This window comes from Mytilus edulis, chromosome 11 (assembly GCF_963676685.1).
Source record: "Mytilus edulis chromosome 11, xbMytEdul2.2, whole genome shotgun sequence".
Classification (NCBI taxonomy): domain Eukaryota; kingdom Metazoa; phylum Mollusca; class Bivalvia; order Mytilida; family Mytilidae; genus Mytilus; species Mytilus edulis.
The window spans coordinates 10,762,592-10,834,680 of record NC_092354.1 but is presented as its reverse complement, the minus strand read 5'-3'; the positions used below and the strand labels follow the sequence as shown (position 1 = coordinate 10,834,680).

At 32.5% G+C, this 72,089-nt stretch overlaps 4 protein-coding genes across 4 annotated transcripts; all 4 read right to left on the bottom strand.

The window, feature by feature from the left end:
• Window positions 1-1,221: 1,221 nt before the first annotated feature.
• Window positions 1,222-4,042, bottom strand: LOC139493974 (whey acidic protein-like). The gene is made up of 5 exons (XM_071282143.1): window positions 3,974-4,042; window positions 3,317-3,431; window positions 2,968-3,018; window positions 1,954-2,115; window positions 1,222-1,385 (listed from the first exon to the last, which is right to left on the bottom strand). Exons 1-5 carry the CDS (start codon window positions 4,040-4,042, stop codon window positions 1,351-1,353), a joined length of 432 nt encoding a protein of 143 aa, XP_071138244.1. The 3' UTR covers window positions 1,222-1,350.
• A 25,105-nt stretch (window positions 4,043-29,147) lies between these two features.
• LOC139493973 (26S proteasome non-ATPase regulatory subunit 10-like) lies at window positions 29,148-29,540 on the bottom strand. Its single transcript, XM_071282142.1, has one exon. The coding sequence runs from the start codon at window positions 29,538-29,540 to the stop codon at window positions 29,148-29,150; it is 393 nt and encodes a 130-aa protein (XP_071138243.1).
• A 144-nt stretch (window positions 29,541-29,684) lies between these two features.
• Window positions 29,685-43,708, bottom strand: LOC139493972 (serine/threonine-protein phosphatase 6 regulatory ankyrin repeat subunit B-like). Its single transcript, XM_071282141.1, has 6 exons — window positions 43,691-43,708; window positions 39,025-39,241; window positions 35,932-38,364; window positions 30,979-31,377; window positions 30,337-30,882; window positions 29,685-30,076 (listed from the first exon to the last, which is right to left on the bottom strand). The coding sequence occupies exons 1-6, from the start codon at window positions 43,706-43,708 to the stop codon at window positions 29,685-29,687; spliced, it is 4,005 nt and encodes a 1,334-aa protein (XP_071138242.1).
• LOC139495311 (serine/threonine-protein phosphatase 6 regulatory ankyrin repeat subunit B-like) lies at window positions 31,398-35,880 on the bottom strand. Its single transcript, XM_071283618.1, has 3 exons — window positions 35,871-35,880; window positions 31,442-35,826; window positions 31,398-31,406 (listed from the first exon to the last, which is right to left on the bottom strand). The coding sequence occupies exons 1-3, from the start codon at window positions 35,878-35,880 to the stop codon at window positions 31,398-31,400; spliced, it is 4,404 nt and encodes a 1,467-aa protein (XP_071139719.1).
• Window positions 43,709-72,089: the final 28,381 nt, after the last annotated feature.

Here is a 72,089-nt window from a genome sequence, read left to right as displayed (position 1 = left end):
TATATGAAATGAATTATAATAGCATAAAATTAAGTACTGGAATGAAAAATCAGAAATTATATCAGACCATTGCTGACAATGCTGACCAAAAATCCATATTGAATGCGAAAAGACAAGTCAGCTATGAATTCCTGTATCTTCTTCACGGTAAGAATCTTATTCTTTGTTAAATCTAAGAATAACAATCATTTAATACAAGTTTTTTGACCTGGCTTTTCCTGTATTGGTCCTGATGTAGACTCGTGGTTAGCTGTATTTGGATCCAGGACTCGACTATTGCATAGTTGGTTAATAAAAGTCTCATTATATGGACTTTTTCATATTGGCCCTGTAACAAGCTTGGGGTATTGATAATGGTCGCGGACAGTTGCATCGAGACCATTACAATCGCCCTTGGCCAATATGAAAAGTCCATACATTAATACTATGATATAGTTCAATCTTACATTAACACATGGTATGAATTTGAAAAAAACACAAGCGTATTCACATCTCTTATAATGCCTAGTATAAACGCGTTTTCTAGTTAAGAAATAGCAACAAAAAAGCCCGTGGACATTGTATATAATAAAATTAGAGTGGTACTTAACTGCTTTTACCAGGATTATTCCAATTCAGCAACATAATCCATTCAAACTTGTAAAAAATTGCTTAATAACACAGACTGTTTAAATTAGGAGGTACCTTTTTAAAACTTGTGTATGGTGAGTGCCATACTATCTGTACGTTACTGAACACATGTAGGTTGCATTTTGAGAATCAAAATTGTTCTAGTATCAGCATAATAACCTCATTCATAAGAGCCCATACCATATATTGTTTATGTTCATATTGCGCTAAATTTCAGCAAACGTTAATCAATTATTAAAGTGTATATTGCACATAGACATGGTCTTTACTTAAATATAATATATGCTTTTAACGCATACGTTTCGCTGCAGGACATATATGTAAAATTGAAAATGGAAATGGGGAATGTGTCAAAGAGACAACAACCCGACCATAGAAAAGACAACAGCTGAATTGCTGAGATGACCACGCATTATTTTCTAATATAAATATGTTGAAGATATCACTCTATTGTTGTATAATTTAAAAAAAATATCTGTAAAAAATATTCAACCTAGAGTATTTTTGTGATTACTGTTATGTGTATGTAAAAGTATTCTGAGATTTTATTGTGCAGCTTGAAAAAAGGAGAGAATAAACGAAACACGGCAACACATTGAATTGATACTTTATTATCAAAACATGTATATTGGAAACATAAAATACTGTTATCTCGTCTGCAGTATTTATCAATAAACAGGATGAACACGTCATCAAATGACAACATTTGTCTCTAGAGCATCAACCCAGTTTATGTTTATAATATCTGGAGTTTACTAAAATATAAAAATTGATTAATGTTAGTCATCATAAATGGTTTATTTTAAAATACTCATCTCAATAATCATTAAAATTAGAATGATGTATTTTTTACTTGAAAGGCTTGGTATTGTGCATCCTTTTCAATTATATCCCTTAACTTTGGCTGAAAAAAATTTTCCCTTCTCAAATTTAATCAGATATTTGATTTCTCTTTTGTTGCTGTTCATTTAAACCTTGATGCAATTATTTTATAACATATTGTAAAGTTTTAAATTATTTTACCCTATCTTCTGCCATACGCAATGAACCTTTAATGAAATGGCTATCAATGATAGTTGTCTGTCATGAACTTACAGTTTATTTTTTCCACTTTCGGTTCACCCAGTACATTTTATAATTAACCATATGGTATGCAGTTGTCTCATAGTTAAAGGTCGTATGATGATCTTCAGCTAGCGCTGATCACATTATTGTCCTTTAGGCTTTGTTTTAAACTTTGCTCAATGTTAATGATATCAGATATTTTCATTTTTATATAAATAGGATTTTCTCTCAAATAGAGACTTAGGTTATTAGCTTTACCTGGATCAACACAACTTAAGTAACATCCCTGTACACAACACTTTTGGTTACCAGGACAACGTCCATCGTGTACACAATTAAATGATCCTGGTCTAACAAATGCTGCACACATCTGGTCAGGTCTAGTGTTAATTGGACATACACCGGGTTTTATTATACGTTCTACAATAAAATAGATAACGAACGAAACAACGTGAAAACATATTTATCAAAAGGTACCAGACTTGTTTGAAATAACAAAAAAATACAATAGATTTATTTTCCTCACTTATGATTTTTTTTATATTGAATATATTATTATCGTGGACAATTTCCCTTGACAAACTTAATTACTACAATAGATGTATATTTATCATAAACTTACAAAACACTTAAATATATATATGGTTCTCAACAAAATATAAAATACTTTAATAAGTATATATGTTTATCATAAACCTATAAACAAACAATGGTATAAGTGTACCCTTGATCAAACTGCAATTTTATAAACTGAATTTGAATAATAGTTTTAGACGTGTGATATGCCTTCTGTTATCAACTGCGCTTAACTTACACCAACTGCTGCCGGTATTTATCACGTTCTTTTCTCTAACGTAATCGCATATCAATTTGACATAACTGTCTCGGCAAATCCCAGAAAAAATAATATTTAATGAACCAAGAATTCCTGTATATCTTCTGCTGAAGTATATGATAAAAAGAATATAACATGTCATGTTTCATACCAATTATCATCACCTAGTCAACATCATCATTCGGGCCTGTCGGCTCTCGATCTGATAAGGGATCCGATATTAAAAAAATACCATGTTATAATCTTAATATATTGGTGTATTCAAATTGTTTTCCTCATGAGGGAATTCTAGGTGGGTAGCAACAGACGGAAATAATCCCATAAAAGGGTGTTTTTTTGTATTTGAATGAAATGTTAAAATGAACAAGATAATAATTGTCTAGTGTTTCGATCGTTACATTCTGTTATTTAAAAAAATAAATAATGTAGTGACATACCTGGTTCTCGACATGATCTTCCACATTTTGGATTAAGACAACATATTTGACCTGTAAATATATAATAAATTAAGGTTGTTTTGACCTTCATATATGTAAGATTTCTTTTACAAAATTCGACATTGTACTTTAAGAATATTTTAAAGTCAGAAAAAAATAAAATTTGTTGATTTTTTAATGTGCGTTAAATTCAAACACAATCCAAACTAGCGCAGTTGTTTATATAATCTGATAACACCTAATCTGAATGACACTGGTTACTGTAATAAGCAAACCAGAACACTAACCTCGTTTGCACTCCTTATCTGAGTTATACTGGTTCCTGTATTAGGTAACCCAGTACACTAACCTCGTTTGCACTCCTTATCTGAGTTACACTGGTGCCTGTACATGACACACATGGGACAAGCTGGTGTAGCTTTGTGACTGGTACATTTTGGACATCCTGGACGATCAGGTGCACACTGTTTGGTAATCAAAAGAAAACCAAAACACCAATAAATGAAGTAAATGGATTTTTTTTAGAATTCAAAAGAGAAAACAAAAGAAACTGTCAACAAGCAACAATTTTTTCATGTTTTTGTTATTGAAATTATATTGCTTTTCTAAATATCAAAACACCTTTTGTGCCCAAATTGCACCACATGATCCACTAACACCACGATTATGAAAGTAAACCCATTAATAAATCTTTTGCGCAGTGCATAAATACCGAGTTACGTTGAACATCATGAGTATGGCGAAAATAACAGGGAATTTTATAATAGATAAAAAAAAATACACAGATTCTACACCTATAATCTATAAATCACGACCATTTTGTTATATTTGTGGTGAAGCAGAAAACCACTTTTTTCAATCTTGGTACTTTCCATTGATTTTTTAAAAGATGGACAAGACGTTATATTTTGTTTGATTGACACAACTTTGGCTTTTTATTGTTTTATTGTTTTCGAGACATAGGTTTTACAAAGTCTGAGTAGCAGCTGTAAGCTCTTTATTATACCTCAATTGTCCAATCGGATATAACTTCATGTTTTAATGAAACTAAGCTAAACGCTACAACAACGTTCATGTAGGGTAGAAGTTTAAAGAAAAACATATCAAATTTATTATAAATTCAAGGTAGATATTGTTTATTCAATACAATGTTATTTAAAAACGTGATGTGGTGGGATTTTAAAAACTTGTTGTTCATTTAATTTATAATTTTACTAAATGGAACATGTAGATCTTAATTTAAATCAAAATCATTGATTTAAAAATCAATCATTCTATTTGAATAACGCGGTAATCGATAAAACAAGGAAGACACTTTCTTATTATTATACTTTTGGAGGCCTCGGTGACTAAGAGGTCCATGTAGTCACTTCTGTAATAACTAGCCAGTCAATACTGAAGTTGCTAGTTCAAACTCCACTCGTGCGGTGCACTGAACTCCAATTGTAATTGACCAGGATTGTCAGTTTTCCTATCAAAGGTCGGTGGTACTCCGGCTTCCTTCACCAAATAAACTGACCGCCACGAAATAAAAGTGAATTTAAAACACAAAAATAATTAAAATCAAAATATTAATATACTTTTGTTAGCACTAAAACAACTTACATGTACAGAATGAATGATACAAAGTATTAAAATCCAAACTTGCCACATTCGTATTTAATAAGGTTAATGTAAATAAAACAAATCATGTACGTCGTAAGCGTACAAATAATAAAAATGGTCAAGTGTAACGCTATTTATAACAAATAAATCAACTTATGTAGGTGTACCATGCTGTGCACATTACACTCAAAGAAGGATATTTGTTTTTACGTATTTCATTAATTTTTGTGTAATTTGCCCTGCATGGTACATTTATGGTACATCATTAAAATTGAGAAAGGAAATGGGGAATGTGTCACGATTTTTTTTATATACATATGTTTCTGATAAATGATAGGCTTACAGGCAAATAACAAATTATTGAGGGGAACATTTTTCCAATTACAATTTACACCATTGAAAATTTCATTTTACAGAGAAAGAAAATCATAACATTTGTGACGAGTATGATCAGAAATTACTACAGGCAAAACACAAAAAAATGGTCCTTATATATTACAGTTGCAGCATTTGTTTTCTTCTGTATAGAGACCTAATTATAAAAAAGAAGCTGGGGTATGGTTGCCAATTAGACATATCTTCACAAGAGAAAAAGTGACAAGGAATAATTAACAACCATATTTCATCGTTCGGCCTTCAACAATTAGAAAAGCACATACTGCATAGTCAGCTATAAAAGACCCCAAAAATTATAAATGTAAAAAAATTCAAACGTGAAAACTAACGCCCTACTTCATGAACAAAACATGAACGAAACACATATATGTAAAACATCAACAAAAGACAACCACTGAATTACAGGCACCTGACTTGGGACAGAATGTGGAGGAGTTCAGTTTGTTAGCGGGATCCTAACCCTTCCCCTCGCTACACCAATTTCAAATAGTACTATTGTCACGAAAAGAAAGTTTTAATCAAGCCATCTAATGTTCTATTTTGATAAGTAACTTTTGACTAAATATAAACCGGTGTCAAAATAAAAAAACGTCTTATATCTCTCACAGAGCTAATTACTCTTTGAGTAGTAATAACTTTCATGGTAGACATATGTCTAATGTTTGGTATAGCACCTCACAAATGCTGATCTAATTAAATTTTATTGTATAAAAATAACAGGATCGTCATAGTTTTTTTTGATACACTCGCAGTAATCATTTGGTTTCAAATGAAATGATAACAATAAAATAAATCTTAACAAAAAGAATATTTCTGTCAAACATGTATACAGTTCGTTGTTCGTCGTGTGTATATTATATTCATTGGCGGATCCAGGAGGAGGGTTCCGAGAGTTGGAACCCCCCTCTTTTGGCCGATCAATGCATTTGAATGGGGACATATAGCTGGAACCCCCCCCCTTTATCCTGGGTTGGGAACCCCCCTTTTTAAAATGGCTGGATCCGCCCCTGATATTGCAACGTCTGAACATTATTGTTCTGACGTTTACCTCTTTTAACCACTGGGTGCTTTATGTGTCGGGATTAGAATCCACCAGAAAATCCATATATAGATTCTCACTTAACACACACAGGTGTTGAAAGAAAAGAAAAATTTCAACTGTAGAACGTATAACTACTTTTTGAATACATATACGTAAGAAAAGTATTGCATGTTCAATGTTTATCTTTGAAAACAATATTTTGAAATGTTGAAACGCATGTTCTGCTCTGCTTCTAAAACCTAACCTCCACATACCGTATTGTAAAAATGCACTGTAGTACGATTTTTTGTGATAAAGTATGCAAAAGGAAGCTTTCATACCGTTTGTTGCCATCATTAAGATCACATGAATCCAGAGCCAATTTTGCCTGTTATTTAATTGAAAGTGTACATGTGTGTATAAAAAGGAATGCAAATTAACTTATTTTCTCAGATGAAACATTGTAGATTCTTTAAACTGTCGTTGTGGTGTAATCGATTCTACAACTTACGTTCTAGTGCATTTTAAAATATATTATACGTTTCAGAAGGGATTTGAATTATAAGGTTGGAACAAACTTACTTCGAGGCTCAGTTGGATTTAAACTTTTGAATATGGAATATTGAGGTGATTCCAACAATATATAGTCCCTTTAATGATGTGCAATACAGTAGCAGGGGTAGATAAAAACAATACCCTGAAGACAAGCTTTTAATACAGATTTATGTAACTTCGTATACATATGAAATGTTGTATTACAACATCAATTATCAGCAATGCACCCTTATTATCAGCAATGCTCATCAAATTTTGATAATTTCGACTTAAGGTTAATTATAATTAAAGAGGGCGAAAGACACTCATACTACCTTAAAGGAGTAGGTCCGGTAAGGACCGATTTTGGCCTCAAATTTCAGTTTCATCTGACAAAAGATTTTGACCACTTTTCAAACACTTAAGTGTCTATTTCATTTGAATCAATTAGTTTATGTGAAATATTTGAACAGATTTATTCATTAAAAACGATCCTATTCAAGCTCAAATATGAAAAATCAACTAAATATGCCGGAAAATTTCACTTTTCGGATGGTTTTTGTCAAAAATGAAAGTGGCCGCATCCGTGTTCATCCTCAACCTTTATATATGTTATGCATTGCCATTAAATACAACTTCCACTTCAATTTTAAGGATGAACACGAATGCGGCCACTTTCGTTTTACACGAAAACCGTCTAAAATTTAACTAAAATGCTAGAATTATGAAGAATTCAGTAATTTAGCATGACTTTAAGGTGCCAGTACCCGATATTTGTTCATTGTATAGTCAAAAATAGCCCATATTGATGTAGCAGAAGCACTCTACTGTTCAATAAATAACTAAAAGTTTACATTTTATCACTTTTGTAAAACTGCTATATTTTGAGGCCAAAAAGGGCTCTTACTGGACCTACTCCTTTGACAAATGTTGAACTTCAATATAGTAATATTATATATGTTGATAATAGTTATACTTTATTCCAAAAGCAAGTACAGCTTATAGGATATACATTCATTTTTTGACAAATTAATTATACATGCACAAGACTATCACATAGGAAGCGAAATGACTAATAGAAATATGACAGGATTTTAAAATTTGAAAAGTAAAATTTACATTTCATATATATTTACACATTACTTTTTTCTTACAGATCGTCAAAATGATCTTGATATTCTTCAGTTTGATGAAAAAGGATTCGTCATCGAAGACATAGAAAAAGCTGACCAAAACCATTCTTCTTTGTTAATTGTTTTGGAATGCTTTACATCTCCCGGTTACCTTAAACTGCAGGTTGTTTATAGAGGAATTCCATTCACATATGCACACTGGACTTTAATAGACCACCCTTGGAAAACAGATATTTACACGCTTGAAAGATCAGGAAGAGTAGTTTTGTTTCATTTGCCGCAAAAATACAATGACATGTTTTTATTTTCTAGATATAGAAATAAACCTGCTTCAAAATGTATACAACGAGATTTTGATGTGGTTTTTTGTTACAGATGCAAAACATGGCCTTCAATGGCGGAGGAATGGCTTGACCGATGTAGACATTATTAATGGCCTACAGAAGATATGGTGATAAAGCTGAAATCATTAGGATTCTTTGTTATACAAAAGGGTCACCCTTTTTTCATCAGAAATAAATTTAGAATGGAGAATATCTTTCTTTCTTCAAGAACGAGAACTTATGTTCAGTCTTACAGATGTGCAACATAAATGTTACATGGTTCTTAAAATGTTAAATCGAGATATCATAAAATTAGACTGCATTGCGTCATACCATTGGAAGACGTGTTTATTTTATACTATAGAAGAGAATAACAAACATGTGTGGAAAAGGGAACGTCTGTTTTATTGTGTCAGACTGTGTATACACAAAATGCTTAAGTGGGTAAAATGTGGATTTTGCCCCAACTACTTTATTCCTGGAGACAATTTGTTTCATGGAAAGCTAGATAATGATGATAATTTGAGAACAGATTTGAGGGGATCTTTTGAATGTCGGATTTAATAGTTTAAGTAACATAAAATTAGACAATATATGTTACTATATGAAATTACGAAGATCTGCACAATGATTTCAATGGCTTCAGACACAAAGTAAGAAACTTTTCAAAGAAGCATTAATAGTGATACACGTAGGTAGTATCGGACAAGCATGTTTCGTTTGCAATCGCCACATACTCGAACTTTATTATTATCGCGCCAAACAAAACATTTTCAGTCTCATTAAGAATGTATGGCTTACCCTGACTTGTATCCAACACATTGATAACATTACTGAACACACAGTAGAAGAAACAAAAACGTCTCTATATTTACTGATACCCCATATATATACATGTTTAGCTAGTAATATAACGGCAATGGCGATCCAACATCCGAGTCTAAAAGTTAGAGGTTTCCTTTTATTCGGGGCTTATACATATTTCATGAAAGGTGGTTTGTCAGGATACCTGAAGTTCTTATCTGTATTATACGCTATTGGGATGTATAAAGAAAGTGAATGGTACTTAGACGAACTTAACGAAGAATATATAAAACGTAATCCAGCATGGTGTATTTGTAGATATATGAATAGTGATATTACGACGACAGTAAAACATATTTATAGTAATTCACAGTCAAATGTGTCTACATGTATTTGTTTTTTACCATCTGAAGTTTCAATTACCCCTGATGCCATGCAGTATGAAATGTTCCAAAATTTCGACATTTGTTTACATGAGAACGAAGATGAGAAAATGATTTGTCAAATGCATGCAAGGGCTGTTGTTGACAGTAGTATTTACTTGTTTTTGCTCAAATTTGTTATAAAAAAGAAGGTAAGGAAATTTAAAGAGTGTACGGATGCTTTTTCTAATATGGTAAGCTTGTACCGTGGGCAAAAATTCAGACATCTTGATGTAGCTTGCAACCTGTTGGCTTGGTGTATAAATTCTGAGGGGAGAACAGAAATGGCGCTGCATTGGTTGAAAATGTCATGGCAATTAATGAATTATCAGGATTTTTGTTTTGTTTTTTTAACAGACAAAATGAAGCACTTTCCATTCAATGCAGCAAAGATACACGCTTTGGTTAGTTTGTACAAGATGTGGTTTGCAAAGAAACCAACTTGCATCAAGTTCTGCGTTCAATGTTTAGCGCGTAGCAGAGATGTTAAAAAAAAATGTAGCCGATGCAACATATCTGCATACTGTTCAAAACAATGTCAAAGAAGGAACTGGAGAATTCATAAGCATGTATGAAAATTTGTCAGCAGGCATTCCGATTTCTAATGCACGCATTACAATTAGCAAGTTCTTTCGGGTGATGCCGATTATTCGTATCATTAAAAAGAAACCAAACATGAACATTTTGACGTGCAAGACATAAATGAAACGCAATCAAATTAATGATGTGTGATTCATGGAATACATGTTGTTTTTAACACATTTCATTAATTTTTGACAAATTATTCATCCAATGCGGATGCACAATGCAACGCACGTTACACAAAAAATAATAAAATGTGTAAACAAAAACATATTGATCTGATAAATGATTGACCTACAGGTACACACACAAAAATCAGATCTCTGAGGAGAATAGTTTTAAATTTACATCAATAAGAAGTCATTTTACAGTGAGAGAAAAATCAAAACACTTATGACAAAACCGATCAGAAAATAGCGTATCGAAAACACAAAAATTATTCCTGATATATTACACAGTATCCCTTAATGATGAATAACACCTGCCCCTAAAGTAACAAGGATTAGTAGTGTTTCCTCCAATATTGCTTAAAACCTTTAATCTCAAAAGTGAAAAAAATGCGTCAAAATTACTATTAAATGTGTCGTGCGAATGTTTTCAAAGTTATCTAAGGATTTTCAAACCTTTGATCTATGCGTATTTGTTCCTGATAAAATGCTAAAACTCGTCTCATCTTGTGCCTGTCACGAGCCAGGAGCCTTCGCATTTGTTAGTCTTGTATGTTTTTAATTTTTATTTATGTATCATTTAAATAATACGTCGGTCATATTGTTACAAGAAACTTATAACAAGACACACAAATCGAATTCCTGAAGTTAAATTGTACTTTCATTGAGTAAAACTGACTTGTATCTCAAATAATATACCATAACATTTTTATTATACATAAAAGGCATTATAACATCAAATAAAATATAGTTATTGGGTAGTATATAATGGTTTTCGGGTCAGCATTCAGTGTCAGTTCTAGAGAAATCGTTATACAGCAATAAAAAAACCGTCATGATCAATTTTATACAAAACACCAAGCTCGTCAGATAAAAGAAAACAGTAAAATGTAGATGGTGTCTAAGAAACATAACATTAGTTGCCTTCTACATTTTTGGGGGTTGTTTTGCATTTATAGGTCTGTATTATTGGTGTGAAGCCCTCACATCTTTTTATTCATTTTATAAAATCATCATCTATTTTGCGATAAAAAATAGGTTTTAAAGTCACACGTCAAGCTTGTGTTAACTATTTTGATACGTATTGGGAAACTCAGGGTCAATAACCTTTCTTTAGACAGGTAAAACTAGAGATAAACTTACACATGTTGTTCCTGAAGCAATTATCTGCAAAAGAGTGTCTCGGATTCTGGATAGAATGTACACCTAATTAAACATTATCTACTTTTATGTTGTAAGAATGTTTACACTAACTAAAGATTGATGAGAGAATGAAATATGATAGCGATAATTTGAGACACTCTTTTGGGGCTCCTGTTGTGTTGATTAAGATTTCGTTGACATTTCCTGTATAGTTATAGAGATGATATAGCTAAATACATTCAAGTGAACTGACTTTGGAAAGATTTTGCCATTCATTGCATAATAATTGATTACATAATGATTGCATAACAAAAATATTTCATTCATTTAAAAGATTATTTTTTTATCTGTTTATATATACCTCTCTTTTTAATCTATCTGCAGTCTTAAGAAAGTAACAGCATTTTAAAGATTGGCGATTGGAAGTTAAAACATTCTTTGTATTGTGCTACCTTAACTATCATGGTAAGCATCATTTGTTATGATCCATTTTTTTCATGTTCAATAACAGTTTTGTATGCGCAGTTCGATCAGTACTTTATTATCAGTAGTACTTGTAAAGAAAAACAGAAAGTCTAAAAATGTCCAATTTTATTAGCAAAACCTAAAAAAAAAATCCTAGATAAAGTATACCCAAGCCAAATAAACATTTATAAGTCTCAATATCAAATTTAAATCGAGCTAGCACAATACCACTGATAATCATTACATTTGGGACCATGTAGCTAAGAACCCGAACATTAGTCGTTGATTTGGCATACGTTTATTTTCTGCAATTCTATGGGCTGAATATTATTCTTTTTCATCATGACTTTGTTCAAAAGGTCGTCTATGAACAGTGCCGACCACATTCTTTCATTTTGATTTATTTTTTATTATTATTATTATTTTAGTCCTGAATATGCCTTAAATATTTACCACTAGACGACAATCATTGAATCGATCAACTAATAAATCAATTTGTTTATAAAACGTAGTAACTCATGTAACATGAAAGTAAGCTGTCTTTCATGTTTATACTTCATGTACAAAAAACAGTCTCACGTTACTACGCTTCCGTGTTTAACAAGCCGCGATTTAAATATTTCGTTTTGCATACATTTTATGGTATTGAGGAAGTTTGAAGTTTCTTTGATTAAATATAATTTACTAATAGCGTCCAGTTGCAAAATATTTCAGGGAAATTACAGACAATGGGAGTTGATTTACTAATGGTGACTCAACAGCAAATGGCAAATATCCATGCTTTTTCGAGACGTCGGGTGTTTTTTCCGAATCTACGTGTCCTCTTTTGTACCATTTGTTTTCTTCTTTATCTGAAAAAAAACCCTTTGTATTCCGGTCTACCTTTTATTTTCCAATTCTTATATATCCATTAGTCATGTCAGTAAGGGTCTCTATTTAAGACTGTTAAAAAGGGAACAAGGGGAGTGTTGGGATCCCATCAACATGTTTAACCGCGCCACATTCTGTATATATTTGCCTGTCCCAAATCGGAAGCCAGTTGTTGCCGTTTGCCGCTGTGCTACATATTTGGTTTTATAAATAAATAAGGTCGAAGGTTTTCTCTTTTGAACTGTTTTACATTTGTCATTTTGGGGGCCTTCTATGGCTGACTATGCGGTATGGACTTTGCTCATTGTTGAAGTCCGTCTCGAAACATGTTTGTACCAAGTCAGGAATATGAAAGCAGTTAGGATCAATTCCCGTCGATTTTCTCAGTTTTTATTGACCTATCCCTTTTATTATTTACCTTGGGATCGGATATCTAAGTTTAGTTCAACTGGCCCAAGAGCCAAAAGGAAAATCACAAAAAAACTTAATTCAGAAGAAAATCCAATCGGAAAGTCAATAATCACATGGCAAAATCAAATGACAAAACGCATAAAAAACGAATGGACAAGAACTGTCATATACCTGCCTTGGTACAGGTCTTGGTAAATGGTCCTTTCTCTTTACTTGGTGTCCGTTCTCCGTCGTCGTCGTCGTCTGTCGTCGTCCGTCGTCGTAAACGTTTACAAATATATCCTCCTCTGAAAATACAAATTTATTCAAACATTTCCATAAACATCATAGGTTATCTTTTAAGAATATGTGTCCAATGACCGCCGGCAGCCATGGCTCAAAAAACAACATATAAGGTTAAATGCAATTATTATGTATTATTTATTTTAAAAACTGCTATGGATATAGTTGGGAAATAGTGATGAAGCATCAAACATCAACGGTTTCTGTAATTTTTACAGAAATATAAATATAAAATGGCATATCACCACTATGGAGCACTTTGTAAGAATTATAAGGTGGCTTCATAAATGCTTCATGTCTGTAACACTCATACCAGCATTAACCATTCCAAGTCATTTTCGGGGAGACCTGGTTGACGCAACATACAACTATTTCTAAAGTTTATGTGCTTTTCCTAACAATGATGTGTCACTGATCGTTAGTGAAAAATAATTTTCAAATTTCGTTATTAAAGTACAGGTACAGAAGGTAATGATCACACTCCTATATATGAAAGTTAGATAGTGTTAAGATGCACGTGTATAAGATTTCAATTAAGATATGTGAACACCATACGACAGAGAGGAGGGCATGTCACTGCTGTAAAACGGAAAATTGATAGTTTGGGAAGTTGAAATATTCCTGTTTGTCACAGATTTTAGTATGAAATCTTCATTAGTTTCATTATTGAGGAAAATATCAAGGTATGAAGCAGAACTTCTAGTAAAATTCTCAATTTCAAGTTCACTGGGATATATGAGATGCAAGAGCTGACGGAGATATGGGATATTTAGTGATAGGACAACATCGATAAAACGGAAAACAAAAAAACAAAAATCGCAGGATGTTAATCTGAACGAATGCTATGATTATATTCTGCGTCATTTGACGGTCAATTTCGTTGTATTGACAACAATGTGTAAATGAACCAAATATACATAACAGGTTAAAACTAGATTTTGAAGACCCTGACAAGAAAAATTTATCGATCTGACAATTAAACAAACAATTTACGAAAACAAAACTAAAAGTCATTGACCAATGACAACCACATGCATCGAACTGCAGGCCTCGTACTAGCGACAGGCACATACATGTGTCGGGATTGAACAAGTTTGACGCCCCCCCCCCCCCCCCCCCCGGAACACAAATTTATAAACGATCAGTCGTGTACAAAGCACAAGATCAATTTGACCTATAAAAGCCAGGTGAAAATGGCTTAGCACATTAGAACAATACAATGCAGACAAACACCCAACAAAGAGAGGATTTGGAATGGAACTTATACATAAAAAAACACACAAAGTTTAGGTACTCGCATGCAGGTGCTGATATCTAGTCCTAGCCAATATTTACTTACACAATTTAACTGTACTAACACTTAATGCAGGCGTTGAACCTAAAAATCAGTAAAAGCAAATCATAAATGCGTAAGGCAAGACATATTTGTCCTGACTTATTATATATGCTAGGTTAAAAATATGTCAAAGAAAAATCATTAATTCAATAAACATCTTAATAACCTGCAAACATACCTTGATATTATCATAAAGTCAGTATAAATACTGAGCTAAAAAAGTTTATCAACAAAAATACAAATTTTATTTATAAAAAATCATAACAACATATAATTTTAAGAATAACATAATGGAATTATGACATGTCAGAAGCGACATTCATGTTTATCACTCATATTCACTAGGAATATCTTTGTATAGAACGCAGTAGGGTCAAAATTCGAAAATGCGTATAATGTTTATTCAAAATGACATTCTCGTCAATACTCCACGTGCATCAATGAGGATTGACAAACACTCCAGCAGCTGCCCTTTGTTTCTACACTACTCTTGCAGCCATAATAAATTTGTCACGTGGTGACGTTAAGCGGAGATGGCGTTCTTACCTTGACGTTAGTTTATGCGGGTCTACCATATCTCGACCTATCCTGTGCAGTTGCAATTTGTCGATATCTGTTTGTTAGTCTTTAAACTTTTGACGTATGCACATTTAATCGAGTCTTGATGTCTGCAACATTCATACCGGCATCAACCATTCCAAGATCTTTCTGACGGTCATTTTCGGGGAGACCTGGTTGACGCCCCACACCATTTTTTCTAAAGTTTATGTGTTTTTCTTAACAATGGTGTGTCACTGATCGTTAGTAAAAAATAATTTTAAAATTTCGATATTAAAGTACAGGTACAGAAGGAAAAACATCATTTACCAGTGCAACGCTGAAAGGTCGCGAAATCAATCACTCGGAAAAAAGTACGACTGTCTAAAATTACAGGTAGATCTTAGGATTATATCAATGATATTTGTTTTTGTTTTTGCAGAAACAAATGAAAAAAAAGTGTTGCTAAACTTGTTTGGCTCAGTATATTACCTTAAGTTTGTACAAAATTACTAGATAACACGTTTTGTTAAGAGTAAACGTGTATTAGAGATCAATAAAGTAATTTAAATGCTGAATAATATGAATACACTTAATCTTCTAAGGTGTAAACTTTATGTAATTTACCTGTAAAACCTATCAATGTTTAAAATTACAATATAACGGGAATTACGAAAAGATTTGTCAAAATGCGAAACATGTAGATATTGCTATATTTTAGATGTTTTGTAGTGTTACATACAATTGTGCGGATTTAGCTCCCACCAAGACACAAATCAACATGAATGAGTATGTCAACGGAAAACAGATATAGTCTGGAAGGTAAAGTTTTTTTTTGTTTTATTTTTCATTCAATCTTTTGAAATCAAAAATAAAAGATTGTTCATATTTTTTGGAAATAACTGTCGGTTATACCAGTATAAAAAAGTGTACAATAAGAAAGTTTGCTTATTAAACTACACGAATTGCTTCTGGTTGTAATTCGTACACTGTCTTCCTCAAACGTCTGTTCCCACACAAAGTACTGACTCATTTAAACGGTTCAGATTGGTAGGATGAATATAGCTATTACTCAGAAACTCTATGAAGATATGTGTAACCTTTTGGTAATTGAGTGAAATTTTGAAACACGTCATTGGTTAACTCATTCCGCTTAATCATTCCTGTTTTGATTGATTTTGTCTTTATTGATTTACCTTGAGGTTCGGTACTTTTGTCTTGTACTTAAAATTATAACATTTTTGTTTGACAATCAATTTTGTTTAGGTACTGTCGGTTTATATAATATTGTGAATACATTTCATTGGCAATCTTTATTTTGTAGCCAATATTATTTTGCTTTATAGATTATCCTAAACAATTTTCCAATTAGGATCGTGCCCAAAATGTATTATTCTCCTTAAAGATAGGAACTATTCTGTTCATAAAATTTACACCATTTTCTGCATGACGATATTAATGTGTAGACAAAACAGAACAAAGTAGAACATAACTTATACAAAGACATGTCGTACTCGCCTTCAGTGTTCATATTACCAGGACTTAGTATAGTTGCCAGTTGAATTAGACGTTCACTTTCATGTTGTAAGAGAAGTTTACTTTTTGTGTAGTTTTTTTAATGTTATTGTTGCTCTATATTTATTGTAGGTCGATACAATTTTTTTTTAAATGGAGAAAAATGTTATACAAGGATTATACAGCAAATAAAGAATAAGTTTGTAATTCTTGCAAGGCTAAATCATCTGTAGTTAATCAGATTTCTCAGCAACTTTGCTTTTTACAATTTCTCACTATCTGATGACTGTTTCTGTAAAAGAGGGACGGAATATACAATATACGAGAGTCAAACTCATAAATCGAAACAAAATTGACAACGACTGGCTATAAATGAAAGAAGACAATAGACAAACAATAGAACACATGACCCAACATGAATAAGCAACACATGGTAAAGAATCTTTTTATGACAATATCAATCCTTAGATAAATTGCGATTTTGAAATATTTGAGGATTTCACTGTATCGACTGTTTAATTTGTATATATTTTTTTTTATATGTTATTGTTTCTGTAAAATTTGTGTTATAGGCCAAAAACTCCATCAAGTTGTCTTTTTACAATTTTCTTAATAATTAATTTGTAGATTATTCTTCGAGGATATATTTTATCTTGATAGTTATTTTATGCAGTTTGTCGGTTATGCCATTTCACTATGAAATTGACTTTTCATTGAAATTTCAAAAGAATGATTTCATTGTTGTGAAACTTCCTCATATTTCGATCATTTTATTTTATGTTAGTAAACATATATAGACAGCTAATTGTCATTATTGAAATATTCTGCAATGCCTTCCTGTTTTCGCTACGATTTTACAAATTTCTAAAGTTGCTATAAACAAATATTCCCCCGCTCAATTATCTGTTATTTAATAGATTATGTATTATAACTAAGAACAAACAACCATCGAAAGAAAATAAATTTTGAAATAATATTTGAAAGTGTTCTGCACGATCGACAAGAATATATTTTCAATAAAGGAAGTACAACTGTGTTTTGTTGATCAATAAATCTATTTCAGTGCCTTTCAAAACCGTTTATAAACCTTGCAGAGCTGTCAAAACGGAAACAAGTTGTAAATTGTGCTTGCTTTAGATTTTACTTCTAACCTTTGGAACTATAAAATTATATGTAAAACCACATTCATACTTATCTATTGTAATTGTACATAACCTAAAGTACCTGAATATAGTAGTATGGAGGAAAACATAACATTAATACAACAGGATTTATCAATGAGCAGTCAACGCTAAACAACATGAACACAGAAAAGATTAGAAAACTACATTAAACTTTATAAATAAAAATATTGCGGGATTTATTTCTTGCCGGATTCATTGAAGTAAAGATAACAGTATCGCTGTTTAATAGTCATCATACTATTTTGCATTATAGTAAATCAATATGTTATTTCTGAATAAGTTCGATTTAGCAAAAAAAAATTTGTGTAACACACTTAAAGTATGACCAAATCATTGTAAAGGAATCTTGTTTTACAAATATTTCGTTTCTTTTTAATTATTCACTTTCCAAATATCGATCGAGTCGTCTATTTTCTACGTACAATTTGTTTTTGTTTGTATTCCAAAATATACAAAGCCAAACAAATAACCGTTATGTTCTCAACTTAAAATTTGCCAGATAAAATGGGAACATGTTTTCTCTCTTACTATTGCTGTATACATTACTAAACTGTTAAATTTCGTCCATTTAAAAGATTGGTGGTGTCCTTTCTGTATATCCAGGGTGGCATGAAACTAATTCAGATATTATAACTATATTTTAGAACCTATTTACTCTAAGGTGTTAAATTATTGATTAAAAAACAGTCCCATTTTAAAAAAAAACATCGGAAGGTCCCAATACGCTTTTCATATAAATATTCCGTATCAACTTCACAAATATTACTCGTTGGTCATGAAGTATACATTATTTGTACATACTCTGTTTATCATCTTAATAACGTGTTATAGAAAGTATGTGTTTCTTTTTCTATATGAATATTGCTTTTGACAAAAAGTACACAATAAACCATCAATTAACTTTTGCATATCTTTTAATCAATAATTGAAACTTGTATGGGTCCATATGTTAGTCAATCAATCACTGAATGTTGACTACCTTCATCACTAATTACACTTTTCTAATTTCCGTATTCATCCTACCGGTCGTATTAAAAGTATTTCAAATTTGCCTCAAGTTTTAATATTTTCACCTACCTATATTTATCAAATATGTACTCAAGGACATATTTATAAATACTTCCGCAAGTTGGGATATATTGATCAGGAAATAATCATAATGTTTAAACCAAATATAATTTGTTAAATTTAGCTTTCTATAGATATTTTTTTTCATTTTGATCAATAAGGTTTTTTATTTTTTCCATACGGAACATTACAGTTTAATGAATTTCGTCGTGGATCATTTTTAATTCAGTTTTTAATATACTTATCTTTTTAACACCTGAAACAGAACAAAATACAAAATAATTCAAAATCCCAACAGACATGACATATTTTTGAAAGAATCATGATTATGTACATATAAGACAAGTAAATTACACATTTCAATTATTGGTAGATCATTGGAAGTTACGTTTCGTTTTTATTAATTTCTAGTGATGTTACTAAGATGTTTTCATTTTTGTAATATCTTAAACTATAACTCTTGTCAATTTAATTTACTGACACTCCTAAATATACAATTAGTCTAGTTGCGTTCTTCAACATTCAGATAACATATACATTTGGGTTAAATTCGCTTTGTATTTATTATGATTTAAATCAGCATTTGAAAATAATTATGCTACACACATGTTTGCTACACATATCTGCACTGACATTGTAACTAATGACTGCAGTATGACATTGTAACTAATGACTGCAGTATGACATTGTAACTAATGACTGCAGTATGACAGGACTTAGCATGATAGTAAATTAATATGTACTTTCTGAAGGACAAACTAAATCGTATTTTATCCCTCATTATTTTTTTTTTGGGTTTATTATGATATGCCCCATTAGTGATTTTAAATTAATAAATGAAACAATCAACAGGTAAGTATATAAGAATACACTATACTTTATTCATGGTATACGTGAATTGAAACACAATACAATTATAAAGAATACAGTTGATTATAGATAGTTTAAAGGACAACATAACTTTATCGTGCTTTACACGAAATGTACAATTGTAAAGAATAAGGTTAATTATACATAGTAAGAAAGGCGTTCATCAGTCTTGCATTTAAAGATTTTGGAAGACTAATTAAAACATTGTTCAAGCTATGACACTAGCTTACATCTCATAAAAAGGGAACATACAGCTCATATCTGCTGACGAACAGAAAAACTACTAAGTTCATGTGTATGTGTTTCAATGTTCACTTTGGAAATAATGACTTAACGTGAGTACTAATGGGCTTTGTTAGTAGGGTCTAAAACTCATTCCACATTTTATAAATTGAGAACTGTGTATCTATAATTTGATTTTACGGTATGATAAGTGTTTTGAAAGGTATAACAAAAACAATTAGCTAAATCAACATGAAACAGTTTAAACGTAATATATTCTAGTATTGTTAATATGTATGTCTGTTATCCAAGGCTGTATTAGTTAAAGTTCATTTTATTGTTGCAGGCTAGATGATATAAGATATTTTGAAAAAATGACTGTTGGTGCAGTTAACGTATCTGTCTCTTTTTGAAGCTGTTCAATATGTGGTAGAAGTTAAAGAAGAAAGAAAAGAAGAAAAAATGGAAGAAGCAAATGGAAAAAGTACTACTGAAATCGGTACGTTTTCCATAGAAGCTGTTTGAAATGGTCAATATTTGTCTATTTGATATGAAGCAATACATAAGATGTCTTTTCAAAATGCCTTAATAACTGTATTTCGGTCAAAGATCATCTTTAAATTGTAGCCTACAAAAGACAAAAAGCAATGTCAAATAACAAGTAAGAAATATCTTACAAATAGTCATATAACCATAACTGATCACTATCTGAATTTATAATTCTATATGTTTTTGCTTTATCTAGGATTCATCAAAAGTGTCAATCCGACAACTAAACAGATCTTCTGAGAATACTTCTATATTTCTGAATAAGTCTCAGTTTGTTGTCTGTATATATAGTTACCACATACACCTTCAGAACGGTGAAGAAGGAAAAACATAAGGGAAACTGTAGAAGGAAAGCTTCTAAAACATTTAAGAAGTAAGCTTCTGTAGAAGTGTTAATTACTCACCATAAATCAAGATAATTTTTGAATTATAATCAAGTTAACTATAAAGTAAAATAAATCCATCAGTATCTACGATTGTTCCAGTAATTTCTTAAATACAGATGTTCAAAACAAGTATAAATAGGTCACATTCTTATTATATTGACATCTTACAAGTGCAAGTACTTTTTCTCGAGACTAAAAAAACCTGTTCCTTGTATATTCAGCATACAATATATTCCCTTAAGCTGAAATGTTTAAAAAAAAACATTCTAACTATACAACACGCTGTACATAATTATGTTTTCTTAAAATCTAGACGCAAAGTTCTGGCCAGTGGGTTCAGTAAGCCATATGTATTTAACAAATCCCAATGGTACCCTTACACTATGACAAAACATCAATTCAAAGGGTTTAAAACCACGGACTTCTTTACCAGCCGCTTTGACAGCAACAAGTAGAACATAAACACCATCATTCTAGTCCCTGTCAAATTGAAGACAAACTGGTCTAATCATGTTTTTCAATGTTTGATGAAAACGTTCTTAGGCACCTTGAGTTTCTGGATGATACACACTTTACCTATACTGAGTAATCAATAATTGGTAAACGACATGCTGGAATAGGAATCCTAGTCGGACTGTATAGACTTTGAAAAAAATTAATAACAACAACAACAAAATAACACGAACTAAAAAAAAAAATTCAATTGAAAATTCTCTTATAAAACTTGCAAAATCAAAATCGCAAACATATCATATGAATGGAAAACAACTGTCATATTCCTGACTCAGTAGAGAGCTTAATATTCCTTCACAGAGAATAGCCTCTGGAAAGTTGATGTTCACATACTCGTCAATAAATACGCATTTCCAGTGTAGGTCTTTGGTAAAGATCTAACGCAATCTATCATTACTAGACTAAAAGGTTCTTCAAGGGCTGGAATTAGCAGAATTGGTGCAGGTGGTATTTTCTGACTCGGCTTCACAACAGCATAGCATTATCATTACGTCTTTGCGAGTAGAAATGTTGCAAGATATTACGTCAAGTCTTTATATCCAGCCTAGGGTGTCATTGGCAAGACCATTAATGTCTTATTTATAGAGTTTAAGCGTCCTTAATTTGTATACCAATCTCAATTCATCCTTTGCGAGACACCAACAGAAGTTTCCTCGGACAAAGCCAGCACAGCTTCTGTTATGTGAAAGGGTACTATTATTGGGGGAACAAACAGATACATCCATACATAGATCCCATCCTAACTATGTAAACAAAACAAAGAAGGCACGGATAGATAATCATACTAATTACAATTGCAAATGATGGTACATGTTTACATTTAATAAAATCTAAAGATTTAGGAAAATGACTGTTTATATAGTTTTTAAAAAGGGTTTGTATTTATTCTGTTTCTATGCATATGTGTACGAACACATTGCAAAGGCTGCCACATTAGTGCAAATTAGAAAAAAAGAACCGTATCATTGAAATGTGTCAATCCATATATTGTTCGTCAAAACTCGAGTGCATGTATATTGATGACAAAAAAAAAACAGTATATTGATGACATTGTGTTAGGTATAATAATATTTCTTGTTGGAAGAAGCTCCAAAAAGACTTTACAAAGTCTATTTGTTTTACTTGAAAAAACACAACAGTGAACACATTCCAGTCTTTATATGTAATATGAGCTGTTTTATCCTTCAAAGACACGAGTAGGGGATTTTCAAGGTACGCCCTACAAAAAAGTAAAATCACAAACATACTCAACTCAGAGGAAATCCAATCGGAAAGACCATAATCATATGGCAAAATTAAATGACAAAACACATAAAAAACGACATGTATACAATATCAATGACCGCCGTGTATTGATTAGGTAACTGATAATTTATAGTAAAAAGCAAACACACTTTATTTATAGTAATGTATGTTCATAACAGACTAAACGTATGCTCATATTGCAATAAATAGAAGAAAAAAAAATGACTTTTTGAGAAATATAAGACTGGCCTTTATAGGCCTGTTTTGAAATTAAACATAATTTGCATAAGTACTTGCAATTTATACTATAGATAAATTGTATTTGCTATGTATAGATTATTACATGGCATTTTTCATATCAAACCCTTTATCGGCCCAAGGTTGTGATATCAGCCCAAGAGCCACAGGCTCGAGGGCTGATATCATGAACGAGGGCCGATAAAGGGTCTGATATGAAAAATAACATGTAATAATCATTTTATCATATACTTCAGCAGAAGATATACAGACAAGAACTATTAAAATTTAATTTTGTTTGTCTTTGCACTTTCAGAAAATATTTACAGACAACCAAAACAAATTCTTTACTTTAATTGTTTTATTGATAAACAAGCATTTTATGTGTTTTGTCATGTTCTTCAATAATATTGTCACCTCATTTATGTCTTTCAAAACAAGTTTAACTTAATTCATTTTTGCTCCTCAACTATTTTGGGAAAAGTCTTATCACTTGCCGTTTCCCGCGTTGTGTTGTCGATTTCAATCTAATTTCCGGAAATGCACGAAGTTGCATGTAATAAACGTCACGGAAATTAACGGAAAGGCATGTGATAACATTCCGGAAGCAGTCAATAAAGGTACTTTTATCAGCCCGCTTTGGAAATTCTAAAGAATCTGGTCAATAAACCTAGTAATCCTTTCATAGCCTTTTGATATTTTCAAATGTTATTGAACTGTAAAATTTTAGTAATATTGTATACAAATATATGATAATAATATATATTATCATTTCCAATAGTTTTCTATCCACAGCGGTCACTGAAATATTTCTGTACACTACATTGTACATACATATATGACATATATACTATGTATAAATTGCATAAATTTGCTATAATTAACGGCCTCATTAACTATAAATTCCAATAGTTTACTGGGGTGACTTTTAATATATCAGTGACCGTTTTATATAGTAATTATAGTATATATATATGTATGTTCATTGTATACAGAAAAACTGAAAGAATATTTGGATAAAAGGGGGAGGGCAAAACAAATGTGCCAAGTACCTTTGACTTTTGATACCTCTCCTTGAATTCTGCAGTTAAAATCAATGTTACAGTTTACATACGCTCTATTTCCCGCGATTTCGCGGGTGTGTTCTAGTATGATTTATTATCCCAGATAAATGCAAATATACTATTTGTTAAATTACTAGTCAGACATTTTCCTATCCAGACTAGGGATAGCTCAAAACAGATGATTGGTTTCAGTTTATGATGAACGTTTCAAAATGGTCATTTTTCCAAAAAGAGTGAGATGCTGCTTGGACAATTTTGTCAATGTGTTGTGTATTTTGTTTAATACTGGGCTATACCTTAATACATGATTTCATTTAAATCTATTAAAAAAATAATGTACAGTCCCGAAATTTCAGCATTAAATCACAGAACACAAAGACATACATCGAGTGGTTTTAGCAAGCCATCTAATATCAATGGTACTGCATCGTCTGCCTGCATATAGAGAAATTACTAAGTCATTCCAGACCAATAGTTTAAAACTTGATAGATAACGGGACCAATAGATCGTCCTCAATCAACAGGAGACAGGAAACAGTGTCTTCAGGTGGCTTCAGCTCATAAAAGAGTCTCTTTCATCTTAGTGTATAAACTGATGTTCATCTCATGAAGAACATCTCATAAAAAATATTTTGATTCTTATTTAGATCAATATACGAGTTCAGTAGTTTTGTATTTCTTCTTTGTATAAACTTCTTTTATATTTGAAAACCACATTTTGATGTTTTTTCTTTTTATCTCGATTGAGAACCAACCAAACTTTAAGTACTCGCAAAATGGTTTATGTTTGAACCAGCCGACAAACCATTGTGGTGTTGGTGAGATGTAGCTACTACATGGAAGTTCTTTCGAATAAAATTTTAAATTCTGTTACATTCAGGTCTGTCCACTCTTTAGACAGTCACATAGTAAACAATCATATCGTAACCACATTCAAGTTTATGGCCTATTCTGAACATTTGAAGGAACCTACTATGTATTGGTTTCCTAAACGTATAATATAATGTCATCACGGCTTCTAGCAAGTGTTCTACAACTAATATTGAATTGCGTTTAGCTTTAAGTCTTGTGATAAAACATATGAAAACAGTGGAATATACTATTCATGGAGTGTACACAAAACTTACATACGTTACAAAACTTACGCACAGTCTGAGCAAACACAAAATTTCTTATTTAACGTTCTGAATCACAGTTTATGGTAAAATCAGTAGAGAGCCGTTTCAATTGCATTTGATTTATAAATTCATCAACACTTTACACGTTAAACATGTTAAATAAATTACACAATTCGACAATATATTAGATAAAATACTTTCCATTTTGAATTTTCTTTGCAATTATTATTTTTGCTATTTTACTCTTTTGAGGAAAGTACGACTCCATATGGTTTCTCTGACACAATTGATTATAAAGGTATTCTATCTAGTTCTTCTTGTAGCTCGACGAACGTAATGAACATTTTCCACTCTACTCCTTCGCAGTCATGGTAATCGGCAATACACATAATGTGTCTATAACTACACTGCTGCCATTTATACAAGAGCCGTAAGATGTTCACCATATTTGAACCAAGCGTTATTCATTACCTATGTCAAAAATTCATTTTCTGTACACTTCATGTTTGGAAACCACTGTTACAAACCACTATTCAAACAATACAAATTGGAATTATTATGCAATACGTTTGTAACGATAATTTTCATTGGACGTTAAAAATATTTTGAAGGGGTGAATTCCACGTTCTACCAGTCCGTAAGAAAGAAAGCCACCCTTTTAAATTCCGATTTTTTTTGTATGTAAATTCTCACAAAATAAACATGAAAGTCACATTTTGAACCTCAAGATGTTCTTTTTATCAACGTTGAAGCAATTCTGAGGCGTACAAAAGGCATAAATACGTCTAGAGTTTTATGTTCAACATCGGGAGTATATATATCATGTATATGATGTCAGATTGTTTAGTTGCTAAAGACAATGCAACAGTTTCAAGGACTTTATCATTTATGGTTTTTTTTCGCCAAAATATTTGTTAAAAGGTATTTATGTTAATATGCTGCATTTAAACGTAGCTAGGTTAACTCAATTTGCGACAGTAAAATATACGTTTTACGAAGGTCAAGCTTAACATACATTACAGTTATCTTCTAATTTCAACAATGAATGAAGAACTAGATCTTCCTTCGCAGTATTAAATGCCTAAAATACATAATCGTTACAAACAACCTTAAATCGCTGGGTCTTTAAAATACTTCACGAAACCTCTTTCTAACTTATTAACATCAAATTTATCAGCAATCAAAGCCGGCCTTCACAGTTATTGTGAAACTTCATATTCTAGTGGTGGCGTGAACAAGACGTTGATAATATAGTGTTACTAACTTGTTGTTAATGTATTGGCCCTATTGTAGATACGAGATTAGCTGTATTGGACCCAAAACAGGGCCAATACAGAAACAGCAAGTTCATAACACTTTCATTAAATGATTCATATTCTTTTAATAAGAATAAATGAAGAAACTTACCGTGAAGAAGATACAGAAATAATTTCACCGCTTTTGGCTTTTTCGTTCATGAATTTCTTGTAAACATTGTCAATTGAAATTTCTGATTTCTCGTCCAAGTACTTAATAAAATGCTATTACAATTCATTTTATGTAGCACATTTAAAGTAACTGGGAAGAATAAATCAGACAGTTTACCTATTCTTACTCTTGTCTTGGATCGTCTGCGTCTGATGATTGATTAACGGAAATGCAACAGTGGCATTAATCGAAAGTCGTACTCGAAAATGCTGTGAATTATTTTCGTTTCAAGACTTCCAGACTTTACAAAACATTGCACATCATTTTACCTTTTTATTTTATGATTATTCAAATGTTGAGATGTATAACATTACCGCCAAAGTTAAGTAATGGCGTTAGAAAATTGAAACCGGAAGTAAACATCCCGTATTAGCACATGGGCCAATACAGCTTTTATCCGTATCGGCCCTGTTTTTACCGTATTGGCCCTATTCGAAAAGTTTTATGAACTCTTGATTTATATCGACAGTGGAACGTTATCAGTATTGCACAGGACAAAACTGTGCTTCTCTTCTTGTCAACTGGTTCCTTAAATTTATTGAGGCTGAGTGCATGTAAGAACTTCTTAGGATGAGATAGAAAAAGTAATTAGTATTATTTAACTTCACCTTCTGCTATATGATCGTAATCATCATACTAATAAAATTACAGATAAAGAGTAGAAATACTTTATTACAAATTATTATATCAAGACGTGCCTACAACGTTTCATGCACCAGCACAAGGAAAATCAAGAGCAATTAAAGTGGGAAATAAATAAAACCAATTCATAAAGCATATACACAAAGTAACTATACTATATATTAATGTCGCAATTCGTCGTTTCAGAATATAAAAGATCATGGGTAAATTCATGGTTCGTGACACATCAGGAGAATGACGTCGCATCAGTAGTTATATATCTACTGTATTGATATACACTTGTTAAAATACCCATAGTTCATTAGTTTCTGAAACTACGAATTGTTGTAGTTTCAAATCTTGAAAAAATATGTTATTATAACATGAACAATAATAACCAAACATATTCAGTTTACCTACGCAAACATGTCAAGCACTAAGTTTGTTGTTATTAATTGTGTGATAATCTTAGGTATTTCACAAGCATTTTGTTATAATTATGTCTCTGTAAACATAATAAAAAAACGATCATGAAGACAAATACTTCTTTTTGTCGCAATGCAATAGTCAAATTTAAAAGCAAAGTCCCAAAAAAATTATTTAAGCAAAGAGTATGAAAACAAAAATATATGATTGATTGATTATTTGATTGATTGAGATATCACCTACATATGCAATTATTGCAATTGATCAAATATTTGATTTTTCCTTTTACTTGCATTTTTGCTATTTTACTTGTTATTCTTCTTGTGTAAGCCTGAAGCTATAATTAAATGACTTTGCAGTTTGTTTACTGTTCCTTGATAAAAAAAAAACAACCACATGTACCTATTCTTAGTAAGCTTACTTTTTAGTACAGTTTTAAATATAAAATATACAGATCAGTGTTTTAATATTTGTTAATCATGACAAATGTCTATCTCAGTTGAATTACATAATGCTCTTAATTCATATTAAGAATAAAAAACTAAATAATAAACAAGCAAGTAGACAAAAGGAATGACATACACCCTTGATAAGACTGCTAAAGAAATATAATTAATTAGTTTGCATGTTATTGGCACATCAATTAACAGACGTCGGAAACAATCGGAACTTTATTGCTACAGCTCGTGTTTTTGCCCTATATATCTCGTAGTATCAGTGTTTACTCACGAAATATTTAACTGACAAAAAAACTAAAAAATCACTAACACATTACAAATAAACTCATCATAGGATAGGAATTCTAAATTTACGACAGCGCGCATTTTGGCTACAAAAGAATCATTATTAACGCTGGAAAGAAGATTAAAGGCCATATAAACTTCGAAATACTTTCGACCATAATAACAAAGGATGATTACGAGGTATCATGATTTGTAGTGATATGCACTGTTAACCTAAATAACTGTTCTGGTAAATATGTTTACATCATTTTTCCTCATTTACATTTTTCTTGCTATCACAGAAAATATGTTATATTGAATTTCTTCTCATATGTTTCTTGAGGAACTGCATACTTTTCTTTGGATTATTTTACAACATTAAAATTTCCATTTCTGACGCTTGATATATATTAGAGAATCGTTATATTTACTACACTTGTTAACCGCGGCTCCATTTTGTAACAACAATTCAAAAACTTCGATATGTCCACGGTAAGATGCCCAATATAGTGGCGATTTGCTACTTTCACTACATTGGTTAACGTTGGCACCTTTATTTAAAAGATATTGTACAACTTTCAATGGTGATATAAATGATTGTACAGCTGAACATAAGGGAGACTCTGTATTTTTATTACACTGGTTAACATCGGATCCGTTCTGTAGCAAAAACTTTAGCATATCCTTTTTTGACGCTATAGTTAATGGAGTCTCTTCATCTGCATTTTGCTGATTAACATTTGCACCATGCTGAACCAGATATTCTACAACGTTAAAATATCCTTCTTTTGATGCTTAACATAATGATGACTCATCATTTGTATAACATTGGTTAACAACTGCTTTGTTCTGTACCAGCATTGCAACAACATCAAAATATCCGCAAGTAGACGCCTTAGACAATGGGGATTCGTTACATTTACTACACTGGTTAACATTGGCTCATTTCTCTAACAAATATTCTGCAATTGCTGTATGTCCTCCTTCAAACTCTTTATATAATGGTGACTTGTTGTCTGTATTACATTGGTTAACATCTGCTTCTTTCTCTACCAGAAATTTTATAATGGCTGTTTGTCCTCCTTCATACGCTTTATATAATGGGGACTTGTCATTTGTGTCACTCTGGTTAATATCTGCTCCATTATCTACCAGAAATTCTACGATGGCTGTATGTCCTCCTTCACACGCTTTATATAATGGATACTTGTTATCTGTACTACATTGGTTAACATCTGCTCCTTTCTCTAGCAGAAATTCTGCAATGGCTTTGACTCCTCCTGCACACGCTTTATATAATGGAGACCTTTCATATGTATCACACTGGTTAACCATGGCTCCTTTCTCTACCAGCAATTTTTCAATGGCTTTGTGTCCTCCTTCACACGTGTTATATAATGGAGACTTGTCATCTGTACTACATTGGTTAACATCTGCTCCTTTCTCTACCAGAAATTCTACAATGGCTTTGTCTCCTCTTTAACATGACTTATATAATGGGAACTTGTCATGTGCATTACACTGGTTAACATCTGCTCCTCTCTCTACCAGAAATTCTACACATGCTGTAAGTCCTCCTTCACACGCTTTACATAATGGAGACTTTTCATATGTATCACACTGGTTAACCCTGGCCCCTTCATCTACCAGAAATTCTACAATGGCTGTATGTTCTTCTTCACACGCTTTATATAATGGAGACTTGTCATCTCTATCACAATGGTTAACATCTGCTCCTATCTCTACCAGAAATTCTACAATCGCTGTATGTCCTCCTTCACACGCTTTATATAATGGGGACTTGTCATCTCTATCACAATGGTTAACATCTGCTCCGTTCTCTAACAAACATTTTGCAGCATCATTATGTCCTATTTTACATGATTTATATTATGGAGAAATGTTATCTGTATCACACTGGTTAGCATCAGCTCCTTTTTCTACCAGAAATTCTACAATGGCTGTATGTCCTCTTTCAGATGTTTTATACAATGGTGACTTGACATCTGTGTCACACTGGTTAATATCTGCTCATTTCTCTACCAGAAATGCTAAAATGGCTTTGTGTCACCTTTATAAGCTTTATACAATGGTAACTTGTCCTCTGTGTCACACTAGTAAACCTCTGCACCTTTCTCTACAAGAAATTTTACAATAGCTTTGTGTCCTCCTTCAAACGCTTTATGCAATGGAGTCTTTTTATCTGTACTACATTGGTTAACATCTGCTCCTTTATCTACCAGAAATTCTACAATCGTTTTGTATCCTACGGTACACGCTTTATATAATGGGGACTTGTCATCTGTATCACAATGGTTAACATCTGCTCCTTTCTTCACCAGAAATTCTACAATGACTGTATGCCCTCCTTTACACGCTTCATATAAAGGAGAAATGTTTCTTGTATCACACTGGTTAACATCTGCTCCTTTCTCTACCAGAACTTCTACAATGGCTGTATGTCCTCCTTCACACGCTTTAAATAATGGTGACTTTTCATCTGTACTACATTGGTTGTTAACATCTGCTCCTTTCTCTACCAGGAATTCTACAATGGCTTTGTCTCCTCCTTCACACGCTTTATATAATGGTGACTTGTCATTTGTATCACACTGGTTAACATCGGCTCCCTTCTCTAACAGAAATTCGACGATGGCTGTATGTCTTCCTTCACACGCTTTATATAATGGATACTTGTTATATGTAATACATTGGTTAACATCTGCTCCTGTCTCTTTAAGAAATTCTTCAATGGGTTTGTCTCCTCCTGCACACGCCTTATATAATGGAGACTTTTCATATGTATCACACTGGTTAACCTTGGCTCCATTCTCTACCAGAAATTCTACAATGGCTTTGTGTCCTTCTTCAGATGCTTTATATAATGGTGACTTGTCATATGTATCACACTGGTTAACATCTGCTCCTTTCTTAACAAGACATACTACAATGGTTTTATGTCCTTCTTCACACGCTTTATATAATGGTGACTTGTCATCTGTATCACACTGGTTAACATCTGCTCCTTTCTTTACCAGAAATTCTACAATGACTGTATGCCCTCCTTTACACGCTTCATATAAAGGAGAAATGTTTCTTGTATCACACTGGTTAACATCTGCTCCTTTCTCTACCAGAACTTCTACAATGGCTGTATGTCCTCCTTCACACGCTTTAAATAATGGTGACTTGTCATCTGTACTACATCGGTTGTTGACATCTGCTCCTTTCTCTACCAGGAATTCTACAATGGCTTTGTCTCCTCCTTCACACGCTTTATATAATGGTGACTTGTCATTTGTATCAGACTGGTTAACATCGGCACCCTTCTCTACCAGAAATTTAACGATGGCTGTATGTCCTCCTTCACACGCTTTATATAATTGATACTTCTTATATGTTATACATTGGTTGACATCTGCTCCTGTCTCTTCAAGAAATTCGTCAATGGCTTTGTCTCCTCCTGCACACGCTTTATATAATGGAGACTTTTCATATGTATCACACTGGTTAATCTTGGCTCCATTCTCTACCAGAAATTCTACAATGGCTTTGTGTCCTTCTTCAGATGCTTTATATAATGGTGACTTGTCATATGTATCACACTGGTTAACATCTGCTCCTTTCTTTACCAGAAATACTACAATGGTTTTATGTCCTTCTTCACACGCTTTATATAATGGTGACTTGTTATCTGTATCACACTGGTTAACATCTGCTCCTTTCTTTACCAGAATTTCTACAATGGTGTTGTGTCCTGCTTCACACGCTTTATATAATGGTGACTTGTCATCTGTATCACAATGGTAAACATCTGCTCCTTTCTTTACCAGAAATTCTGCAATGGTGTTGTCTCTTCCTTCACATGCTTTATATAATGGTGACTTGTTATCTGTATCACACTGGTTAATATCTGCTCCTTTCTTTACCAGAAATTCTACAATGGATTTGTATCCTTTTTCACACGCTTTATATAATGGTGACTTGAAATCTATATTACATTGGTTAACATCTGCTCCTTTCTCTACCAGAAATTTTACAATGGTTTTGTCTCCTACGGTACACGCTTTATATAATGGTGACTTGTGATCTGTATCACACTGGTTAACATCTGCTGATTTATCTACCAGAAATTCTACAATGGTTTTGTATCCTACGGTACACGCTTTATATAATGGGGACTTGCCATCTGTATCACAATGGTTAACATCTGCTCCATTCTCTAACAAATATTTTGCAACATCGTTATGTCCATTTTTACAAGCTTTATATAATGGTGACTTGTCATTTGTTTCACACTGGTTAACATCGGCTCCCTTCTCTACCAGAAATTCTACAATGGCTATGTTTCCTGCTGCACACATGTTATATAATAGTGACATGTTATCTGTATCACACTGGTTAACATCTGCTCCTTTCTCTACCAAAAATTCTACAATGGTTGTGTGTCTTCCTTCACACGCTTGATATAATGGTGACTTGTCATCTGTATCACACTTGTTAACATCTGCTCCTTTCTCTACCAGAAATTCTACAATGGCTGTATGTCCTACTCTACACGCTTTATATAATGGTGACTTGTCATCTGTATCACACTGGTTAACATCTGCTCCTTTCTCTACCAGAAATTCTACCATTGCTTTGTCTCCTCTTTGACATGCCTTATGTAATGGGGATTTGTCATCTGCATCACACTGGTTAACATCTGCTCCTTTCTCCACCAGAAATTCTACACATGCTGTAAGTCCTCCTTTACACGCTTTATATAATGGAGACTTTTCATATGTATCACACTGGTTAACCTTGGCTCCTTTCTCTACCAGAAATTCTACAATGGTTTTGTCACCTCTTTCACACGCTTTATATAATGGTGACTTGTCATCTGTATCACACTGGTTAACATCTGCTTCTTTATCTACCAGAAATTCTACAATGGCTGTACGTCCTACTGCACACGCTTTATATAATGGAGACTTGTTATATGTACTACATTGGTTAACATCTGCTCCTTTCTCTACCAGAAATTTTACAATTGCTTTGTCTCCTCCTGCACACGCTTTATATAATGGAGATTTTTTATATGTATCACACTGGTTAACCTTGGCTCCATTCTCTACCAGAAATTCTACAATGGCTTTGTGTCCTTCTTCACACGCTGTATATAATGGTGACTTGTCATATGTATCACACTGGTTAACATCTGCTCCTTTCTTTACCAGAAATACTACAATGGTTTTGTGTCCTTCCACACACGCTTTATATAATGGTGACTTGTCATCTGTATCACACTGGTTAACATCTGCTCCTTTCTTTACCAGACATTCTACAATGAATTGGTGTCCTCTTTCACACGCTTTATATAATGGTGACTTGTCATCTGTATCACAATGGTTAACATCTGCTTCTTTCTTTACCAAATATTCTACAATGGTTTTGAGTCCTCCTTCACACGCTATATATAATGGTGACATGTCATCTCTATCACACTTGTTAACATCTGCTCCTTTCTCTACCAGAAATTCTACAATGGCTTTGTGTCCTCCTTCACACGCTATATATAATGGTGACATGTCATCTCTATCACACTTGTTAACATCTGCTCCTTTCTCTACCAGAAATTCTGCAATGGCTTTGTGTCCTCCTTCACACGCTTTATATAATGGTGACATGTCATCTCTATCACACTTGTTAACATCTGCTCCTTTCTCTACCAGAAATTCTACAATGGCTGTATGTCCTCCTTCACACGCTTTATATAATGGGGACTTGTCATTTACACTACATTGGTTAACATCTGCTCCTTTCTCTACCAGAAATTCTACAATGGTTTTGTATCCTACGGTACACGCTTTATATAATGGGGACTTGCCATCTATATCACACTTGTTAACATTTGCTGATTTCTTTACTAGAAGTTCTACAATGGTGTTTTCTCCTCCCTCACACGCTTTATATAATGGTGACTTGTCATCTGTATTACACTGGTTAACATCGGCTCCGTTCTCTAACAAACATTTTGCAACATCGTTATTTATATTTTTACAAGCTTTATATAATGGTGACTTGTCATTTGTATCACACTGGTTAACATCGGCTCCCTTCTCTACCAGAAATTCTACAATGGTTGGGTGTTCTTTTTCACACGCTATATATAATGGTGACATGTCATCTCTATCACACTTGTTAACATCTGCTCCTTTCTCTACCAGAAATTCTACAATGGATGTATGTCCTACTTCACACGCTTTATATAATGGTGACTTGTCATCTGTATCACACTGGTTAACATCTGCTCCTTTCTCTACCAGAAATTCTACAATGACTCTATGTCCTCCTTCACACGCTTTATATAATGGAGACTTGTCATCTGTACTACGTTGGTTAACATCTGCTCCTTTCTCTACCAGAAATTCTACAATGGCTTTGTCTCCTCTTTTACATGCCAAATATAATGATGACTTGTCATCTGTATCACACTGGTTAACATATGCTCCTTTATCTACCAGAAATTCTACAATGGATGGATGTCCTCTTTCACACGCTTTATATAATGGACACTTGTTATCTGTATCACACTGGTTAACATCGGCTCCCTTCTCTACCATAAATTCTGCAATGGTTTTGTGTCCTTCTTCACACGCTCTATATAATGGTGACAGGTCACATGAATTACATCGGTTAACATCGGCTCCCTTCTTTACCAGCAATTCTACACATGCTGTATGTCCTCCTTCACACGCTTTATATAATGGAGACTTGTTATCTGTATCATACTGGTTAACATTGGCTCCTTTTTCTAACAAACATTTTGCAACATCGTTATGTCCTTTTTTACAAGCTTTATATAATGGGGACCTGTCATATTTATCACACTGGTTAACATTGGCTCCGTTCTCTAACAAAAATTTTGCAACATCGTTATGTCCTTTTTTACAAGCTTTATATAATGGTGACTTGTTATTTGTATTACACTGGTTAACATCGGCTCCCTTTTCTACCAGAAATTCTACAATGGCTGTATGTCCTCCTCCACACGCTTTATATAATAAAGACTTTTTATCTTTATCACACTGGTTAACATCTGCTCCTTTATCTACTAGAAATTCTGTAATGGTTCTGTGGCCTTCTTCACACGCTATATACAATTGTGACTTGTCATCTGTATCACACTGGTTAAGATCTGCTCCTGTCTTTACCAGACATTCTACAATGGTTTTGTCTCCTACGGTACACGCTTTATATAATGGTGACTTGTTATATGTATCACACTGGTTAACATCTGCTCCTTTCTCTACTAGAAATTCTACAATAATTTTGTATCCTCCTTTACACGCTTTATATAATGGTGACTTGTCATCTGTGTCACACTGGTTAACCTCTGCTCCTTTCTCTACTAGAAATTCTACAATGGATTTGTGTCCTCCTTCACACGCTTCACATAATGGAGAAATGTTATCTGTATCACACTGGTCAACATCGGCACCTTTTTCTACTAGGAATTCTACAATTGCTGTATTTCCTCCTGTACACGCTTTATATAATGGTGACCTGTCATCTGTATCACACTGGTTAACATTGGCTCCCTTCTCTACCAGGAATTCTACAATTGCTGTATTTCCTCCTGTACACGCTTTATATAATGGTGACCTGTCATCTGTATCACACTGGTTAACATTGGCTCCCTTCTCTACCAGAAATTCTACAATGACTGTATGTCCTCCTTCACAAGCTTTATATAATGGAGACTTGTTATCTGTATCACACTGGTTAACATCGGCTCCTTTTTCTAACAAACATTTTGCAACATTGTGAAGTCCTTTTTTACAAGCTTTATATAATGGTGACTTGTCATTTGTATCACACTGGTTAACATCGGCTCCGTTCTCTAACAAACATTTTGCAACATCGTTATGTCCTTCTTCACATGCTTTATATAATGGTGACTTGTCATTTATACTACATTGGTTAACATCTGCTCCTTTCTCTACAAGAAATTCTACAATGGTTGTGTGTCCTCCTTTACACGCTTGATATAATGGTGACTTGTCATCTGTATCACACTGGTTTACATCTGCTCCTTTATCTACCAGAAATTCTACAATGGCTGTATGTCCTGCTTCACACGCTTTATATAATGGGGACTGGTCATTTATACTACATTGGTTAACATCTGCTCCTTTCTCTACCAGAAATTCTACAATTGCTGTATGTCCTACTACACAGACTCTATATAATGAAGACTTGTTATTTGTATTACACTGGTTAACATTGGCTTCCTGCTGTACTAAATATTTGACAACAGCAAGATGTCCGTTGCATGACGCTAAATTTAAACAAGAATTATTATTTCCATCACACTGATTAACGTTACCTCCTTCCTGTACCAAATATTGGACAACATCGTTATGTCCTTGTTCCGATGCAGTTAAAAGAGCAAAACGATACAAATCATCAACTTGATCAATATTTGCCTTGTTCCTCAAAAGGATTTTTACAACAGATAGATTACCTGAAGCGCAAGCTGATGTAAGAGGCGTTTTGTGCATATTCCAGTCCGGTTCAACATTTAGAGTTAAATTCAGTGATTCTCTGTTTATGCAGCCTATCTTGACATATTTCAGAATAAGGTTCACCATATCCGGATCACCACTGTAACATCCTAATGTTAGTATTCGTGTTTGTTCTGTAATTTCAGACCCAAACACAATGTCAGTGGAATCATTGTGTTCTTCAACAAGATTAACAATGCTGTATAACAGATTTGTATGTCCATAATAGATTATCCAACTTATAACTCTTGGATTTTGTGGTACTGGTGAGTATCCATACACATTTTTGAGTAATTCTTGTTTTCGTTGTTCTTCGTATTTGTCTTTTTTTGTGTCCGTCTTTCGATCGTTTTTAAAACATACATCTATAACTTTAGAAGAAACCTGTTCATGAAAAATCAAGGAGTTCAGTTCATTATACGGCTTTTTCCTTAATGTCTTTATAAAAATCTCTAGAAAAGGAAGATACCGTAATGATTTGTTTTTAAACACATCGAATAATTCAAAAGATTGTAAATCTATATAAAGTCGTTCAGCCAGTTGTTCATAATACTTTTCTTCTATCAAGATTGATAAATCAGCAATTTCATCATTTCTTTGATTCTTAATAACTGTTACCTTCGTAGATATGAAATTACTATTCATATATTTAAGTATCATTTGTGGATTTGTTTTTCCGTAGTGATAAGCAGCAATTTCATATATAGCATCATGTATGAAAGTGAAGCTGTTTTCATTTCCAATAAAATAAGTTCCTACCAAATTTGAAAATGCATTTTTTATTTCTTTATCTGAGGTTCCTAGGTTAACTCCACACGTATTATATGCATCTAGTTTCATTTCCTTTCCATCAACGGTTATCTTATTAAAACAAACCATATTGTTACTCAGTACGCAGAGTACAAGAGCTGCATAGTGCTGAGGAGTACTATGTTCCAACTTATTCAACTCATTAATGAAGCAATCAAATGGATTTACAAAAAAATTGTCAACAGATACATGGTTTTTATAAGTTGCTGAAAATATCTTACAAAGTAAAGGGAACATTGTGAATGATGGTGATATCGTTAGATTGCAATATATGTTTTCGGGTACACCCCTGTACCTACAATGCTTTGCAAGAATGTTTTCTTTTTCAGACGCATTCAGTATGTTTCCCTCACTTTGTAAATCTACAATATTCGTTAAAACAAACGATTTTAGCTTAATGACTTCATTATAGACGGACTTTCGACAAGTAAATAACAGTTTTGACTCGTTGCTTATTGCTTTCAATATACCTTCTTTGTAGTTATTTATATTGTTATACAAAGACATGTCTACGGCAAATACGCCTAATATGTCATCTAAAACAAATACTTGTTTTAGTTTTAAATCTCCATACAAAACAATTTCTTCTGGTCTAAACACTGGAACAATCTCCCATCCGTTTCGTTCATAATGCAATGCAATATGTCTTGCCGTAGCTGTTTTACCACAGCCTGGTCCACCGACCAAAGCAACAGAGGAAAAGGACTCTATTTTGTCTTTTGTAGCTTGGTAAACATTTGTTGAATTATAGTATAACTCATCATCTTTTTTCCATACTTTCAGAAGTTCTATCTGAGTTCCTGAAAACAAAATAAAGACGTGTAAGTGTTATCTTAACGTGCTTCTGAAATACTCATTGTCACATACGCTGAAGACCAAAAAGATAAGCAACTCTTCAACTACAGTATACAGTACTATTATTCATATTCTAATGCATTACATAATGAAATTATACGTTAGAGCCTGACACAATATATAAACTTGATATAAAATGTATAAATGAAATAAAACAAAATTCCGCGAAATTTCATAAATGATTTCGGCAAAAAAAACGTCATGATTAAACGTGACGTCATACACAAGAAAACTTACAAAATGAAGGTTTTTACGTTATCTCTTCTATTAAAATTAAGATGCAATGACATCAAAACGGCTATATTGTTGAAGGTATTGTTTAAATACCAATAATGCTGTAGTAACAGAAAATGTGTTGGTCCAATCAATTCTAAATGGCGGAATTCTCCTTAGTTAGAATTTGACGGTAGCCTTTAGCAAATGAAAAAAGTAACATACATTGCATTAGGTTTGTTACTGAAATCAATCTTTTTGTTTTGAATAATACAACATAATTTCATACGAATCACAAGGGTACATGACATACCATTTATCTGAAAAGTCTAAAATTCTATAAGAACTTGAACGACATCTTGTTCACCGTATAAGAATATATTCACACTTACGTCTGATATTTGGGGGTATGTGACTGTCCTCTATTGTCAGGATTCTCTCTCTGTATTCTTTCATAATCTGATGTATTGTGTTTATTTCATCTTTCATAATTTCAATACCGTTTTTTAGTTTTTCAAATACTTCATTTTTTAATTGTTGGTCAAGTTTCTGTTTTGAAAGTTTGATCACGTCCCCTGACAATGAGTTGAGACTTAATCTCTTAATAGCCTGAAATTGGAGATGGTTCATAAATAATCATTTAAAATATATACATACAACATTCAATGAAATAAGTGTAAAGAGCAAAACAGATTGTAATACCAGGAACAGCATATGTGTATTACAAAAATATTCAGTAAGAGCAGTGTTAAATTGGTATTTATTTAGAATAATGCAAATGACGATGTGACAAGTCTTTTGATAGTCTATACACATTAAACGTGTGTCAATACAAAAAGTACAATCACAAATTCAAAACAGAAAGTCCACAATGAAATGTACAGACTTAAAAGCTTAACTACATTAAGCAAATGGATAACACCTGTAATATCCCTGCCTTCGTATAGGTATTCTCGTATGTAGAAAATGCTGCATTAAAACTGGTTTTAAAGCTAACTGAACCTCACACATGTTTGACAGTCTAATCGTATTCCATTATAATGACAACGATATTTGAACAAAACAAACAGACAAAATTGGTAGAAATGTCAAAAAAGGAGTACAGCAGTCAACATGGTCAACATTGTTTTATTATAACAATCACTATAACAAACATGTAACAAAAAAGCATATAAACAAAGCACATTAGTGGTGAAGTTGATATGGATTATTTATCAACAAGGTCTTGATACCTTCGGTAGAAATTATTTGAAGAAAAAGAGCGAGACACATTTTGACAAACCCCTGGTTCATAAACGTTTTGCTCATACACTGGTAATGTGTTAAAAAGTCTGAGTAGGAGCTACAATCTCTTGAATACATGTACATATACATAATAAGTCGAGAAATGTATAGTAGTGTATTATATGATGGCGAAATTGGTATATTAAGGTGAGGGAAATCGATATTATTCGTTGGATACCAATTTGCGTGGATTTCGTGGTATAGGGTAACTACGACATGAAATGTTCAACGAAAGAAAAAAATTCTGTAGGCTTATACGAAGACTTCAGCAAAACCACGAAATAAAATGTCCACGAGTATGCAAGTTTTCGTTTATCAACGAAAATTGGTACAACGACAATAAATGATAAACAGTAATTTAAAAATCAAAATCGTCTCATTTTTTATAGAATCTGGTACTAGTACTTTGATGGCTGTTTATGTCAAATTCGATATTTGAGTCCAAAAATGAGGCGGAGGCAGCCACGTATGTTGTTTCTATATCGTGCGGATATATTAATTGAACATAATTAGAAAAAAAATTGAAAACAAAATGTTAGAAAAGTTGGGATTGTTAATGGAAAGAACATAATAAATATATCTGAATGTGATATTAAATAACCCGGCTTCTTTGATCTTCTTGTTTTTAACAAGTGTCTGAAGGAACTCCGATTCATATGAAATACGACAAGGTTGACAAAGTTCATTGCAATAGGAATCCCGACAATTTGTTCAAAAAGTCTACCTCCAAATTAAACAAATATGTTGTCATTAAGAATCTGCAGCATACTGATAAGTGGTTACTTTGTGTAGCATGTTTTACCTTTTTGTTCAATAATTATAAAATGTACCGGAAGTTATCCCAAAATTATAGATTTATACCGATGCTACCATTTTCATTTTTAGACATGGGGAATTGTGGTATACAGTGTTGAAAAATCGTAAGTTGTGATCAGAAGATAGAGTTTATTAGAATTCATATACTAGTAGTACTTTCACTGCAAACAGAAATTATTCAATCTAATGCACAATGCTTTAGTCGAACACGCAGATTAGCCGGCAATGTACCGTTGTTTCTACGGACTTGTTCTCTTTCAGGCCAAGTTATGGTTCTAGTTGATGTGTTCGGTTTCTCTAAACTTAGGACCATGATAAATCTCCTTTCTGTGATTTTCATGTTGAATTTAGTTAAGATCCCAAGGAAAAACATGGTCAGAGGGGATGTACTTACATGGCGAGAAGTACCAGTCATTTGTCAGCGTTTTTTTTATATATTGTTTTAAAGACCAAACATCCTATTCAGTTTCACCAGTCATATGTACAGGAATGATTCTACGTATACAGTTTAGGGACGCCCGGCGGCCCTTAAATCGGACAGCGGCCCCAAAAAAATTTTGTTTTTGTTCTGATTATTATTATTGTTTTTATTATTAATTTTTTTCCCGCCACATTTTAAATTCTTTTTTCGCATCATGTCGCTTAGATATTTCTTATATAGTATCGTGCAGTTTATACGCTATTAAATTTTACCCTGCTAAGCCGAACATTTTTTTTTGTAAGAGTTATCTCCCTATTCACTGTTTATCATCTGTGAACATCTTTTTCATAAAAAAAAAGATATCGACAAAATTTCTTTTTTATTTGTTCGTTACATCCTCAGAATTTGTTAGCTTATTTTGTTTGAAGTTATTCGATTAAATTAAAAGAGTTATCTGTATTTAGCAAATATAATTGTAGTTTTGTTTTTGAATTACATGAACTTTAAGCTGTATGGAAAACAAAATGGACCAAAATGTTAGTCGCGACATGATATTTGTGGAAAGTTTATGTCGAAATGGTGTGCATCCTTGTTTTAAGGGCGCTATGCTACTGAAACGGTAAAATGAACAAAATGAACTAATTAAAGTTTAAAACTTTGCAGCTATCATGATAGATATATGCATTTCATTGTGAATTATCAACCAAGGTCCATAATCCTCCAACGCACACTCACACCTTTTTTTTAGGAATCCTGTTTCGGACTGAAGTTCAGTCTTGTACATTTCAATCTAAAAATTCAATCCTTATAAACAAACGTCTAAAATGGAAATTCATCCCGGCAATTGTCTTCTCCAATTCAAGTGTTTTCTGAAATTATTCGATGAACGATTTGTTAAAATACTAAGATGGCAGCAGTATGTTTGTTCAAATGCATTGAACGATAAAAGTTAACCTGTAAAATATATAGAATGAATAAAAAAAAAGTTCCCATTAGTGCGGTGCTCTTGATTGAGAAATAAAATTAAATGACGTAGAAATTGCTCCTAAATTCGTAAATATTGCTGAATTCCTACAATCAACTTTGTAATCATGCATTAAAATACAATTATGTGCTCACGTGAAAATGTATACGTAAGATGCATGCATGATCCGTCGTCATTGACCTGTAAATTATAAAACCAATAGTGATCGTGTATCACCAGTCAATACACATAATATGCTCTGTCCAACAGTCTTCCCTGAAACTCCAGACATATATATTCTTCCGTCATGTGACTTCAAAACATCATCACCCGCGCGGACCAAACTTTAAAATAACACATTCCATATGCAAATGGAAACCTCCAAGACAAAATGTTACTCAGTTTTTGTTCCTACAACTTCAAACAAATATACACATGGCACGTAAAAGAAACCATGAAGTACGAGTTCCAATAGAAAATTAGATAAATTTAAAATGAAAAAAGATCTTAAGACTTTTTTCATTTGGATATTGAATATCGACTTTGAGTGCTAGGTCTCGCAAAAGCAGTGAGAGTGCCATGCAGACTTTCTATCAATCAATCAACCAACCAGCCAATCAACAAACAAACTAATCAATATACCTGTTTTAATACAGGGTCTCCAAAACTACATTTGTTCCCTTTTCTCTTGCTCAAATAGATCCTATCCCATGGGTTCAATTAATATACCAGTCCAACCAACCAACCAACTAACGAAACCAAGCAAGCAAACAACCAACCAACCAACTAAACAATTAATTAATCAATCAATCAATCAAACAATCAATCAATTAAAAACAAATTCATGTCTCAGAGGGGAGACACCGTCTAACAATAGTTTTTAAAACAATTGATTTATGTTTATTATCATTATTATTTATTCTTCCGCCTAATTTTGATCTTGCGATATATTGTATCGTATAGTTTATGCGCTTTTAAATTTCACCTTGCTAAGACAAACAATTTTCTTTGTAAGAGTTATCTACTATTCACTATTTGTTAAATTCGTTACAAAAAAGATATCGACAAATTAATTTTTCTAACTTGTTCGTTAAATCCTCAGATATTTGCCTAATTTGGATCGAAGCGATTCGATGATATTTGATGGGGTTATCTACCTTTACGAAATAAATGTGTCGGTATTTTTACTCATAAACCGTTAACCGTATAACCCTGGAATGTTTTTAGTTGAGACCCCTGGGTCCTAACTTAGAAAATTAGGTCAAGGTCAAAGGTCAACGTCAAGTTATCAATGTTGACTGTTCCTTGTTTTGGCATTTTCTCCAACACCATTAAAAAGATATGTATAAAAGAACAGGTGCAAAATGTTTGCTAAATTGTAATGTAGATATGATATATTTGGTCTGAAACTATCTAATGGCATCTTATTTTACCTGAGGTTACGATGATCTGAATTGTAAATCGATTATAATGTCGTCTACGGATTAGAGTTCAACTTTTGCGGATTGGTATACGTCGGTGAAACGAAAGGAAGGCTAAACAAACGTATGTGCGGTCATAAATCAGACATTACCCTCAATGCTAACGACATTCTTTACAAGCATTTCATTCAGCCCGATCATTCCGTAGTTTCTATGACAGTACGCATTATCGAAAAAATATACCATACAAAACACTTGACTTTTCTACATTTTATACAAGTATTCCACATTCCAAATAAAATACAAATTGAAAGAGTAGGTATTGCTTTGTTTCCTTAAAAATAATGGCCAACGAAGATACAAGTATCTTGTCTTTTGGAAGGGATAAATCCTATTTTGAAAAGGATTACTCTGATTCAAACAATAAATTTTCTGAAACTGACATTATCAAGATGCTTGACAACATATTTGTTACTTTCGGAGGACGTGTTTTTCAACAGACTATCGGCATTCCAATGGGAACGAATTGTGTCCCTCTTCTAGCCGACTTGTTTCTTTATTATTATGACTTCATACAGGAACTTCTTAGAAAGAAAGATAAGAAGTTGGCGAAGTCCTTTAACTCTACTTTCCGGTATATAGATGATGTTCTTTCACTAAACAATTCAAAATTTGGTGACTATGTAGAATGCATCTATCCCATTGATCTAGAGATAAGGGATAAAACAGATACAGTTAAGTCGGCCTTATATTTTACATCTAGAAATTGACAATGAGGATCGATTGAAAAAAAAACTTTACGACAAAAGAGACGATTTCAGTATTCCAATTGTGATCTTTCCATTTCTAAGTAGCAACATTCCAGCAGCACCTGCATACGGTGTGTATATCTCCCAATTGATACAATATTTCCGTGCAAGCATTTCCTATCATGATTTACTTGATTAAGGGTTGTTGCTTACAAGGAAGCTATTAAATCAAGAGTTTCAAATGGTGAAGTTGAAATCATCTCTTTAGAAATTTTGCGGACGTCATCACGAGTTGATTGACCGTTATGGAATAACCGTTTCACAAATGATATTGGATATGATCCTTACTTTGTAACTACAATCCCCTTCCCTTTCATATATTTGACCTACCGAATTAGACTATATACCGGACTTGTTATCTCATTAGCAATACGGGGGGTGCCACATGTGGTGCCGGATCTGCCTACCCTTCCGGAGCATCTGATATCACTCCTAGTTTTTGATGGGGTTCGTGGTTTTTTTTTTAAGTTTTCTATTTTGTGTTATGTGTACTATTGTTTGTTTATTTGTCCATTTCATTTTTAATCATGGCGTTGTCAGTATATTGTCGATTTATGAGTTTGACTGTCCCTCTGGAATATTTCTTTACTTTTTTATAGGAGTTAGTGCCCCTAAAATGTGTAATTATCAGTTTTATTGATTATTACTTCAACGTGGTTTATAATATAGCCGTATGACCTTTACCAACATGCTGGGTGACATATGACCTTGAAAAATACCAACCAGGAGGTGACCTTGATAAAAACCGGTAGTAGCCATTTTTGCACATTTTTCATGAAATAGTACTGGGAATCCACATATTTTGTAAACTTAATATATTTACTTATCACTGTAGACTAAAAGTTACTTTTGATAAACCGTAAGTGGCCAATTATCCTCTGGTTAAAAGGTAAAAGTAGATAGAAACTTTATATTTTTGGAATCACTGTAAAAGAAGCTATCATATGAGACTGGACGTGACATTTACTTCACCGGAAGTAGCACATTATCTCTCTTATTTAACTCAAAAGTATATGAAAACCATTCATTTATTGAATCAGTATAAAGAAATTTGCTTATTTTTATAACTTCTTTGATGTGGAACGACTTTCTATTGTTCTCTGAACAATGATTTTTAATTCTTATTATTTTCTAAATTTTTGTTTCGCAATATGTCGCTTAGATAATTTGTACATTATATTGTACAGTTAATGCACTTTTAAATTTCACCCTGCTTAGAGGAAAAATTTGCTTTGTAAGAGTTATCTCCCTATTCGGTGTTTATTAAAAGTGTGCATATCCTTCGTAACAAAAAAAGATATCGACTTAAATCTTTTTACAAATTGTTCGTTACATACTTCGAAATTTTCAAGCTAGTGGATGAAATTTCATAGGACCTTTACGAATTAAATTTGTCAGAATGTTTTTTAAATTCATAAACCGTATAACTCGGGTCTATTCTTATTTGAGGTCCCTAGGTCCTTGCTTATATAATGAGGTCAAGGTCAAAGGTCAAGGTCAAGTTCTAAATTGTGACTTGCTTGTTTTGCAATTTATCTAACAATTTGAGAGATACATATAAAAGACCAAGTGCAAATTGTTTTATTGTAAATTTATATGTATATTTATATGTTACATTTGGTCTGATACAATTTAATGGCATCTTACAGGAGTTATCTTCTTTAGATAAGGTTATTTTAATATAGCTTCAGCTTGGTTAATTACAAAGCCATATAATCTTTTACAAAAGGTAAGGCGACATATGACATTGCAAAATGACAGCCAGAAGTGACCTTGAGAAAACTGGAAGTACCTACTTTTGTACATTTTTTCAAATAAAATTCTCGGAATCAATATATTTTGTAATATAAATACATAAACTCATCACTCAAGACTAGAAATAACTTTTAACAAACCGGAAGTGGCAAATTATCTCGCGTTCTACACACAAAATAAAATAGAAACTGTTTATATTTGGAATCAGTGTAAAAGAATCCATCATATGAGACCGGTAGTGACATTTACTTCACCAGAAATAGCACATTATCTCCCTAGTTTCACTCAAAACTATATGGAAATAAACTCATCTAAATTTTGTACATACGCCGGACGCGCGTTTCGTCTACAAAAAACTCATCAGTGATGCTCGAATCCAAAAAAGTTAAAAAGGCTAAAAAAAGTACGAAGTTCAAGAGCATTGAGAACCAAAATTACTAAAAGTTTTGACACCATTTATTTATCATATCAGTATAAGGAAACTAACTATAGGATGCCAATTTTAACATCGAGTTAACTGGAACTAGATTCTTTTCAATAACTTTGAAGTGGAAAGACCTTAAATTGTTCTCTGAGAAATTGGTTTTTAATTAAGTCTTTACTCCTTTCTGGGGAAAGACCTATTGTATTTCTTCTGATAATTAGGTCTTTCAACAATTTTGTGGAAAGACCTATTGGTTTTCTTTAATTGATTTTTTTCTTTCACCTAATTTTGTTTAGTGCGATAAATATTTGATTCGCAATATGTCGCTATATAGAGATTTGGTGTATATTATCGAACAGTTTATGCGCCTTTGAATTTTACTCTGGGTAACCAATTAATTTTTTTGGAGGAGTTATCTCTCCGAAAACATTTTTTCCTTATGCCCGCATCTCCTCCGTAACCGTGAAAAAAGCGACACGTTATTTTATAGAATTGCTCGTTTTCTCCTTTGCATGGTTTGTCATATGTTGACCGAAGCGATATGAATATTTAATATGAAAGTTATTTTCCCTTACGCATTTGATATAAGTGATATGAATTTCTACCTTGTAAACCATAAGTGGTAGAGACCTAGGAACTTTTGATTTGAGGTCCTTGGTCCATAAAATGAAAATAAGGTCAAGGTCAAAGGTCAAGGTCAAATTCTCAATTTTGAACTTGGCTTATTTTTACTCATTTCCAAAAATCGTATAATATATCGACAAATTAGTTTTACTTAATTGTTAGAATAGACATGTATAACACATACATTTTGATTGCGAAGTTACGTTGAACGTAAAAGGGAGTTTTCTCCCCTCTTATATTTGAAAATACGTGTATGGTGATGTAACTCATTACCCAGATATAATTAAGACGTATGGTCTTTTGATATGAGGTATTTGATTTGTAACCTAGAAATTGATCCCAAGGTCATAGCTTAATTTGACGTTCTAGATATTGACCTTTGCTTTTACCTCATATGTATACATGATTAAATCATAAGACCTTCTGCAATATGTTTCAAATCATTTAACCTTATAAAAAACAGCCGGAAATGACCTTGTGTAAACTAGAAGACACTTTTTTGTGTACGCTATAAATATAAAAGCATATAGAACTATAGAACTTGATATTTTGGAATCAGTGTCAAAGTAATATTCATATAGTATCGGGAGTAACTTGTTTCAAACCGGAAGTAACACATTATCTCCTTTATCAAAAAAAATATTGTAAAGAAACCATATATTTTTGGAATCAGCGTTCAATAAGCTATCATTTGACCATTAAAACGACATTTTAAACCTAATTTTATTACTTTCATATTAAAATTTATAGTTTTTGGTGGGAAGACTTTCAATTTCTCTTTGAACAATTTTTTTTTAATTATTATTATTATTTTGTTTTTTTCATCCGCCTAATTTTGTTCTTGCGATAAATATTTGTTTCACAATATGTCACTTATATAATTCATATACTGTATCGTACAGTGTATGCGCTTTTTAATTTGACCCTGCTAAGCTTACCAATATTCTTTTTGTGATTAATCTCCCTATTCACCATGTTCACTGTTTACTAAATGTGTGCATCTTCTTCGTAACAAAAAAGATATCGACAAATCTCTTTTTTTAACTTGTTCGTTACACCCCCCGGAATTTTGGCTAATTTGGATCTAAACTATTTTATGAAATTTGATAAGAGTAATCTACCTTTAATAACAAATTTGTACATAGTTTTTTTTAATTCGTAAATCGCTAACCGGTTTACCTTGGAACCATTTTATTTGAGGTCCCTAAGTCCTAACTTAGAAAATGAGGTCAAGCTCAAAGGTCAAGGTCAATTTCTCAATTTTGACTTTTGCTTGTTTCTGCAGTTTCTCCGACACTCTGAAAGATATACATTTAAGAACAGTTGCAAAATGTTTGCTTTATTGTTATTAAGATATTTTACATTTGGTCTGATACAATAAAATGGCATTTTATAGAAGTTAGTGCCATTAACATGTCTTAATATAGGGTTATTTCTTTGATGCAAAAAGACCTTCAATTGTCCTCTTTTTTCCGCAAACTTTTGTTCTAGTGAAAATGTTTGTTTTGCAATATATCGATTAGATATTTCTCATATTGTATCGTATAATGTATGGGCTTTTAAATTTCACCCTGCTAAACCGAAGCAATATCCTTTATAAGAGTAATGTCCCGTTTCACTGTTTATCATCCATGTGCATCTCCTTCTTAACAAAAAATGATATCGACAAACTTATTTCAACAAATTGTTGGTTACATCATCAGGAATTTTCGTCAATAAACGATCCGATCCAATTTTAAAGAGTAATCTACTGTTACGAAATCATTTTGTCAGTATGTTTTTCAAACTCATAATCTGTTGACCTTATAACCCTGGATTGTTTTTTTTTTATTTATGGCCTTTAAGTCCTAAATTAGAAAATGATATTAAGGTCAAAGGTCAAGTTCAAGTTCTAAATTATGACATTTGCTTATTTATTGCATTTTCTCAAACACTTTTAAAAATATATATAAAAGAACAAGTGCAACATTTTTGCTTTATTGTTATGAAGATATGTTTCATTTGGTCTTAAACAAACAATTGGCATTTTATAGGAGTTACTGTCCCTGGATCACTATAAAGCTGTATGCCCTTTACAAAAGGTTTGGTAACATTTGAACTTGAAAAATAACAACCGTAAGTGAACTTGAGAAAACCGAAAGTAGCCATGTTTGCCCTATTTCATAAAAAGTACTTGGAATCCATATAATCTAGTAATTCAAATACATCAACTTATCACTAAAGACTAGAAGTAACTTTCGATCAACCGGAAGTAAAAAACAATCTCCTGATTTGCAAGAAAAAGTATATAGAAACAATATATTTTTTGGAATCACAGTAAAATAAGCTTTTATATGAGACTGGAATAGACATTTTCCTCACCGGAAGTAGAAAATTATCTTCCTTATTTCACTTAAAAGTATATCGAAACCACTTATAAATCGCATGATGATAAAATAACTACCATCTTTTGAAAATTTGTTTCATGTTGAAAGAACTTCAATTGTTCTCTGAAAAATTGGTTTTTAATTAATAATATTTTTTTATCTCCGCCAACTTTTGAAATTTTTGTTTCTCAATATGTCGCTTAGATATTTTTTATATTGTACTGTACAGTTTATGCGCAACCGGAATTGACATTGCCTTTTGTCATGAAAAATACTCGGAATTCATATTGTGTTGTTATCTAAATAACCTTTTACACTGCTTTTAATAGAAAGGTCTGTTTTTCATCTGCCTTTCATTGGCAATATAATGGAAAATTAAAAGAAAATATTGCACTGGCTACTTTATTATACTAAATTGGTGGTGTTGTTTTCAAGTCAATTTCAGAAGTTTGCCCTAACTTTCATATTCACTACTGTAGACAGACGGACAGACATAAGTACGGACGGACTCTTTTTAGAGCACTATGTTTCCCGACTACGTCAAGTTAGTAAGGCCGTCAGTTTTCTCGTTTGCATTGTTTTACCCTTTTTTTCGGGGCCTTATAGCTTACTATGATCATTGTTGAAGACCTTACGGTGACCTATAACTGTTAATTTCTGTGTCATATTGGTCCCTTGTGGAGAGATTTCTCATTGGTTATCATACCATATCTTCTTTTTTTATACAAATTATTCCTATTTCGTAATTTCATTATTGAATATTAAATATAACAAGTTTTTAGTTCAAAAAATTTACTTACAATCTAAGAAGTAAGTTTCCGTTGAAAACTACAAAGTCTTTCTCAAAACAGGATAACATAAATAATTTATGAAACTTTATTGCTCATTTTGAAATTAAAACAAGGTTGTGTGTAAAGTTTGCCGGCATTGCAATTCGAAATTTGTTTTCAATCTTTCCGGCATTGCAGCTCAGTTATGAAAGTAAGAAATTTCATGTTTAATATTATTCTTGGAACATCTGTGTTAGTCATCAGTTAGATTTGATGAGACTGTTATCAAAGTGAGAGGGTTAGCGCTATAGAACCAGGTTTAATCCACCATTTTCTATATTTGAAAATGCCTGTACCAAGTCAGGAATATGACAGTTCTTGTCCATTCGTTTTTGATGCGTTTTGTTTTTTGATTTTGCCATGTGATTATGGACTTTCCAAATTGATTTTCCTCTGAGTTCAGTATTTTTGTGATTTGACTTTTTACATTTACAACAATTTAGTTTTATGTACTATACATTTTAGTACTAAATTACTGTTTATCAGGAGTCGTGATTAACATATATATCATGTCTTGCAAGTGCTCATTTTTCTATTTATGATTACAAGAAAATTATATTGATAAATCTTATTATTTGTTTACAATATGCACAAAGGTACAAATTAAGTGATGCCCCTCGAACTAACCTTTACTGATGTTCCAAATAAGTTTTATGATTTTCATTAAAAAGGAAAAATAAATGAAAGATTATTCAAACATAAAAATAAAGTGTAGGTAAATTTCCTTTAATAATGCACAATTTTCAATAAAAGAGCTTACATTGTCACTCTAAAACAAAAACAAAAACAAAAACAAAAACATATACTGTAGTATGCATTCATTATTATTCTCTGATATAAGAAATTCATTACACACAAGAAATGCCTATTACAAGTCAGGAATATGACAGTTTCTTTTTTCTATTCGTTTGAAGTTTTAACGTTTGAGCTTACGATTTGATCATTTGATACAGGATATTCCGTTTTCAATATACATATGCGTTTGGTATTGTTGTTATGATTTCTTTTTACATCAGATGCGGTTCATAGTTTCAATTTTAATAATAAAAATAACACCTTTGATAAAAACAAATTTAACATGTTTAAGTTGAAGTATCTGTATTCGTATATTAATCAAAATTCATAAAAAAACAAACTAATTCATGATACTCCAATGATTTATTTGTAAAACGTTTACACGATTTCAATGACAAGAAGTAATTGCATTCTTAAACAATGTCAAAAAAAAAATCTTAATTTTCTTTGAAGTTGTTCTTATTCCCTTCATGAGGTACATACACTATAAACACATGCATACCACATGTACCGTAACGGTTAAATGTGTGTATGTACATGTGAGAAAATCAACATACAATGTATTATAATTGGTAACCACTTTATGAGAATAACAACAGTTGCATTAACCATATTAGGTTTATTTCATTTATGCCGATTTTTTTTTCCTTTGCAAGAAATATTTATAATAGAATTGAGAATGTGTCAAAGAGTCAACAACTCAACGATAAAACAAAAATAGCAGAAGGTCACCAATAAATTAAGTTTTCAATGCAGCGAGAAATTTCGCAACCAGAGTCGTCCTTTAGCTGGCCCCTAAACACACATATATACTAGTTTAACATAAGGGATAATGAACGCCATACTAAACTCCAAATTATACACAAGAAACTGAAATCAAAAATAAGACATGACCAACAAAGGCCAGACGCTCTTGATTTGGGACAGGCGCACAAATGCGACAGAATTGAACATGTTTGTGAGATCTCAAACTTCGCCCTATCACTCTAGCCAATGAATGAAAAGTATATGCATAACAATACGCACATTACAATTGAGTTCAAAAGAAGTCTGAGTCTGATGTCAGAAGATGTAACAAAAGAAAATAAACAAAATGACAATAGACATGTTACAAAAAGTTTTTTTCACGACGCTGAGGTTGACAAATTACACTTTAAATGTGGGCACTGTGTCAAAAATAAAACAAAATTACCTGTGTTTACATTGAATTTTATTTAAAAACTGCATTGGTCCTTTCGCAGGCAATTCCGTATGGAACAAATATTCAATAACATGTATACTAAAAGAAGTATAAGAAATAGTTATTAATAATTTCTATGATATTTGTATGAAACTATACTGCCAAAATTGTATGGACGGTCATGTTAATGCAGTAGATGTGCAGGGCAACGGAGACAAATGGTACATACGTGTGTGAATTCTTTGGCGAGCCATTAACAGATCATGCAAATAATCTTAAGTATTATAATCTGTTATATACCTACTCATGAATTCGAATATATATGTAACAGTCATTTTTTATATAGTTTAAAAAAACAAACAGTGTATGTATTTTGATCCAGTTGTTTGCTACCTAAATTTTTATCTGACGGGATCTGTGTTAAAACTAAAACACGATTTTTAAACAATTTCAACTTGAGGCATATTGCATTATATAGTTTTAGGAAATTTACGCCCGGTCATATAGCTTCGAAGCGTGTATTGTCTTTCTTTATTTCCTTCCAACCTTCCTAGAATCGAATGAACTTGTATAACCCTCATTCCCCTTTTTTAAGCCATCCACTTCTACGTGCGTACAACTTTTATGTCTAATGACAGGTTTTAGACAGCAATGATATCACAAAAGCAAGTGTCGTATAGGATGTTACATAGACAATAACTGTTTTATGTCTTTAAATATCAGCTGTATTTGTACGAGGCTAGGAAACAAGGTGCATGCGAGCTGTTAGCGAGTAACTACACCTGTTTCGAGCCGAGTACAAATACAACTGATATTTAAAGACACCAAATAATTATTGTCTTTATCCTGCAATTAATTCTGTATATTATTTGTGTTTTGAAAGACACATGTTTTGCATTTATTTTCGATTTGAAATCCTTTGAGACCCGTGTAGTAATACGATACAGTAATCACACATTTGGCTGGAGACGCGTTTGCAAAAAAAAGAATCTCGAATGGTCAACAATTATACATCGCTCAAGGTGAATGATTATCTATTTTAACATAACAACTTACTTCAACAGTAAAATTAAATTAGAAAACATTGTCCAATTTGAAACAGGAGTGTACGAGTTGTCCTACGTTTCAGACAAAATGTCAGACTCTACATTCACTGAAAGAGGGACGAAAGATACCAAAGGGACAGTCAAACTCAGAAATCTAAAATAAACTGACAACGCCATGGCTAAAAATGAAAAAGACAAACAGACAAGCAATAGTACACTGACACAACATAGAAAACTAAAGAATAATCAAAACGAACCCCACCAAAAACTAGGGGTGATCTCAGGTGCGCCGGAAGGGTCAGCAGATCCTGCTCCACATGTGGCACCCGTCGTGTTGCTTATGTGATAACAAATCCGGTAAATAGGCTAATTCGGTAGGTCACAATCATGAAAGGGAAGGGGACTGTAGTTACGACGAAAGGAACATATCCGATATCATTTGTGAAACGGTTATTCCATAACGGTCAACCAACTCGTGATGGCGTCCGTAAAATTTACGAAGGGATGATTTCAACTTCACCATTTGGAACTCTTGGTTGAATAGCATCCTTGTGAGCAGCAACCCTCTATCAAAAAAATCATGATAGGACATACATGCATGCTGAAATTGGCATGGTGGTTTTTGTTACACAATCATACACATTCAAGTTTTGAAATTGATAGTTGTCATCGTAGAAAAAACTGCTGTGCATGTCACAATTGTGTGTCTGTTATTAGAAAATGTGTGTGATTCTTATTGCTCTAAATAAATGTTTGAAAACCACGTATAAATTAAATCGTTAATTTGCACTTAATACGTCTTTGGAATGCGACTACTGCATTACAAATTCTGAAGTCACGCAGGTTCATACAATACTTAGTCCGGCAGTGGGCGGAGCTTTAAAGCGATATATGTATGGTATATAAATACAGCATAGCTATCTCTGAAGGGCTGTCTTTGTATAGTAGAACACCCAATTGCAGGATAAATAATGATGTTCTAGACAAATGTGATTTGAATTAACCAAGACGCACAGGATTTAAATGTTACCTATCTAAATCTTTAATCAATGTTTTGACACCGTCCCCAAATTTAAAGTCTAATTGGTCAACATCAGCGTCGAGAATATCACTTTTCGTAACATGCCTAATAATACACAAATAACAACTGACTACTAGCAGTGAACGGACATGCAAGCTCCAGACTTCAAATAAACTGATTGAAAGATTAAGTCTTCATCATATGAATATCAATCACAATCCACATAAGCATGTATTGTTTTCTGATTCATTCCAAAGTTCACTTACATAGTAACTCTTCTTACAGTTTTGAAAATTGCTGTTTCACATTGAGAACAATATTAACAGTTATTAAACTGGTCATAAACAATAACAAGAGTTCACGTAAAGTAATAGATACTAAGTTAAAGGATTATATTTACTTCTTTTCTTTCTTCCTATGAAGTTACTGCATAAATTCAACTTATGTACAAGTCATGTCTTCTTTGACTATTTATGACGTTAAAATACTCAATCCCTGGGATGTGTTATAGTAGATTTTAGTCTCTGATGCATGATTTTTTATTATAAATTGGTTTGGGCTTTTAACTGGCTGTCAGTAACTGCGAGTACTCTCAAATCGTATTTTCTTGTTAATTCGACCTGTTGATACTGTTTATAATGCTTTTTTATTATTTTTTATTTATATGGATCTTGTCTGTACACCAGCTTTGATTATTTGTAATATCTTCAATGTTTCTCTTATCTTTACTACATTTGTATAAACTTCAAGAATATAATTATTTTTTTAAAACCGGTTTTTTTCTAAAGTGAATATTGATCAATATTTTCGAAGGGTTAAATATTTCTCAGTGATGTCCTGCCATGGCTTTGTTTGAATTTGTTTGTTAGCTTTTTGGTCATGAATGTTTGTCTCTAATATTTAATTTACTGTGCATTTGTATTCAGATATCGCAGATCAAATATATTCGTTCATTGTGTAATGATACGTTTTTTTATTGAGTTAAGTCTGCCAATTGATATTTTATCGTGTGTTTTTCTATGTTGTGATGTTATGCTATTGTTTCAGAAAAAGGGAGAAGGTTTGGATCCATTAAAACGTTTAATCCCGCTGCAAATGCTTACACCTGTCCTAAGTCAGGAATCTGATGTACAATAGTTGTCGTTTGTTTATATGTAATATATACGTGTTTCTCGTTTCTCGTTTTGTTTATATAGATTAGACCGTTGGTTTTCCCGTTTGAATGGTTTTACACTAGTAATTTTGGGGCCCTTTATAGCTCCATGTTGAAGGCCGCACTTTAACCTATAATGGTTTACTTTTTAAATTGTTATTTGGATGGAGAGTTGTCTCATTGGCACTCACACCACATCTTCCTTTATTTATTAATATGAATAAAGTTAATCATTGACACGAAGACTTGAATTGTAAATGAATCTTGTGTTGTAAAGAGTTTTTATAAATATCAGAATTTAATGTTACTAAGGTAACCAGCTTTTTTACAGAATATGTTTTAAATTGCAACCCAGTGTTGCTATAGAATAACCATTGTTAAATCTAGATTTTCCAATAGTCCCTTAGATGAGTATAGATTCAATCAATATAAAAAGAAGATGTGGCAAAATGAGACAACTCTCCACAAGCACCAAATGCAACAGAAATCAACAACTAAGAGTCACCGTATGGCCTTCAACAATGAGCAAAGTCATAATCAGCTATAAAAGGCAACTGAATGAAACAATTCAAACGAAAAAAAAATAACGACCTAATTTTTGTGCAATTGATTTTTTATATCGTCGGCTAAATAAAAGTAACAGTAATATCTCGCTGTTCGAAATTCATTAATTGATTGAGAAAAATAAATCCGGGTTACAAACTAAATTCCTGTGTCATTAAGATATCTTGTGGAGAGTTGTCTCATAAGCAATCATACCACATCCTCTTTTTTACAAAACTGGCGAAACCCATGAAATACAAGACTAGCTACGACACACGCAGAAACACATCACTAAAATGTAACACACACAGAAACAAACAGATTAAATAATATATATGAGACAATATGTGAAAAAAAGTATAATTTCCATGTCCCGCACTTCACCAGCAAATATTTTTTTATTCAGGCATCTTTTTGGAAAATTTTAAGTTTCAGTATTAACTCGAGTATATAATACACTAGTCTGTTTCCCGGCCGTTATTGAAATTCTTGACAATACCGTCCGGTATGGGCTAATTTTACTATTTGAAATGAACGATCTCGAGCATGCGCAGTTACGCATTGTTGGTCCTCTTTGCCGCTTCGGAGATGGTAGTGGGTTACAGAGAGCCAAGATACAGATGAGTGGAGTAATTTCAAGTTGCCCAAATTGAAAGTAAGATAGCCAAAATTCACCCGATTCGTGTGGTATATTTTTTTTGAACAATTATTAATCGCTCACTAATGGGCAAGCTTTTAAAGTGGCCACTAGGCCCTTCTTTTTGTGTCAAACTCGCAACTTTAGCCCAAAAATTGGTTAAAATCAACTTTGCAAGCTTTCTAAGTAAAATATAAACATGCTGCTCGTTTTTTTGTTGGCATTGAATAAAAAATACAGTAATTTCCTCTATTTTCACAAAGAAAGATTTGTACAAGTTGTGTTTTTCTGACGTGAAATCTGGGGCAGGGGCTCAAAGGCGTACACAGAAGCAATTTGAGAAGCAGTGATCCTCAAAACATGTCTACAATTCAAAGACCCGGGTTAATAGTGGACCCGGATTCGTTATGTTATGGTAGACCCCCTTCCAAAAAAGGGGGATGTCATATTTATATAGAGGCATACACAGCTCAATCAAGTGAAATTTTGGAAAGAAGTACAAGCCTAAGATTAAAAAACATTGATAAATTTAGTAAAGGTTCCAGGCTGTCTGTATTTGATGACATTAACATGTACCAGACTAAGACATTGGGCTAGTGACTCAAGGCAGACTTTTGCAATGTATTCCTATCGAACATGTACAAAAATGTACTTTGTTTATAATTGTTTACATTTATCTGTCAGTTAAATTGTTGGCCTTTTTAATTCAATATAATTTATCTTTGTAAAAACAACATGTGGTATGACAGCCAATGAGACAAATCTCATTAAAGAGTACAATCATAGGCGGTTCCAGGGGGAGTGTCCTGTGGGGCCGCCCCCCCTTTTGTGAGAAGAATTGGTTGATTATATAGGGAATCACTGAAGCATGCCCCCCCTTAGTTCAGTCAGTGGGTCCCCCCTTATGAAAAGTTCTGGATCTGCCACTGACAATAAAACATGTATATATACAGATATAGACATCAACTTTCACATTAATATGATTTAAAACATAGAAAATATCATGCATTTAAAGCTTGTCAAAATCAGAGGCTGAGTTGGAGGGTTTTTCAGGTGGCCGGGCCATTCCTTATTTCCGTATGCATGGAAAAATATAGGGAATTACTGAAGCATGACTTGAACAGCCCAGCCCCTCTTGGGCAGTCAGTGCCCCCCATCCTCTTTTCTGAAATTTTTTGGATCTGCCACTGAAAATTATATAAAACAAACACTGAAACAGCATTTAAAAAAATTGTCTGTTTACATGTAGATGTGCTCATTGATTTTCAACCTTAAAAATTAGTTGAAAATGCTCAACTCATCAGATGATCATCATGTATGTTTCAGTAATATTCATACATCATGTACATTGTACTTGCAAACTTTTTAAAATTTTTAGTGAGCTTGCATATATGTATAGTGTATCAAGAAAATTTCATCTTTGCACTGCTTGACTCGCTATGTAAAAAATAAATCTGTAGTGAGAATCCTGATAATGGTCATCTTCCTCTAACAATGTATATTTCACAAGTGTTTTTAAATCTAATGGTACTAATTATATTGTTTAAGCTTAAACATCCTTTTAAATCATTTGAATATCTGTTTTAAATATCATGGTTTATATAATAGAGTATGAAAATTCAGGTCAACAAAGCCCATGAGGGAATAATTTGAAAGAAAGCAGGTCTTGAAATTTGTTTATATTCCTTAGATCTAAAACTTGCTTTGCTTAAAAGACTATTTATTGACCTCACTTTGAATTTGTGTTATCTGAATTTTTGAAATCAATGTTTATAGTTGAATTGTCTTTCAGAAATGGTCTACCAGTATTTGACACGAGAGGGCCTAGGTACAGTAGGACTAGCGTTCTTAAATGTATGTCAGAGTGATGATCCTAGTAAAAAGGTCTGACATTCCATACCTGATAATGAAAGAAAACACCAGAAACTATTTACTGAGGTGACTTTAAATAAACTAAATGGGATTTCATATATGAACATAGTTAGTCCCTGGTTCATAAATATTGTACAGTATATTTAAAGTACAATAAAATTAAATCACTTAGTCTAGTGTTTTATTTATACTACTAGTACTTTTAAAATTGTTGATTATTAAAGAAAGACAACTCTTACTTCCAACATTTCTGGACAAAATGTTACTTGAATCAGTGATTTAAGATCACCCATTTCAGTCTAACTCCTATATAGAAGTATGTACAAGTATTTATATACATGATATACATGTATAAACTTGTAAAGTAAAAAAAATAAACTAGTTTTCGATTTTACTTGTATAAGAATGATTTTTTTTTGTGGATCGAATAAGTCAATCTAATGATTTAACTTTATTTCACTTTCATTTATTATATACATGTACAATAATATGTTCTTTTTTCTTTCAGGAACAATGATAAACAAGTGAACTGATGATTTAAAACTACCAAGATGTTATGAGAGATGTGAAGTAATGAACAAAAGACTAACGTGAAGTCAGACAATACAACTTGAGGTGTCATAATTTGTGCAAAATTTTGTTATTTGCAGATATATGGATGGATTTTGTCAAAATGTGAACTTAAACACTGGGATAAAATTATATTATTTTTTTCGTAGAAAAGATCCTGTTGTGTTCCATAAATGTGTTTCTAAAAAATAATGAATTTAAGAATTAAAATATATATTTATTTACTGAGTTTATTGCTGCCCAAAAAGAGGTTATTGTCTCTACTTTTCTACAACTTATTATTTCATAAATTGATTGTATATCTTCTATATTTTTTTGTGACAGTAAATATTGATTGATAGTGCCCTGTTGTTGACATTAGTCCAATATAGTAGTCTCTCGTTTGTTTGGGCAAAAGTAGAATGTATTTTAAGAATCAAGCAATTTATACAAACGGTATTGTTTCAATGAGGTTTAATTCAAAGTCTTCAAATTGTGGGGTCCTTTTTATATGCTGAATCAAACTATATTGCTATTTTGGATTTTTGGGTCCCGTTTTTACATTGGTCAACATTGAGGTCTAAAGGGTCCAAAATTAAAAACTTTGTTTGAATTCATTAAAAAAAAATATTATTTAGTCTCTTTGATTAGCCAAAACTAACAGAGTACACACTATTTCTAATTTTTTAGTCCTTTTTGAATTTGGTCCATATTGAGCTTATTTTAGATCCTAATTCTAATTTTGCTTGATTACAACAAATATTGAATATTTTAGTTTGGTTGATATACTGTATATAACTGTGTATTCAGAATATTCATTTTGTGTCTAATTTTTAAGATTGGTTCATATTAAGGTTCAAAGGGTCCAAAATGAAACTTTTTGAGTCCTTTTGGAATTTCATCCACATTGAATGTAAAACAAGATGATGTGGTATAATTGCTGATGAGACAACTCTCCACAAGAGAAATCACAGAAATCAACAACTATTGGTTACTGTACAGCCTTCAACAATGAGTAATGCCCATACTTCATTGTCAGTTATGAAAGGCCCTAAAATGACAAAAGTCATTTTAGGTCTAAAATATAGTTTTGTTTGGTTTCAACATAAATTGAAATTTGTTAATTTCTTTGATATGCTGGATTTAACAGTGTACTTGGAATTTTGACTTTTGGTCTTTCATGGTTTTCAAATTGCCTTATATAAAGGTCTGAAGGGTAAACAATTAGTTAAAAAAATATATGTTTTGGTGGTGGTTTAAAATGCTGAATCTACCCAAACATTTAGATTTTGGATACTGGACCCTAATGCAAATGTAGGTATATGTCTAATTTTAATTTTTATACGACCGCAAAATTTTTTTTTTTTGGGTCTTATATTGGTATCTCCTTGGCGTCGTAGTCGTCCGAAGACTTTTGTTTTTCGCACTCTAACTTTAGTAAAAGTAAATAGAAATCTATGAAATTTAAACACAAGGTTTATGACCACAAAAGGAAGGTTGGGATTGATTTTGGGTGGTTTTGTCCCAACAGATTAGGAATGAGGGGCCAAAAAGGGCCCAAATAAGCATTTTTCTTGGTTTTTGCACCATAACTTTAGTATATTATTAAGGATGTCTGCTTGTCATGTTTTAGATTTTTTGTCAGATTTTCGGAATCCTCTGGTTTTGTCCATTTGAAAGCATTAAAAAAAATTCCCCATGAACCCCCATTTTTTCTTTTTATAAATCTTTTACATGTATAATTATAAGTCATTTGTGGAAGTCTAATAAAATTTTATTTATTTCTTAATAGTATTTGAGAGCTTTAACTGGTCAATGATAAAGCTATGAAAATTCAAGAGAGAACATTTTCCCGCAAAAATTCCAATGGCTAATATCTCGAAAACAAGCTCATGAACCCCTGTATTTTTTTTGCTTTTTTTATTCCTCACTTTATTCCCTATCAATACATAATAGTTTTATGAAAAGTTATTTATTTTGAGACTGAGCAGCGAACATCCTTAAGTGAATAGAAATCTATGAAATTTAAACACAAGGTTTATGACCATAAAAAGAAGATTGGGATTAATTTTGGGAGTTTTGGTCCCAACAATTTAGGAATAAGGGGACCAAAAAAATAAATAATTGGGGTTCTTTGATATGCCGAATCTAACTGTGTATGTAGATTCTTAATTTTTGGTCCCGTTTGCAAATTGGTCTACATTAAGGTCCAAAGGGTCCAAAATTAAACAAATTTGATTTCAACAAAAATTGAATTCTTGGGCTTCTTTGATATGCTGAATCTAAACATGTACTTAGATTTTTTAGCAGTTAAGCTGCCTTATGCGAGCACCCTAGATTTGTGTTCTACCAAATAAATGCTGAAATATGTGCCATTGTTATTATCTAGCTGGATGTTATGCTATTTATTCTAATTGGACAGTTTTTTCATACTTTTAATTCTTGATAACAAAAAAATATGATCAGAAAAACCTTAAATGATCGTCGATTTATCCAAAAGTTTTGAAGTTGCACATAGAAAGTAGGGCACATTAGGAATCTTTATGTAGTTTATTACCCCCTGAGATTTTGGCTAAGCTGTCAAAGAACAAATGTATGAAATGTTCAATCGCCGAAAATTTCTAAAGACAAGGAGTTTAGATTTTCCAAATGGCAATGTCGTAGGGATATTGTTTGTCGTCAATACGTAGTCAACTACGTCAATAGTCTTAAAATAAGTTCCATTGTTCATGCTGTTGGCGGAAATTTAAAATTATAAGACGAAATTTTTGAATCTTTTCAATTTGTAGGCAGGGTTCAAATTAGCGGTTGTCCGATCGCGAGGTCTGCGAACTTCAACTTTTGCAGTCGGACTTTCGACTTCGTTACTAGCTAGGCTCGACATGTCCGACTTGAGAGGAAATAAAAAAGTAACTTTGCAAACTTTTTTACCAAAGTCTCCTACTAAACGATCTCAAAATTTGTTTTTAGCATTATTATTCAGGACAGCGATGTTCATTTTGTTCAACCGCTAGCTTTATACAGAAAATCGCCGACAAATAATGAGTAAAATCGTATCTGACAAAAACAACATTGAAAACAAAATGGCTGACATGAGAAGAAAATTACAATATCGAGTCCGATTCCGGAAGCGGATATGGGTAATTCCGGGTTTTGGCGATCTTTGACGATCTTTGAACTTTTAACAAAATCAGACAGATGACAAAATACATCTTTGCATGGTAAATAAATATAAACACTAGAATTGAAAACCAAAAGATATATGTAAAAGAATGAAAAATAGAATTTTTTTTTTTCAATTTAATTCTAATACAATGTGAGTCTTTGTGACTGCTGGGAACAGTATATCTAACAATATATATGGTCCTTGTGACAGTATAAAATTTTCTTTATCATTAATAAATGTTGGTAAAGCAAGTTAGATGCTTTTAAAGTGTAAACATATAACTGCAATTTCAATGGGTATTTTTTTTTTCTCTTTTTTGATGGGTCAGTTAAAATAGCTGGAAGTTTCTTATTTTACACAAAAAGTGCAATTAAATTATATGATACCTGAATGTAAGCAAATCATATGATATGTATGTGGAGTCCTTTGGGGCACTGTACCCCCTCCTGTTTGATAACTTTTGAAACGGAAGAGGTCCCCACTTCTCAACCATATATATTCATGTATGGGACTATATAACTAATCAAATGAAATATAGGTGAAGTCCCTAGCGTCACCCATCACATCCTGCTTCAGAACTTGGAAACAGTCCCGATCCTCACCCCTCAACCATATTTATTCACGTATGGGACAATATAACCAATCAAATGAAATACAGGGGAGTCCCTGGGGTCACCCCACCCCTCCTGTTTGGGAACTTTGAAACAGTCGAGATCCCCACCCTTAAACCATAAATATTCATGTATGGGACAATATAATACATCAAATGAAATATAGGGGGAGTCCCTGTGGGCCATCCCACCCCTCCTGTTTGAGAACTTGGAAACGGTCGATATCCCAACCCCTAAATCATATATATTCATGTATGGGACAATATAACAAATCAAATGAAATATAGGTGAAGTCCCTAGGGTTACCCACCACATCCTGCTTCAGAACTTGGAAACAGTCAAGATTCTCACCCTCAACCATATTTATTCTTGTATGGGACAATATAACCAATCAAATGAAATACAGGGGGAGTCCCTGGGGGTCACCCCACCCCTCTTGTTTGGGAACTTTGAAACAGTCTAGATCCCCACCCCTAAACCATATATATTCATGTATGGGACAATATAATACATCAAATGAAATATAAGGGGAGTCCCTGTGGGCCATCCCACCCCTCCTGTTTGAGAGAACTTGGAAACGGTCGAGATCCCCACCCCTAAATCATATATATTCATGTATGGGACAATATAACAAATCATATGAAATATAGGTGGAGTTCGTGGAACCACTCTACCCCTTCCTGTTTGAGAATTTGAAAACGGTTGAGATCCCCTAAATGAATTATAGGGGTAGTCCCTAGGGTCACTGCACCCTCATGTTTGAGAACTTGGCAACAGTCGAGATCCTCACCCCTTAACCATATATAGTCATGTATGGGACTAAATAACAAATCAAATAAAATATAGGGGAAGTCCCTGCGGTCACCCCACCCCTCCGGTTGTTTGAGAACTTGGAAACAGTTGAGATCCTAACCTTTAAATTAAACCATATATTTTTATGTATAGGACAAAAGAACTAATCAACTGAAATATAGGGAGAGTCCTAAGGGTCACCCTACCCAATCCTGTTTGATAACTTGGAAACAAATGAGAACCCCACCCCTAAACCATATATATGTATGTATTGGACAATATAATAAATCAAAGGAAATATAGGGGAAGTCACAGGGGTCCCCACCCCCTCCTGTTTGAAAACTTGATAAGGGTCGAGATCCCCACCCCTAAACCATATATTTTCATGTATGGGACAATATAAAAAATCAAATGAAAAATAGGGGTAGTCCCTAGGGTCACTCACACCCTCTTGTGTGTGTTTTGAGAACTTGTAAAAGATTGAGATACCAACTCCCAAACCATACTCATTCCTGTTTGTCATTTCAAAAAGATTGAATGACATACAAGATCAATCTCATAGGCGTCACATATGCATATCACTTTGCTAGACCTAACACCTGTTATTTTATTCCAAACTTAGACATCATGGACTTGGGGTGAAGGTGGGAATCATTTACATTTACTATGGACAGGTCAGTCAGACCTCACCATTGATCCCTGTAGTAGTAAACATTTGTCTGATTTGTGTCTCATAACTTTTGTACTGTAGGACACAAACCCAGTTTTCTTTCCAGAGAAGCAAAATCTTAAAAATCAAATCTTAAAAAAAATTGAAGCAACATTGCCACAGTTTTCATAATTATGTTTGCCTTGGTTTTTGGTTAACTGCCTACAGTGCTTACAGCGCTTTGATTGATTATGGGCCCGTTTTCAAGTTGGTCCAAATCAGGATCCAAAATTATTATATTAAGTATTGTGCAATAGCAAGACATTTTTAATTGCACAGTATTGCGCAATAGCAAGAAAAGTACTGTTTGTAGGCATGTACAGTTATGTGAGGAAATAATACAAACAAATGAAATTATACTTAGAAATGGCTTCTAAATTTTTAATAAACTTAAGTAGTTTAAATGTAAATGGTACTAAAAATAAAGCTAAAAGAGACAGAGTAATTGAATGGATTAAATGTCAAAATAGTTCTATTTGTTTTTTGCAAGAAACTCACTTTGATGAAAACATAGAAACAGAAATTAGAAATAACTCAGACTATGATATATTTTGCAGTCACGGAACGACATCTAGTAGGGGTGTGGCTATTCTCATTAAAAAGTCACTGAATTATAAGTTGATAAATAAACATAACGATGTAGATGGACGATTAGTTCTTTTAAATGTAGAAATTGATGAAAGCGCTTTTACACTAATGTGTGTATACGCACCCAATTGTAAAAGTAATAGAAATATATTTTTCAAAAAAGTAAATAATATATTAAAAAAACAAGGGATAGGAATTACAATAATGGGGGGAGATTTCAATGATACGATGAAAGCGATAGACAGAAAAAGTACTAGTTCAGAAGTGAAAAATATCCAATCAGTAAATAGTTTAAAATCTTTAATAAAAATAAATAACTTAACAGACATTTGGAGATATTCAAATAAGAATAAACAACAATACACTTGGCGGAGAAAAGATAAAACGCAGGCAAGTATGATTGATATGATTCTGATAGGTTCAGACTTCATACCACTAGTAGAATGTTGCAAAATTAAACCTGCAGTTATTGATTCTAAGGATCATCAAAGTGTTTTTATGAGATTTAGAACTGGTGCATCAGAAAAGGGAAGGGAATACTGGAAAATAAATAATTTTATATTAGAAGATAATGAATACATAAAATTAGTTGATAAAGAACTGGAAAGATGCTCTAAGGGTAATCGTAATTTAAAAAATCTTGGTTTAGCATGGGATATATTTAAAGTAAAGGTAAGGGAGGCAACTATAGCTTATTGTAAATCTAAAGCCAAATTTACAAGAGAAAACTTACGTGCTCTTGAAAAAAATTAGAAATAAAAATGAAAATTAGAGATGAGCAGGAAATTGATTTTATATAAAGATATTAAAGAACTTGAAAATAATATTACCAAAATTTATGAACAAAAGGCTAAAGGGTCTCAAATAAGATCACGTGAGATATGGGTTGAATTTTGGGAAAAAAATAACTCTTACTTTTTAGGTTTAGAAAAACAGAGACAGGTAAAAAAGTCAATTAATAAGTTAAAAGGGGAAAATGATGAGATTTTAACGGATCAAAGTGATATATTATGTAATATTAAAGAATACTTTAAAAAGTTATACTCGACGCACAGCCCTGATAAAACATCAAGTGATAATTATATATTTGAGACAAAACTAGAGAAAGAAATGGACGAAAATGATAAATCACTATGCGATGGGGATGTTACAATAGAAGAATGCTCAGAAGCTATTTATAAAATAAAACTTAATAAATCTCCTGGATTAGACGGTTTAACAGTTCAATTTTATAGAAAGTTTTGAGATAAATTAAAGTTCATAGTTGTAAATATTCTAAATAGTGGATATAAAGATCAAACACTTACATACTCACAGCATACAAGTGTATTAACGCTATTATTTAAAAAAGGTGATCCATTGTCACTAAATATTTATCGTCCTATTTCTCTTTTAAATATAGACATGAAACTTCTTTTGTATGCTCTAGCACGATTGAAAAAAATCTTACCAAAACTTGTTAAAGAAGAGTAGACTGGATATGTAAAGAATAGATTTATTGGTTTTGATCTTAGACAGATACAAGATATCATTGATTTCACTGATTTATACAAAATTGAGGGGGCTATATTCTTTGTTGATTTTTCTAAAGCGTTTGACTCTCTAGAATGGAATTTTATGTTTTCAGTTTTAAAACATTTTTGATTTAATGATTCTTTTATAAGATGGGTTAAGACTTTATATAGCGATATTCAAACATGTGTTATGAATACTGGTTGGATATCTGATGTCTTTAAAAACACGAGGGGTATACGCCAAGGATGTCCTTTATCTGCTTTATTATTTGTTTTATCTGTGGAAATTATGGCTTCAAGATTAAGAAACAATACTGATTTTAAAGGTATAAAAATCAAATTAGATTGCAAAAGTCATAGTATAAAAATTTCGCAACTAGCAGATGATACTACTTTATTTTGTTGTTCTAAATATGACGTTCAAGTAGCTATGAACGAAATTGAAATATTTGGTTCTTATTCAGGACTGAAATAAAATAGAAATAAAACAGAGGGGTTATGAGTAGGAAAGCTTAAATCATGTAAAGACAAAATTGAGGGAATCAACTGGAGTAATGGACCAGTTAAAACTCTTGGCATATACTTTGGGCATTGTAGGGAGGAATGTGAAAAATTAAATTGGGAAAATAAAATAGAAAAGATGAATAAATTATTTTGTTCTTGGCAAAAAAGGAATCTTACTATTTTGGGAAAAATTTTGATAATCAAAACACTAATTGTGCCCATTTTTACTTTTGTGGGATCTGCCTGCATAGTTCCAGAGAAATATATAAAAGAAATAGAAAAAAAGTTGTTTTAAATTTGTTTGGGATAATAAACCAGATAAAGTAAAAAGAAATTCAATTATTAGTCCATATGGAAAGGGGGGGGGGGGGGGGGGGTTGAATATGATAGATATAAGTAGTTATTTCACTGCTTTAAAAGCTAGTTGGGTAAAAAGATTAGTAAATGATTGTGAAGGAGGTTGGAAATTATACCTCAGCACTATTTTTATAATTTTGGGTCAAATTGGTTAGTGTTTCAGACAAACAGTGAGGATAAGCCAGACGAAAGCATTGAACACATCTCAGATTTTTATAAAGATATCATAAAATGTTGGAAATTAACTGGTGGAGGTCTAACAAAAAAAACAGATACATTTATAGATATAAGAAAACAAATATTATGGAACAATAAATTTATTAAATTTGAAAAAAAAGCTATATTTTTCAAAAATCGGATTAAAAGCGATCTTATTTATGTAAATGATATCATAGATGAAAAAGGCTGTATTTCTCAAGACATCATTTTAAATAAACTAAATAATAAATCAAACTGGATAGCTTAAATTAATTTAGTAAAGAAATCAATACCAAAAGATTGGGCAGTAATTTTAAAGTCGGAAAACTCTGTAAAAAGTATTGTTAATATAAAAAGAAACCAATTTATTTTGGAAGGTTTACCTATAAAATTAGAATCACTATCAATAAACTTTTATACAAGTCTCTTATAAATGAAAAATTAGAACCAGCTATTGGACCAACAAATGGCTACGTATATTTAATATAGAAGATGTGTTATATCAAACCAATTTAAACAATTTTTTATTCAGATATTTAAAAGAAAATAAACTTAAAATTTTCAGATGGAAATTACTACAACATATTCTACCTACAAAGAAACTTTTATGCAGGTGGAAAATTCTAACCAATAGCTCTTGTAATTTTTGAACACAAGAAGAGGATTATGATCACTTCTTTATACTGTGTCCTTCTTTAAAACTTTTTTGGAATAAAATAGATCCAGTTTTAAAGAACAGTAAAATAATGTTTAAGATAAAACTAAGACACTTGGTATTTGGATATAAAACTTCTGACGAAGAATATTTTGACTTTAACTATTTTTTAACAATTGTTGGTTTTTCAATTTACAAAGCATATTACATATCTGATCAAAAGACGAAAAATGTCAATGTTTTCTCAATTTTTCTAAATGAGTTCAATAGAAGAGTATGTTTGAAAATTAAAAGTAATTTTTTAGCAACTAATAGAAAACATATGAATAGTCATACTAGGCCATACTAAGTGATATTATTTAATATATATTTGATATGCAAATGTAATATGTATTTTACAACTATTCACTTCCCTGAGTGATTAGTCGATTGTAACAGGGAACATCAGGAGGAGCTTGGACTCCTGAAGGATATTGTAACAAGCCAATATTTGAAATAAATATTTAATTATGTTGTTAAAAAAAAAATTTTTTTTTAAAGAGGATTTATATTCAACAGCATAGTGAATTGCTCAAAGGCAAAAACAAATTTTAAAGTTCATTAGACCACATTCATTCTGTGTCAGAAACCGATGCTGTGTCACCTATTTAATCACAATCCAAATTTTATGAATTTAGAGCTGAATCCAGCTTGAATGTTGTGTCCATACTTGCCCAAACCGTTCAGGGTTCAACCTCTGCGGTCGTATAAAGCTGCGCCCTGCGGATCATCGGGTTTTCCATGCATATACCACATTCACTCGGTTTCGGAAACCTTTACTGCGTCAAATGTTAATCACAATCGAAATACAAAGCTGTATCAAGCTTGAACGTTTTGTCAAATATTGTTCAGCCTTCAGGGTTCAACATCTGCAGTCGAATCAAGATGTGACGTCTGGCTCATTTCAATTTTTGTTGTGTGAATGTCCATGATTATGAGTAATATGTTTACTATTTGGTATATAAGTTCCTTGCAATGTCTACATGCCTATCAGACAGGGTTAACCTGACCTCAACCTCATTTCGGATAACTTTGATACTGTAGGCAATAGGTAAACTGTATTTGATTTGTAAAATGATTGAAAGGCAGACTTGTCCGTTGACAGGTTTCATGTGACCTTGACAACAAGGTTCCATATCACAAATGTAAGGCTGGGATTGAGTTTAAAGGTAATTGCTCAAAACATACAGGAATCCAGTGTCAAAGACCGGTGTTTTGTAGTTTCCAGACAGTAACTTGTGTTTAAGAATATCTATCTAAAATTGTACTACACAGAGAACTTAAGGCTGGGATTGAGTTTGAGGGTAATTGTTCTAAGGCGGGTACTATAGTATTTTATTTCCTGTATTAAGATATAGCTTCACCTTTTAATATCTTTTCAACTAGTTATGATGGCCACAGAAAAAACATTAAGAATCAAGATAATTTGTATATGCCCGTTTACGGAACATATTGTGGTATACAGTTGACGGTCTGTCCGTCTGTCTTCAACATGTTGGACATTAACTCTAAAACACATTTATCAATTTGCATAACACTTTGTTTATATCTATTGACAAGAGCTCATTTTTGATTTTTATAAATTTTAGATTTCACGTTTCTGAGTTACAGCTTCATATATTTGTCAGAAAAAGGGATTTCTCTAGATTCGGACAAAAACTAAAAAATGCTTTCACCAGTTCTCATGAAACTTTGTTGTCCGAAATTACTCTGCAAGACGTGATCCCACGTCCCAAGTTTGTTTGGCAAAACAGCCGTTGGACGTCAGAGTAATCGCAGACTAGAAACTTTAGTGAATTGTTTATATCTGTTGTATCTGTATAATTTTATAAATTTTAGATTTTACATTTCTGAGTTATGGGGTTTTATTCACTTAAAAAAGGTGGAATTTTCCAGTTTTCGGACAATAACTCAACAATATGCGTCAGCAAATGTTATGAAATTTTGGTGAATTGTTTATATCTATTAATGTAATCTCCTGTTTGATTTTCAAGAATTTCAAATATGACATTGAGAAGTAATTAAACTTATTATGTGAAAATGTGACGGGCGTATCATGATGCGCTCATGTCATTACTGTAAATGTTTATTGATTTAAAGCATACAAAAAAATAAAGCACTGTAAAAAAGTTTGGAAGTTGAAAGAATTGCATGTACTTTATAATTGTCCAGGTGAGATGCTTCAAAACATGAATAGGCTTCATAATTAACAAATTTTGGGACAAAAAACCCTACAATACAACAGTTGAAAGAAGGGCATAGATTTTTTACTTATCTTAATACTAGGAACAGACATGGTCTATTGTGACATTTCCCTTCTGTAAAAATATGAATTAAAAAACATCCCTAAAAGGCTTAATCAAATCAGTCATGGTCAGTACATAATTATAGCAAAACTGTTTTTATGTTTACCGGACAGGGATAGATACAAGTGGGGATGTAGGATTAAAAGAATGGAAGAGGGGAGGAGGGGGGGCTTGGAATGTGTCATTCAAGAAATGAAAGCTTAAAGGGAGAGAGTTTCAAAATAACAGCGATTTAGCCCCCCACTCATGTATATCAAACAACAGCCTGATGGTGTACCACCAATAATTTTGTTTTCAGCATTTATGAGATTTATGAGGAAGGGATAGGAGGCCTTATCGGGATCGTTTTTTTTTTAAGCTGCTCAGGATTTCGGGATCCGGGATTTCTTTTTCGCGAATTTCGGGATGTCGGGATTTTAATTTATTTAGATTCGGGACCTCGGGATTTCATGTTTTTAAGCCCGGGTTTAGGGATCAGGACCCCTCCGAACCCCCTCATTTTTTTACCTATAAATTATATCGTCGCTCAATCGGTTATCTATGATAAGCTCGTACATTTCACAAAAATGATTGAATGTGGAAAGCAGTCGACATGTAATCTATATTTCTTTGCTGTTAAATAAAAGGCAGTTACTATTTTGCCGGCACTGTGTAAAATATCTTAGTTCAAACCGGCAAAATAACATATTTCTATAGAAATGGCTATTTTACTGGCACCATTAATTTAGTGTCCTTTTGCCGGCGCTGGAAAAATAGAATATAAGTTAGTAGAGGGACATTGTATGCCGGTATACATGATAATAATAAAATTAATTAAAACTAATAGAGACAAGTCCCGTAAGAATAGCAAGTCCCTGGTAAGGGGTAGCCAAGTTGAAACTTATTTTATTTAAAGATATGGTATGCAATTCAAATAACTAGCTTTTATTTCAAAAGCAATATTTTTTTCTCAAATTTATGATGATGCAATAGATAAAAGATAAAGATAAAGATATTTTATTTCCTAATCATAGGGCTCATAACAAGCATGTAATCACATAAAGTAAAAATAAAAAGCCTTTCTCTCCCACTCGCATACACTCACACATACAACTATCGTTCTGATTAAGGATGATTGATTTAACATGTAAATAGATTTCTAAAGAATTAGCTGTTATATTAATCAGAGATGGTCAAATATCATATTTGCTATTTTGCCGATGCCCGATAAGAATGATTCGCTTCAATATATGTTTCCCCTTGTTATAAAATCAAGACTTCATGAGTTTGGGATGTTTCAATGAACTGATCAAGAAATTACTTCAGTCTGACGTTTAACGCCATTTCAACTGGTACCGTATGTGGACGTCGTCAAACCGGGAACCGAAACGTTCAAGTTCAAGGCCATCATTAGCTCATACCGACCGTAAATATTTGTATATTCCGAAGGCATACTGAATGTTTTACGGAGGGGACCAACCTAATAATACACCAACTGCAACCAATTGAACATTCTTTTTAACATTTCA

Coding starts and splice junctions, on each gene's coding strand:
- LOC139493972 (XM_071282141.1), bottom strand. Junction 38,365..39,024: donor CATACCCCCAAATATCAGAC/GTAAGTGTGAAT, acceptor TTTTGTTTTCAG/GAACTCAGATAGAACTTCTG. Junction 31,378..35,931: donor GTCTCCATTATATAAAGCTT/GTGAAGGAGGAC, acceptor CATTATTTAAAG/CGTGTGAAGGAGGACATACA.
- LOC139493974 (XM_071282143.1), bottom strand. CDS start 4,042: ATGAACGTTGTTGTAGCGTTTAGCTTAGTTTCATTAAAACATGAAGTT. Junction 2,116..2,967: donor AAGATCATGTCGAGAACCAG/GTATGTCACTAC, acceptor ATTTTATTGTAG/AACGTATAATAAAACCCGGT. Junction 1,386..1,953: donor CTTAAGTTGTGTTGATCCAG/GTAAAGCTAATA, acceptor TTTATATTTTAG/TAAACTCCAGATATTATAAA.
- LOC139493973 (XM_071282142.1), bottom strand. CDS start 29,540: ATGGTTAACCAGTGTGATACATATGAAAGGTCTCCATTATATAAAGCG.